Below are 72,089 nucleotides of genomic sequence, written 5' to 3'. Positions count from 1 at the left end.
TAGGGTGTAGTGTAGTGTCTGGGTGTAGTGTCTGGGTGTAGAGACTGGGTGTAGGGTGTAGTGTAGTGTCTGGGTGTAGAGACTGGGTGTAGGGTGTAGTGTAGTGTCTGGGTGTAGTGTCTGGGTGTAATAGAGGAGTGTAGAGGGTGTATTAGAGGAGCCGGGAGGAGTGTAGAGCCTGGGTGTAATGAAGAGTATGTATAGAGGGTGTAAAAGAGAAGCTTGTACTAGAGAGTAAGAGTGACGTTGGTGTTGGAGGCGGGTTAGTGTGTTGGGTGTTGCTGATGGTAAGTCCTGCACGCTATGAACACACGCACATGCACAAACATACACACTCACACACGAACTTACACATGCTCTCTCACATTAGCCATGGGTATTTGAATCCACTCCATCATTATTAAAGAGTAATAAATTAAAGGAAATCACGTTAAAGCAAAACTACTTCTAAAACACTTTACTGATATATGAACCTAAAGCTACATATATATATATATACTTATGTTACTTTATTCTAATTAGTTTCATATATAATTACTATTGAGTTACGACACAAAAACACCTGAGTTACGATTGAAGGCGTAATAGTTACTCAAAAAAATGTACGGACCTCCAGCTGACAAATTTGTATAAGGTGATAAATTCCAGTTTGTATCTATAGCCACATGTACAGGGGAGTGGGAGTGGATCCTGTGTACATATACTCAGACCGTTTTACGCGGACCTGAAGGGGAATTGGATCCTGTACCAATAGACAGTGTTTAGTCCTTATAATACAATGGTGGAGGGGGAGGGGAACTTACATAGGGTGTTTGGTTATCTTGGTTATATTTGTGTACACTAGCTTATGTTTTTGAGTTTATCCTACACACACACACACGACTGTTGATTTTTGTTTAACCTTTTGAGAACGATGGTTTAAATCTCTACCACTGTCCCCCACCCTCCACCACTGTCCCCCACCCTCCACCACTGGCCCCCCCATCTCTACAACCCACTGCCCCCCACCCTCCACCACTCGCCCCCATCTCTACAACCCACTGATTACCACATCACGTTGGCCTACTATCGTGCTCTGTCCATGCCAAGAACCTCCTGCTGTTAGGATCTGATACCTCCTTCTCCTATGCCCCCTCCTTCTCCCCCTCTTCCCCCTTCTCCTCTTCTTATTCTCCTCTTTTTCCTCTTATTTTTCCTGGACTCTTGACTGGTGCATCTGTTTGGTGTCCTTACCTCCGTGCTAGTTTATTGTGCACCCTTTGTTTATCTGTGAATAATGGCCCAAAATAAGCAACCTTGGAAATAGTGGACGTGTGATAAGGGCTGCTACGTATCCTTCTGTTTAGGACATAGTGGACATGTGGTAAGATACATTAGGGTTAGGCAGGTAAGGGTATGGTGTTGGGTCGTGCAGAAGCCCCATATCACCTGACATGTTTATTATACAAGTTTGTAAATGAGTTTATGGCCAGGTAGGAGGATTTTTTTTTTTTTAATCTTGAGACGAATTTTGTTTGTCTTAGGAGCCGTAGGCTAATGAAGATGTGTGTGTGTGTGTGTGTCGGTCGGTCGGTCGGTCGGTCGGTCGGTTGGTTGGTCGGTCGGTAAAAGCGTCGGTCTCCTCTGATGTCCCATAAACTCGTGAAGGACAACAGGCCGCGTCTGTTGGCTGGTCGAAACTTATTGACCACTAAAATTAACCTCCTCCTCCTCCTCCTCCTCCTCCTCCTCCTCCTCCTCCTCCTCCCCTCACGCTCTGTCACGTCTATCTGTCGGGAATTTTTGTTTAATACGTCGCAGGTGTTGTAAGCTTACGACGACACAGTTAAGACCTCAAGCTGTCTTCTGTTCCACGTCAAAGTTATCGGCTGTCTGAGTGAGTGACGTAATATATGGAGTCCAGGCAGTGACGTAATATATGGAGTCCAGGCAGTGACGTAATATATGGAGTCCAGGCAGTGACGTAATATATGGAGTCCGGCAGTGACGAAATATATGGAATCAGGGCAGTGACGTTAATATATGGACAGTGACGGAATATTTGGAGGCCGGGCAGTGACGTAATATATGGAGTCCGGCAGTGACGAAATATATGGAATCAGGGCAGTGACGTTAATATATGGACAGTGACGGAATATTTGGAGGCCGGGCAGTGACGAGTGGGTGAATATTGTGACCTTGGGGTTAATACACTAGTCTAGTTTGGTGTTGTGTTATCAGCTCACAACACGGGGTTTATGATATATTGATGATAACCTAATAGTGATGATGTTAACTTAGTGGTGACCTTAAATAAAACTCTTGATATCGTCGTTTTGACTTAAAATACAACTTGGTATCGTCGTTTTTACCTTAACTTGTGATATCGTCGTTCTTACCTTAAATACAACTTGATATCGTCGTTCTTACCTAAAATATAACTTAATATCGTCGTTCTTACCTTAAATACAACTTGATATCGTCGTTCTTACCTTAAATACAACTTGATATCGTCGTTCTTACCTTAAATACAACTTGATATCGTCGTTCTTACCTTAAATACAACTTGATATCGTCGTTCTTACCTAAAATATAACTTAATATCGTCGTTCTTACCTTAAATACAACTTGATATCGTCGTTCTTACCTTAAATACAACTTGATATCGTCGTTCTTACCTTAAATACAACTTGATATCGTCGTTCTTACCTTAAATACAACTTATGATATCGTATTAACAGGAAGCTTTTAAGTTCCAATAAATATCAACTAACAATCAATTAGAATTTGTATTCCAACCAATTTAATACAAACAAAAAATCTAACTCGTACGTGTCATGTATATCAAAACAATTTCACGCTTTAAATATTCATAAAACTCAACACAATTTGCATACTACAATGTGTGAAATCCTTTTAACATATAAATACACAGGGGGTGGAGTTCCATGCTGGGTTAGTGCTTGTTAGCGTGTGAGGATTCCTGGCCACTTTCCGCCGCCCAATTTTTTCCTCTCTCTCTCCCTCCCTCCAACCCACCCTGCCGCCCAATCTCCCCTTCCCCCCACCCACCCAGCCGCCCAATCTCCCCCCACCTCGCCACCCAATCTCCCCCATTCACCCCGCCGCCCACCAGCTAACTCATGCCGCTGAAATATTACACTTGCCCTCCCCCGGTGATTAGGTAGCTGGTTTTATTGAACGTCAGGTGGTGTTTGTGGTGCGTTTACGTGCGCTGGTGCTGGTTTGGCGACTGATTGTTTTATTATTCTGATGGTGGTAATGACAATAACAATAAAGGATTAATAATAATGATCATGATAATAATATTTTTTTATAAGAACAGATCGTTACCTTATTCTACCTGTTAATTAACTTTGCATTAATTCTTGGGGCAGCTTCCTACGTGAGTTTATTCCCAGATGACAATGTTGTTCGTTGCTGGTGGACCTTGTGGCTGGTCTCTGTAGGGTCCGAGTTTACGGTTTCTTTGGCGAGATGGAGTTTTGCTTTACTGTGTTGTGGTGATCGAAGCATATGAGTCACTAAGCATCCTGTGAGGTGAATCATGAGTGTATCTAGTGATTTGTTTCTCTTTCCATTCATTATCTGTGACTGATTCATCACATCTAACTCGGTTCAAACTTATGAATCACATAGCATGGCATGGCATCACGTATCATTTGTTGTCATAATGAGTTGTGTAGCGCAGCTGTGTCTGGGCTGGGTTACTTACTAACAGGCGGCAGGTGATGGACGAGGCTTGGTGGTCGAGCTGTGTGTGTGTGAAGCAGTCGAGCTTCCAAGAGAGAGTAACCAGGTGGCCAGAATCTGAAATACCTGTCGTAGTGCAAGACTTTCTGAAGCAGTGACGAGTCAAAACATGAAAGGATTTGGAAGGTTTAATTATCTGAAGCATTTGAATCAATTTATCGATGCATCATGACTCAATACCCAATGCAGTCAAGAAATTAAATATCGGAACTGTATGAACCCAACATTGAAACAGTTCCAAGTCGAAATATTAAGACACCCCGAGTCGAACCCCGTCTTAAGTCATCGGAAACAAGAGGAAGGCATCACGGAACACTTGTCTCACCTGGTTTTTTGTTCTCTTGTTTGTGGTGATGGTGATGGTAGCCCAGCAGTGGTGTGTGGTTACGACAGATGACTCCCGTGCTTGAGGCAGAACTGTGAGCTAGTCCTAGGGGGGGCTGGGGAGAGGGGGTGGGGTGATGACTTTACCCAGGACACAGGGGCAGAGGGAGACCACCTGCTGGCCTCCCTGCTGTGATATTGAGACGTGATTCAAGTCCCTCCCCTGTAGTGTGTGTGTGTGTGTGTGTGTGTGTGTGTGTGTGTGTGTGTGTGTGTGTGTGTGTGTGTGTGTGTGTGTGAAAGAGTTACGACAATGCCAAGGAATGTTATTCAAGGCGAGGCAATGTCATGGAATGAAATAAGTTCAGGCTTAAAGACTGACGAGAGACAATGGTTACAGGAACTACCTTAAAGATTGGGGAGTTTTAAAGGCAGCAATGACCTCAGCCAGAGACCTTTCTCTCTCTCTCTCTCTCTCTCTCTCTGTTGTGGTACCCAAAATTACCTTCTTGGAGAGTTGGTCCACAATAACGCCTTAAAAGCAATCACGTGTCTCCTCTCCTACCTCCGCCCCCCCTCCTCAGGTGTTGTGCTCAGTCATCAGGTCCAAACAGAGATGTTAATAGCCTATGTTAATATTTGTTTTAACCGCTCTATGTCGATCAGTGTGTGTATGTTCTTGAAGTGTATACCATGTTGGCTAGGTTAGGTTAGGTTAGGTTAGGTTAGGTTAGGTTCACAGGACGATGACTCGGAAGGATGTCTTTGTGAGATTTATCGGTTTTAATTAAAATGTTAAACCAAGAATATTTTGCGTTTTTGTGTTTGTCAGCGTCTAGGAAAATAAACCAGAGTGTTTTTTGTACTTTTTGGAGTTTGAGTATAAGTAAACCATAATCAATAGTCCCTTTGTGGTTTTAGGGGATTTGAGTACAAGTGAAGGAAAGCCTGAGTCCATTTGTAGTTCTGAGAGTTTGAGTACAAGTAAATCAAACAAACTGAGTACTTTCTTTCTTTGTATTGGTGAAAATAAACCATTCTTTTGTTGGTTTTATCGTTGATACAAAGATAAACCAAATGGTACTTGTTTTAAGTTTACTATATACGGAAAAATAATCAATGCCTTTGTTGGTTTATCATTTGAATGTGATTAAACCAAAAGTTTGGGTTTTTTGACACTAGCCAAAATAAACATTGATTATTTGGTTTATATTTTGACCCAAAAATATAATAAAAAAAATGATCCTCTTGGGTTGTTTTATGTTAGAGAAATTAAACCATGCCCTTGTTAGTTTTATCATTTAAACTAATATAAACCAACCATTAACAACATGATAATAACGAAAATAAACACCGCCTCTGTTGGTTTATCATTTGATCAAAAGAAAACCACACATTAACACTCCTTGGGCTCATAAATCCTAGGAAGAATAACACACACACACACACACACACACACACACACACACACACAAATTATTTATATTCTGAAGGAAACTAAAACAATAATACCACCATTTTGGGTTTATCAAAAGGGAAAATAAAACAAAAATAAACCAGGTGACGTCATGGGTTTTTCAGGTAGTCTAAACTTAAAGAAACAAGTGACAAAATTAAGGTGGTGTTTCCGTCTTGCAGCCACGAGCCCTGGAGGAGGAGGACTTCAGCTGGTCCCAAGTGTTACATAGCTATCGGGCTACCGCTAGGTGGTGGAGGTGTGTGGGTAGAGAGAGAGAGAGAGAGAGAGAGAGAGAGAGAGAGAGAGGAGAGGAGAGAGAGAGAGAGAGGTGTGTCGGTGGAGGTGTGACAGTGCATATTTTACCCTTGCAGTATCAAGACCAGTTTTTTTTTATTATTATTTATTATATATTAATTTTATTCTTTTGACAGTGTCTTGCTTACGTCCACATAGAGCACCAAACAGACATGGCCGAGAATTAAAGTTGTGATCGTAGTTGTACAGAATATCAGTGAGTTCTTGTACAAATTGGCTGGGAGGAAATATTGTATACGTTTCCACCTTCCCATCAGCTTTTCCTCCAACTTTCCTCCAATTTTCCTCCAACTTTCCTCCAATTTTCCTCCAACTTTCCTCCAATTTTCCTCCAACTTTTCTCCAACTTTTCTCTACCATCTACGTCAACTTCTCCATCAAAATTATGTTCATCAGGTCATGGAGGTCCATGATGAAGCACCTGTTAGTAGGGTCATGCCAGGTTCTCATTACAGCTGGCAGTGTCATGTGCGGCTCCATGACAGCCCTGAGTGTTGGGTATCATGCAGCTGACGCCACAACGTCCACATGACCTGTGAGTGAGGAGCTGCTGCCTGTCTCTTATGACCTGTGAGTCAGAGGAGCTTTATGTCTCATGACTTGTGAGCGAGTGAGATGTTGTTGCTTGTCTTGTGAGTTAGTAGGAGTCATCTGTCTCTCATGACGGGTGAGTCCAGGACGTGTTTACCTCCCCGACACGACGTGGAGACCGGGCAAGTGGGTGGGTGGGCAGGTGGGTGGGTGGGCAAGGCGGGGGAGCTGGTGTCATGCCTCCACGGTTCTCATCAACACTTGTCTCCTACACTCTGCCTTGAATCACTCCAGTGTTCACCTTACCTAGACCTGACTGATGATGTTTGTAGCGGGTGAGGGAGTTTTGTATATGCAATGGTTTTAAAGTAATTGAATAAAATCTTTCGTTCAACTTTGATATCTCTCTCTCTCTCTCTCTCTCTTGCTTCTACAGAGTAAATAAATAACCATTAAGATAACAGGATCGATGGTAACTATATACCACCGGCGCCGCAGCAGAAAAGAGAGAGAGAGAGAGAGAGAGAGAGGAGAGAGAGAGAGAGAGAGAGAGAGAGAGAGAGAGAGAGAGAGAGAGACCTACCCTCGTCATGGGACACAGGAAACCTTGTCCTCTCTACCACAATAATAATTCCCACACTGTACACATAATTAACATAATTCTCTGTGTTGTGACTATTGTTTTAACACACCAACATCCACAACTCAGGAAGTGAATATTCGGTTTTATTTTGGGTGGCGAGAATTTGTTAGTGTTTTTTTTATAGATTAGTTAAGATATCAGTGACTAAGGCAAATGTGTTGATTATTTGATTATTAATTGAAACAACTTTGCGTCAGTAAGAAGTGGATTAGTTAAACACAGCAGTTGCTCATTAAATGTATAGATTAGCACATAAAACACAACAATGGATCACGTACATACTGCAACGGACCAATAAAACTTACAAAATAAGTTCTTTTAAACACCTGCAAGCAACGTATCAGGTGAAGGTATATGCAAGGTAATCACGTACCAGGTATATCTACACAGGTGTGGTGGAGGTTAATTAATTACCTGCACTGTCCATCATACACCTGTTAGAGGATGGAGCCAAGCCTTAATTAACCGGTGTGTTGTCTTGTCTCGTGTTTTAATTAGTCTTACCTTAACCTAACCTAACCTAACCTAATCTATCCTATATCCAATTCCATTCTATCCTGAGCTAATTTAACTTAACCTCTTCTCACCTAACCTATTCTAATTTGTCTCCTATCCTAACCTATCCTATCCTATCCTATCCTATCCTTACCCAGATAGACAGGAATAAAAGCTTATGTACTATATTTTACGGAATATCCTGTCTATTATTTGGCCACAATATCCTCTTTTAGATTAGAGCCCCATTTTGTAGAGTAGAGCGCCACTTTATAGAGTTAGAGCATCGTAATTTAAGGTCACATCTCCGTGTAGTTAACATAGAGACCAAGGACTCCAACCGACCTTCACTTTTTGTCTCCATCTCCCTCTTTTTTCCCTCATCCATCTCCTCCCTCCCTCCTTCCTGCCACTCGTCTCCCTCTTATCTCCCTCCATAATCTCCCTATAATCTCCCTCCCCTCTCCATCTCATATCCCTCCCTTCCCTCCCTCTTTTATTCCTCTCTCCCTTCCCTCCCTCTCTCCCTTCCCTCCCTCATCTCCCTTCCCTCCCTCATCTCCCTTCCCTCCCTTGGATAACACAGAGCAAAAACGCAGACAAGGGGGGGAGGTTAAGGGGGGTCAGGATGGTGGGGGAGAAGGGGAGGAGGGATGCGTGGAAGGGGTGACGGGGAGATAAGAGGGATGATATCGGGGAGGAAGGGTAGCTGGAAGGGGAGGAAAAGGTGGAAGGATATTAGGGAGGAAGGGAGGGAGGGTACGTTGGGTTAGGTTAGAATACTTTAGGTTAGGATTAGATTTTTTTTTCTTCATTTATTGGGCACTCCCCTACATCCTTGTGTAAGGTGAAGCGCAGAAGCGTTTACAGCGCCCAACAGGGAAGCATGCTAAGTTCATGCTTGCCTTTATGTCTCATGAGTTAAGGGCGTAGAAGCCTGAAGAGTCAAGGGCGTAGAAGCCTGAAGAGTCAGTGGTTTATGTCATCAAGTTATTGGAAGCTCCAACAACTTGTCCCTGAATACGAATTCGCTACTTTCGACTTACAACAGGTACCTACTTTACTGCTAGGTGAACAGGGACTAATGGGGACTAGGAAGTAAGTCCAAACAACTTCCACCGGCCCGGGAATCGAACCCGTGACATCTTGCTTGCGAGGCAAGAACGGTACCGCTCTACCACCAGCTCCCCTTAGGATTAGATTAAATTAGATTAGGTCAGGTCAGGTCAGGTCAGGTCAGGTTACATACAATCAATTAAGTTAAACGATTGTCACCCTAAATACAAGTGAGGTTTATTAACTTCACTACGTCATCACCAAGAGCATTTGTGTCATGTTAGGAGGAAATAAACTAACAGAGGTAATATTTATAGCGCTTTACGAGACCATTATTTTTGAAGGGTTATAATTATGCTATTATAGAGTGTATATGTTAACGGGAAATTTACGTCGAGGGAAGTTTACGTCGAGGAAAGTTTACGTAGAATGAAAGTTTACGTCGCGGGGAGTTTATGTCGAGGGAAGTTAGCGTCTCTACAAGTTTACGTCAGAGGTCATGAATCAAGCTCCACCCGGCATTAAGTTGACGTTCATCCTTAAGTATGCAGTCGTCTTGTCTTCGCCCGCTCGTGAGGCGTGACTCAGAGGTAACTGGACTCTGCTTCCTCAAGTGGTCTACACATTTCCGCGCATGAGCTGTCGAGTCTCGTTACATTACATAAACACACGGGGTTGCATGGAGGGAATGGGTCTCTCTCTCTCTCTCTCTCCACTTTTTGGTTTTCAAGTTACTTATTCTTTCCTTTTCTCTCTTTATCGGTCTTTCTTTATCAATCTTCTCTCTTTTACTCAACCATCTCCTACTTCCCTTCCCCTGAGAGAGAGAGAGAGAGAGAGAGAGAGAGAGAGACCTGGGGTTTTGTCATGGCTGTATGTAGAGAGTAATTATTACGACCTTGTGTGTGTATATATAGCACGAGTGTGTGTGTGTGTGTGTGTGTGTGTGTGTGTGTGTGTGTGTGTGTGTGTGTGTGTGTGTGTGTGTGTGTGTGTGTGTGTGTGTGTGTGTGTGTGTGTGTGTGTGTGTGTGTGTGTGTGTGTGTGTGTGTGTGTGTGTGTGTGTGTGTGTGTGTGTGTGTGTGTGTGTGTGTGTGTGTGTGTGTGTGTGTGTGTGTGTGTGTGTGTGTGTGTGTGTGTGTGTGTGTGTGTGTGTGTGTGTGTGTGTGTGAGAGAAAGTGAGATATATCAGGTTTTGTCTCGTGTCCTATAAATCTTTAGGGGTATGAAGACGTGTGTGTGTGTGTTTGTGTGTGTGTGTGTCTCTGTGTCCTTGTGTCTGTCTGTGTCCTTGAGTCTGTCCGTGTCTCTGTGTGTCTGCCCCTGGTGAAATAAAGTACAATAATGTGTGTGCAAATATTCCTGGCTCCATTATTCTCATGCTCCTCAGAAAATTGTCTTGACGGGGGGAAGCATATTAATTTGCCCCCTGTCCTTGTGTTTGTTTATACGTCCTTCTCAACCTGGCTGGCACAATATCGTGTAAACAGGTGTCGTAGGCGAGTGAGATTTACATTAGGTTTATAGGTATATAATTTTCAAAACAAGTGACAAGTGAAAATAAAAGGACTTTGACTTTTATTTACTTTTATTATTGGAATATTACTTATACCTTCCATCTCCCTACCTGCCTCCTCTACCTACCTACAACCTATCTCTCCTTCCCTCCTCCCCCTCCCTGCCTTCTTCACTCACTTCACCTACCTAATACTGATTAAGCCACACCACTCGCTGCATCAACCAAGGTGGTGGTTATATATATATTGCCCTCTTACGCCTGGTAGTGCCAAGTGAACCACTGGTAGCGTTCACCAGGCGAGTGTCACTTGACGTATTGACACGACAGATAAGACGAAATTATCTGCCTGGACGAAATTAGCCGAGTAGACATTTAGTCATGTTGTCGCTGGTGGGTGGTGGAAATGGATGGGTGGCGGAAATGAGTGGGTGGCGGAAATGAGTGGGTGGGGATGATTTTCGGGTGGATCGTGGACGGGGGGGGGGAAGGTGGAGGAGGAAGGAACATTGGCTGTTGGTGTTGAAGTGTATCAAGGTGGCGATTTTGTCTTCAGAAGCAAAAATACGTAGGATTCGATTCCACCTTAAGTCATGATGGGTTTAGGGTAAATATAGAAGATTCGATCGCTTGTTTGATTGACGTTTTCGAATCATTGTTTGTTTCAACGTTGTTTAGATGTAACACACAGTAATACGTGAAGGAATGACTATCTAAAACAGCCCCTGACTGTCTTGGCGCGTTGTGTACAGGTGACAGTAAAATAAATGAAAAGTTAAACTAAAATTAGATAATTGTTAAAGAAAGAGATAAATAAAAGATAATAATAAACGATACACGAGAATTTACAAAACAAAATAAGTTACTGTATACTCAAGGGACCAGGTGAGGGAAGAGGTGCACTTTAATACTCGAACTTGACCTTGGCTGACCTTGGCACCTCTCACCGGGATATCTGAACGTAATATATGCCAATTCTAAGTATGCTAACCCTTATGAGTGTTTCTGTAGAGCTGGGGGTGACTTAGAGACAAATAGAAGAACAATTACAAGGATGTTCACTGTACACTGCCCACCCACCCATACTTTGTCACACTGTAATGAAAATATGGGTTAAATTAAGAAGAAAAGGACATTTGGCCACTATGTCCAAATTTCAGCTTCCTAATCAAAATGTACCTGAGATATTACCCAGATAATTACGAAAAATAAACAAAATTGCAATCACTGAGCATCTTACCTTTCCAAGTACGCGCTTCGTGTGGTACCTTGAGACTGAATAAGGGGAGGAGGGGGGAGGGGGGGGGTGTACAGCAGACGGATGTAGTTAACTGCGTTGTTGTTGTTGTTCCCTTGATGACAAAAACAATAAATAAACGGTATGAGGTATAAGACATAGCGGTGTAGGGTGACAAAAACCAGCCACCAGCCAGATTCGTTCCCACAGTTAGTCTCCCTCAAGGTCCCGCTGTGTAGGTAGTTCCTCACACTCCCTAAACTCCCTTAACGTACACCCTTCTCAAGACCTTATGAGACCTTAAGCTAGTATAAAGAGGTTAATATTTTCAACTTTATTCTCGTTGTTGTGAAGTAAGGACACACGACGTTGATGATGGAGGTATATAATATTTTCAATCTCTGTTGGTTGATGTCATGAGGCCTCTGGGGTCATGTACAAGGGACGTGACGCAGATAACCTCACCCTACATGGCTGTGTGGTGATCGTGTTGGTGTTGTGGTGCTTCTCTCTTATGGTGAGGTTGTGTTAACGTTCATGTCGTGTTATGGTGATGTGTTGATATTCACTGTGTGTGTGTCGTTTGGTGAAGTTAATGCAGTAGAATCACTGTTAATCTCACTGACAATAATAATAATAATAATAATAATAATAATAATAATAATAATAATAAAGTAATTAGACAGCGACTTTGTATGGGACTTGTGTGTTTACTTTTTGTTTACATTTAATATCGAAAGACACCAAAGTCTCTGGGTAACAGCTGGGTAAGTGTACACCTGAGCGAATACGCCCACCCCCTCTTACCATCTTTCCTCCCCTCCCTCTCCCTCCATCCTACCTTCCTTCCCACCTTACCCTCCCTCTCCCTCCTTCCTCTCCCTCAAGGCGTGGAGGATGGGGCCAGGGCAGCTGTACTACCCTCCGCTAGACGGCTGTATCCCCCCTGCATTAACTGTCTCCAGGAAGGTCTTATGATTCACGAGTCTTATCTTTAGTGTCAGGAAGTTTGAGTTACTGGGAATAAAAAGATCTCGTATTGAAGGGGTTAAAAAACACCGAACTGAAAAGGAATCAAAATAACGTACGTGATAGGTAGAGTTCTCGTCCTATAGTACATAGAGGTCATAGGGAGGAAGAAGATAATGACAAACAACATAGGGAGGACTTACTCATCGCCTACATACAATAAATAATAGGGATAAAAAGGAGAAATAGGAGAGAAATAGAGGAGGAAAAAAACAGGATGATTTAATAATAAGGGAGGGAGGGATCATGAGACACACACACACACACACACACACACACACACACACACACACACAGGAACTCTATCCTGGTTCTCATGACACCCTCAAACCGGGTTCCAACCCCTCCCCCTCCTCCATGCCCCCTCCCCTCCTCACAACCCTCCTCACAACCCTCACAACCTCTCACAACCTCCTCCTCACAACCTCTTCACACCCCCTCACAACCTCTCCTCAATACTACCTCTCACTACTCTCCTCATAACCCTCAACACAACTTCCCTGACTCTCAACCCCCAAGACGAATGTAAATTAAGAGTGAATGGTTAAAGGAGAGACGAGGGGCGGAAATAAAAATAATTACAATATGATGGAAGTGTTGTGGTGGTGGTGAAGAGTCGGGAGTGTTTGAAGCAGTGTCGGATCTCTCTCTCTCTCTCTCGTGTGTTGGTTCGGAGAGTCGACCTGTCCTCTTGCCGTTTCGAACTTGATTATCAGTGTACTAAAGGGATCTTACTTCATTATAATCGTGGTGTTAGGAGGAGCGTTGCCATAAGGAAGACCTGGACTTTAACGTTGCCATAAAGATGACCTGGGTCTTAACGTTGCCATACCGAAGACCTAGCCTGATTATTTTGAAAAACAATCAGAAATATCCCCCTTAACGATTGAAATCAGTAGTTGCCATATCTACATAATCTCCCTTGCGATTTGAGAGAAGTTAATTGCCATCGCGTATATAATCTTAATGGCAACTTAGGAGAGAGAGAGAGACTCCTTTAATACAACAGGTGTAAGGCACAGTGCCAAGTCCTGGTGTAAGTTATGGTGGCACTCCTCTCTCATTTTTTCTTCTTCCTTATATCGTTTACTTGAGTGAGGCATCGGATGGAATTAGCCGAGGTATATTTGCCATATCGTTGGCTGCTTCCTGACACCAAAAGGTATATGTTGGAGGAGGTAAATTTCTTACCTTTGGAAATAATCTTGGAGGTAAATATTATAGTCTTGGAGATAATAATTATTGTCTTGGAGGTAATAATCAGTCTTGGAGGTAATAATCATTGTCTTGGAGGTAATAATTATTGTCTTGGAGGTGAAAATTATGGTCTTGGAGGTTTTAAAAAAAATTATGGTTTATTTTCGTAAGGGGTTCAAGGGTTCGGGGGTTCGATATTGGTTTCATACTCGATTGAATCTGAATCCCGAAACTTTATTGGTTATACTTAAGAAGTGAAGGTGTTGTCAGGTGTGAGGAAATTTATGGTGTATAATTATTTCAGAAAGGTGATAATTAATGCCGCTGTGAAAGGTATATAACTGAGACTGATAGAAAACATTTAATAAACATAATTCTGGTGTTTACTTATCAAATAATTGAAATTAATTAGAATTTTACTGAAACATATGGGATTGTTGTTTGAAAATAAATACAATACTACCTGTGAATTTTGACTATAGGTTATAGAAGAAAGTATTAAGAATATATACTTTGAATTCAGTTACTAGAAAAAAATACTATTAGATTTGAAAACGAAGTAAAGAAAATTTAATTGGAAAATATTATTATTTTTATCACCACGAGTTTGAAAAAAAAAAGTGAAAATTAGTTGAGAGTTGAAAGTATCGACGATGGTGTGAGGACGGTGGATGTGTTGATGTCATGAGTCGGGGGCACTGAGGCGTGGGGCACCTAGTGTGGAGCCTGTAGGTGTTGGGGGGGTCATCATCGTCTGTGAGCCACGGGGGAAGAGGCTGCAGCATGGACACCCCCATCAGGTTACTCTTCCACACCTCCTGACGGCGACAGTCCTACTACTACTACTACTACTGAACTGTTGGAGGAGTGGGTTGGCGAGGTGGTAGCGGCCATGCGAGGGGACGCTATGTTACGCTACCTCACGCCTACCTCGGTGGTGAGGGAGAATGGTACTTGTGAGACGGTCACCATCGACCTTGAGTTCTGGGTAAGTTGTGGCTCCTGGTTCCTCGTCTTCTCTTCCTCCTCCTCCTACTCTTTTTCCCCCTCCTCCTCCTCTTTTCCCCCTCCTCCTCCTCTTTTTCCCCCTCTTCCTCCTCTTTTTCCCCCTCCTCTTCTCTTTTCTCATTCTTCCTCATTCTCCCCCTGCTATTCCTTCTTCTCCTCCTCCTTTTCTTCCTCCTCTCCCTGCTCATGAGTTCTGAGTAAGTTGTAACTCAAGGCTCCTCCTCCTGCTGTTGGTAGAGACTCATTTATTTGTTGATACTACCTGCTACCTGGAGTTTACTAAGAGGCAATTCCAAGGACTGATGTTGTAACAGATCGGTCGATGGTAAGTACAATTTGTCTGTCTATCTGTCTGTGTCTGTCTGTCTGGTGAGTACAACATGGCAGATCACGAGGTGCTCTGGGATCACAGTCATACAATTCATTGCTCATTACTGTGATTTAACCACTTGTTCTCTGTCACCTTCTACCACACTTCACCACACTTTATTACCTCCTGTACCTCAGCTCCACACATTATGCTCCTTGTCACATTAACATCACATTTTGTCTTACTTACTTCGTCACTTAACCTAACCTAACCTGACCTGACCTTACCTGACCTGACACTTGACGCCACCAAGGAGAGTATAAGAATATTTGAGAGATTCTTACGTTAATTTTTCTCACTGTATCTGATGGTGAGAGAATGTATCTAATTATGTGTGATTGTTGTGTTATTAATACCTCCTTGTTTGTGTTCTAATCCTATCCTAATCCTAACCTAACTACCCTCATGACCTGCCACCCTTTGCCCTGCCACCCTCTCGTCCTGCCACCCTCCCCGCCCTGCCACCCCTCCCACCCTGCCACCCCCCTCCCCCTGCCACCCTCCCGCCCTGCCACCCCTCCCGCCCTGCCACCCCTCTCGTGCCACCCCTCCCGCCCTGCCACCCCTCCCACCCTGCCACACCCTCTCGTCCTGCCACCCCTCCCCGCCCTGCCACCCTCTCGTCCTGCCACCCCGGCCCTACCCCCCGCCTGCCACGCCCTGCCACCTCCTCTCGTCCTGCCACCCCTCCCGCCCTGCCACCCTCCCGCCTGGCCCTGCCACCCCCGACCCTGCCACCCTCCGCCCCCCTCCCGCCCCCCACCCTCTCGTCTGCCCCCCTGCTACCCTCCCGCCCTGCACCCTCCGCCTGCCACCCTCTCGTCCTGCCACCCCCCTGCCACCCCTGCCACCTCCCGCCCTGCCACCCCTCTCGTCCTGCCACCCCCGACCCTGCTACCCTCCGCCCTGCCACCCTCCCGCCCCACCACCCACCCTCCCGCCTGCCCACCCTCCCGCCCTGCCACCCTCTCGTCCTGCCACCCCGACCCTGCTACCCTTCTGTCAGCACCTTCGTCAAACACAACTGAAGGATTTGTTTCTACTTCCCCTCACGTATGTGTGTACACCTTAACCCTGGGTGTAGTTGTGTGACCCATGACCCATTTGTGACCCATGACCCATTAGTGACCCATGACCCATTTGTGACCCATGACCCATTTGTGACCCATGACTCATGTACATCTCATTTAAATTACCATTTTGTGTATTATAAATGTAATTGAGCATTTAAAGCTTGTATTTTTATCTAGTAAATTTAACTGACAGTGGTAATAGACTTGTCAGATGATCGATAGTTGTAAGTATTCCAAGATATTTTACCGTTGCTTCTATAATGTTAAAAGATAAGATGTCAACAGTAAAATATATGGTTAGGACATGTGACGTTCAATTTATTCCCGCTAGAGTCCACTTGTTGTGTCGTAAGCTCAAACGAATAGAAACACCTTTGATATATTAACAACTCTCCTAATATTTGCTCCCAAGAACCTGTCATAGCTGTGTTTTATGTGAAGTTTAAGTCAGTCAAGTCCGATATAAACCACGACCCACATATTACCAAGCCACTGCCCCCGGAACCTATCATTATTGTCGTGGTTAGAGCCGGAACCACGCGAAACCCTCTTACTACACCTGCAGGCTACCGAGTATACCTTCCCCGTTACATCATCTCAAACCAAAGAAATCTGAAATCCCCCAAAAAAAAATATATAATTGCTCTTGCACTATTAAGTCACATAGTAGCCATTAATCCTTGCTGTGTCGTAAGCTCAAACCAATGTATATAGCTCCCCTCCCTCCCCTCAAAAAAAAAGTATAACCTCGCTATAAAATGCTATTAATTCACTTCCACGCAGCCATTAATCCTTGCTGTGTCGTGAACGGTGGAAAAATGTGAAGTGGCAGCCAGTCTGTGCAAGGTGGCTGTGCTGATGGTCATAAATCAGCGTGGTCGTGATGGTACACAAATCGAGTAATTACGAGTGTTGGTCTCTGAGCGAGGGGTAGGGGTGTATGGTGAGGTGCAAGGGTTGGTAGGGGTGTGTGGCGAGGTGCAGGGGTGTCTGGAGAGGTGCAGGGATGTGTGGCAAGGTGCAGGGGTGCTTGGCGAGGAGCAGGGGTGGGCAGGAACTGATTAATCTATTCTGAAAATGCTGAGTTAGCTAGTCTTGCCCTCTTGTTACTACTGTGTGATGGTACCCCTTGCCCTCTGCCGTTCATTATTTCCCCTCTGCAACTGGGGCTATGTTCCTCACTTGCCCCCCCATAGAGATCCTGTGCACATATGAAGAGATAATTAGTGCACGTTCACCATAGGTTTAGTTTACACCTGTGACATAACCATCTGTGCACATAAGTGAACCCGTGTGCACTAGGAGGAACCAACAACCCAATCTTGTGCACTTAAAGCGAACGTTCTGACTCAACTTAAAACACACTTGGGAGGTCCGTCGTATCCTCGGTGAAGACAATTACCACGGTGAACTAACTCGTGAAAATATACCATGGTAACGGGAGACGACGATTGTTTAGAGTAGTGATGTGTTCTCTCGGGTACTTGTGAGGGAGTTAACGGAGTAGGGAGGAGTGTGGCCCGTCAACACTTGTACGAACTGAGAGGAGAGGAGGGGGGGGAGTTCCTGCCTGTGACTAAGACTTGAGACCATGTGTGTGTGTGTGTGTGTGTGTGTGTGTGTGTGTGTGTGTGTGTGAACAGGCAGTATTTAAGTTATGTGATCTCAATCCCTGGCACGTTTCTATTACTTACATCACCATGAACGTACACTTACTTGCATCACCATGAACGTACACATTCTTGCATTACCATGAACGTATTTGCATCACATTCTTAGGTATTTTAAGTTTCACAGTTACTCGTTCTTCCTCAACCTGTTAAGAGGATAATCACTTCACATGTACTAAAGTGAGGATAATCACTTCACATGTACTAAAGTGAGGATAATCACTTCATCACAGACCCTTGAACACCTTGTAGGAGATGGTAATTAGGAAGGTAAGTGAAGCGAGATTAAGACGTCACCTTTATTCTAATAGTGAGGAGGGAGGGGAGGGGCGGGGTGGGGTGGGGTGGGGCGGGGTGAACTAATTTGCTGTAGCGTTTCCCAGGGTGTATTTATGTGCCGTTTGTTGTGGCGCTGGAGATTCATGGACGTCACAATCATCATCGCTTCTATTGCTTTTGTGAAATATCCTATGGCCTTTAAATCCTATGGCCTTTAAAAACTGTCCTGGTAGAATTTTAGTCAGCCAGTCAGTAAGCTTAACAGTTAACCCTGCCAGCCATTTAACCAGCCAGTCAGTAAGTGTACCAGTCTACCGACCAGCCATCGTCCTTGTAATGGCAGTGAGACGACCATTCTGACCAGCCAACTGTTTTAAGCCAGTCAGTTTGTTATTCTATTATCCAACTATCTCAGTCAACCAGTGAGCTTCCTTCCCAATCTGCTTAAAATCCAGTCAGTATCCAGTCATCCACTCAGCACTCCCGACCGTCTATCCAGCCTGTCCCTGTTGTGCTCAGTGGTCAACCTTTTACAAGAAACATAATTTATTGTGGTGTTGGTTGGTTGGTTCTTGCCCCGGAGTCTGTAAGGCTGTGTGTGTTATTTACGGGTGTTTCTGTTTTGGTTGAGGGGGAGCTGTGGGCGGCTGGTGGACAATACTGTGTAAATATTCATGTAACATAGTTTAAAATGTAAATTGAATATTATTTAAATTTATCTGCGTGACGTTGAGTAATTTTATAGTTCAGGGAGAGGAGGCACCGAGTCCTGATTTAGCGAGGTTTTGACTTATGAATAAACTACGATATTTTTTTTTACATTAGTATATATTGTTAGATTTTTTGTATTATAAACTTTGTCAGATGAAGGTTAAATTGACCTCTCGTAGGAACAAAATTAACTAGTACTGGTATTAGGTTTTAGTATTGTTTATTAACATAGAGATAACGAGTCAGCTTTGCAATATTGATTCTATGAGGTTTAATAGTACCGCAGGTGTGTGTTGACCCAGCTGCAGGGTTCAAGAAGACTGACTGGGCCAGGTTTCAGTGTTGTTTATATACTTAAGACGGATGCTGGGGCGAAATGATGTGAAGTGTATGACATTTAATAGCAACGGAGTGTCATAGTGACCCAGGTGGAAGGTTCAAGTGGGTTTAAGGGTAATTTAAGCGTGAGAGAGGCGGGCACGGGGGCGAGGGAGTGAGAGCATCTTGATAAGCACATGGAAGGCGGGGGCTACCTTGGCCGGGCCGCCACACTGACGCCACGGTACCCACCCTGCGCCTCGCCCCGGGTCTGCTGCCTCCTCCCCACCACCTCTCCTCCCCACCACCACCCTTACACCCTCCTCCCCACCCTTACATCCTCATCCCCACCACCCCCTCATCCCCTCGCTGCTTTAAGACACCATTAAACTCTACCGTGCCAGATGGGGAGAGATAAGAGGCGACTGTGTTGATGTACTGTACGTCACTGTGGCCAAGAGTGTTGCTGGAGGGAAAACGTAACCCAAAGGGACATTGGCAGGTTGCCCGGCCTCCCTGACTCAACCTCGTCCCCCTCCCCTTCCTTACCCCTTCCCCTCCTTCAGTTCACCCGTTGTGTCCGGTCCTAACAGGTGGTTCGCCGATTTTACTCTATCTCTACCATTATCTTCAGTCATAATTTCCTTCGTCCTGTTTTACATATTGTACTGTTCGCTTCCTTTGTTCCCACCATGTTGAAATTAGTCAAAAGGTTCGCAAAGTTTTTCTCTCATCTCTCCCCTGTTGCATCTGTTGTCTTAGGAATGATTATCATGATGGGACACAAGTGGTTATGTTAGGTTATGTCAGATTATGTAATAGATATTGTCTGGGAGTCTTGCGCTGACCTGATGGTTACCTGTGGCAGATGGGTCTGTCTCTCTCCTGGAGCTCTGTAGTTCCTGGTACAAAGGGACATTATCTGGTATGTTAACCTCGGCCTGGTACTGCAAGACTGTGCTGATGTCCCCTGCGTTCTCCTGTACCCTACATTCACTTACCCACCAGCACATCCAGACACTCATCACCTCATCCACACACCCAACACCACCTCACAACGTCCCCCTCGCGCCTTCTAACCTTACACGGTGCCAACCCCATGGGGTTCCCACCCTCCCTCTCCTTAAACCCACCGTGGCTGAGATATTTGATGCCCGGCGTTCATATGGAGACGCAGCCAACACCATTAGCCTCCCCTCTGGTGGGCTTCACGTGTTATTTTCTTGTCAGTACAGACGCGAGAATTGCAAAAACCTGAAGTTAGTCGTGCAATCGTGCTGCCCCACATATTGACATAATTAATACCACAGAGACAATGGGCTGCAATTTGGGGATCTTCACCTGCCGAGTCGACCGTATCATGCTTCAAGATCCTTCACGAGTTGTTCTGCTTGTGAGTTGTGGCTCTATTGAACACTGTTTGATCTAGACGTCAGACGGAGGTTAAGAACATAGATGGAAGTGCTTGCTTGTAAACAAACCCCTTCTTAGTTGTCAGACACCACTACCCAATACAGTGTAGGGGTGTTTATATTCAGTTATATCTGGATATATGTAAATCGTCCTCAACTTCCTACGTGTAACGTAAAATATTTCTTTTTTTCTCTTCAGTAACTTGCAAAATATGAATGAGTTTGAGTCACACACCTTGGACTAGCCAGAGGCAAGAGGCCAGCTGATACTGTTAACACTCGCCTGCACACACAAGGCCGACTGGACCCGCGTGTGTCTTGTAGCACTGCACACGACCTCTTAGCTCAGGGTTTCGACACACGCGGCTGTAGTACCAGTGTAAAGTATGGACACAAGGGTGTTAGCACGTGTAAAGGGGTAGATCGGTGGTGAGGGTGTAAGAGGCGATGGATGTAGTGGTGGGTGTCTTCAGGTTGCCAGAAGGTTTGGATGGGTAGTAGTGGGCGTAAAGGGCAGACGGAGGTTGCAGGGGGATTAGAAGGTGGGTGCAGGTGGTGGCTAGTGGTGGTGGGTGTAGTGGGGAGACCATGTGGATTTAAGAACTCGCCCAACCTGCTTCCACTACTGAGTAGGTCCTGACCTCGTATCATGTACCCTAAGCGTTAAACTTTGTCTTTAAAAGTGTCAGGGATCAAATATATGTCTCATAAAAATATATCGGTAAATTAGGCTTAACAAAGTCGCTAACTTTCCTGTGGTTGACGGGTTAAAGACCTGAGACGACCACAACGCTTAATTCTTTGGTCTTTGCCTCTAGAAATCAGTTTCCCTTTGTCACCAAGAGACTCTTTGGCCATACAGTCATAGAATGAATCTCATCTTTCTGAAAACATCTGATATGGAACAAACTTCCTTCCCACCTACCATAACAGGTTATTGGAACTTGAAGAAATTTGAGCTGTTGGCTTATTGTCCGTGCACCTTAGGTTACTATAATTTGCATAACTGTTGGTTCCAGGAACTCTCGAGGGTGGAAACCACAACGTATACCAGTATGGGTTGCTGGAAACAAACCCACTACCCTGCCTGAGGCCAAGGAAGGTGCATGGTCATCACCCCACACTGGTCTCTCCGAGTACCCACACCGCAGGACCCGGATTCTTAAAACTTAATTAAACTTTATCTATCCACCCTCAAGACATCAATAAATCATTAAGCTATGATAAATTGAATATCCTATCGACGCCATTTTCTTTGCCAAATAGGACCGACGATATATATTTAGTTTCGTGCAATATTGATGGTGTTTTGGTCGCCATGTTTATGTTGGGTTACAAATCTATCAATTAAAACTTGTTGTTAAATTTGAATCTACGGAGAAAAATATTACGTCCGGATGATAGAGAAACCGGGTCTTGGTTTCTACGGATTTTCTTTCAATTTTGTTTGTATTTTGTTACAAGTTTAGTAGATAGTGAAGCTGTGTTAGATCGGAATAATACTTGTAATATTTTATTTAATCATCAGTACACTATTACGCGACGCACTAGTAAAAAATAATTAGCACAGTAAGACAAAATAGCCCCCAAAAATAGAGTAAAACAGCTGAGTAGGACAAAAATAGCTTAATAGGAAAGATAATCGACCTAAGACTTACTCGGATGAAATAATAGCTTAGGACAGTGCAAGGAAAAGCTAAATAAGCTCTTCTCTATGATTACTGATAGGAAAGATTATAATTTCTCGGGCATAAGATCTGACAGTACAGTTTACCCGGGGTGGTAGTTAAGCCCCCAGAGCGAGGCAGTGAATGAGGTGGAACGAATTTGAATAAGGTAGAATTCCCTAATTATATTCTCCCTCTTGACCTTGATGTAGTCTTGTTTATATCACAGGATGAACTAAGGTGTGTTAATGTATAGATCTTTTAGTATATTAGGAAAAAAAAACTAACAACATTTGACCTTTCGTATGGTGGTTAGCATAACTTCAATAAGCGAGTAAATTGGTCAGAAAATTTGAGGTTTTTGAGTGTTAGATTATCACATAGAATTATAAATTGTCTCTTTTTTTATCGCATTTTAACTTTCACTATATAAAAAACTAACTTAATTATCAAACAATTATTAAGGGACGTCTTCACCAGCTTACTTCCACCTATAGATTCAAGTTGTTTATAAAGTTTACGATTTACAACCCCAAGATATCGTATTTTGTTAATGGCGGTGCGACACAAAACAAGGAAAAGGGCTTTTGAATATTTTTTTTACTTTTTTTTTTTTTACAAGTTGTTGAGGTTTGGTTCACAAGTATAGGGGACGAATGGAGAGGAGTGGGCCAGAGAGTTTTATAATGTAGTGATAACAGTGTAGAATGTATAGAGTCCCCTAGAGGCTACTTGATATTTACCAGAGGGACGAGTTGAGCGATCTCTGGGGACGATGTGTTGGTGGGACTCTAAAAAAAAAAAAATTGAATCAGTTGGTTAGAAAGAACTATTGCGTGTGGAAATGGGGAGTTATGGTGTAAATTGGTGTTTAAAATGATTAGAAAGGTTGTAATTGGTTGTGAAAAAGGGATTGAAATAGGAGGTGGAGGTATAGGGTGTATTTTATTGACATTTTGTTGGTGTTGTATGTAGAGATTAATAGCTATGGCACTCGGCTAGACGGACCTCTGGCTGTACCACTGTGGCATCTCGACGTAACATCACCCGCCACCCGGATGATATAACCGTGTGTGTTACCTCTAGTCACGTCTCACACCAGGACACACACACACACACACACACACACACACCCACACACCCACGTACGTTTACCACTCAAGAAGTTCCCCATAATTACCTCTTCTAGTTTACTTCCTAATATAAAATAAAACTTTTTTCGGGAGTTTATTTAACAAGGAACAAATTTAACCATGTACTGAGACCCGACCCGACCCGACCCGACCCGACATACCAGAATCCCAATAGGTTATTTCTCAGGATGGCGCAACCAACAGCTTCATTAAATCAGAACGTGTCTCAGGGTTTGTTATTTGTTTACACTGAGAACTCCTGTTGGGTCGTAATATCACATAGTCTTGGTGGTGAGGAATGTTTGCTGGATGTGTTCAGTGGTCGTGGAACTGTATTGATGAGAGGTGTGGTTTGGTTAGGTTAAGTGAGAATTTTTTTTAAGGGGGGTACGAGATGGGGATGATTGATTTGTTGTTGTTCATCCTGTTTATAAAATTGTGTCTAGTGTTGAATCATGTTAATAAATTCCAACCACTGACCCTCGTCACACCTCTTAATTATTGTTAACGTTCATCCTGGGAAGGGAAATTCTCACGTCTCTGTGGCCTCCACTGTTGCCAATACCCTGATAACCACTACCACTGTTGCCAATAGTCTGCCCACCACTAACATTATTGCCAACACCACCATCAGCCACTGTTACCACCACCAGTCACTACTGCCACCACCACCAATTACTGTTACCACCACCAGGTATCATTATAACCCGGCTTTTATTTACGACAGTCTTATAACAGGTGTTGGCTACAGGTGCAGGTTCGGGTCAATTGGGGTGTGTATTTTACGACCTCTACTACCACACCTGTAATTACCTTCTCCGTGTTGTTAAGAGGAGGAGTGACGTTCGATAGTAAGGTGCCGGGGAATTTGGTGGTTAATGATAGGTGCTGCGGGTTTTATATGAGCGTTATGATTGGTTAATAATTTGATGATGTAATTGTTATTTGTATTGTGATTGGGTCGATTTTTTTTATTCTTCCTTGTATAAAGTTGTAGTTTTATTCGTTCAACCATGTGTCTCTCTGTCTGTCTGTCTGTCTGTCTGTCTATACAAAAATCAATCCTGCAATGAATTTCAGTGAAACATGACACAAATATGATACATAATAAGATATTACGTTATATTTTAAACCCAGGACGATATATTTTGAACGTAATCAATATTTTAATTTGTTTCCCAGGAGTATATACCAGATTGTTTCGTTCGTCTCTTGTTTATGAATGATCCTGAGTTACCGAGTAATTTACTTGTCATTAATAGTTCTCCCGAGTTACGTTGTAATTAGAGTCAATGAATGATTGCCTGATTTACATTATTAGTATTTATGAATTGAGCTGAGTTATATAGTTCTTCGTCGATTATTAACTAATCTGTGAGTTATATAATAATTTGTTCTTCTTTATGAATGGGTGTTTTGAGTTAAGCAGTGTTTGTAAATGGAGATATGTCTGGGTGTTGTAGTCATAATAATCTCATGAATGTTACCCTGAGGTCAGAAATAACTCACAGCAACAATTGAGTGCTTGATTTTTTTTATTGACATTGAGTGAAGTTGTGGTATTAACAGGATCGTGTGTAGGAGGAGGGAGATGGTGGCTGGGAGAGAGAGAGAGAATGGCTGGGAGGGAGGGAGAATGGCTGGGAGGGAGGGAGAATGACGGGAAGACAAAACCAGTTCAACGTGTACGAGTATTGACGAACGAGTTGGACGAGTAGTGGCAGGCTGACGTCCTCTTACTTTTTCCTGAGCAACAGCTGGAGTGGCAAGACCTCTTCTGTGCTGATCTCAAGACGTGTAGTGTGGATGTTCGGTGTGATTTGTTATTTTTACTACTACTGCGATTATTATTGTTGTTATTATTATTATTATTATTATTATTATTATTATTATTATTATTATTGTTATTATTATTATTATTATTATTATTATTATTATTATTTTATTATTATTATTATTATTATTAGTAGTAGTAGTAGTAGTAGTTGTTGTTGTTTTCCTCCTTCTCTTCCTACTTTTCCTCTTCTTTCTCCTCCTCCTCTTCCTCCTTCTCTTCTCCCCCCTCTTCTCCCCACTCCTCTTTTTCCTCCTCCCCCTCCTCCTCTCTCCTCAACCTCATCAGGAGTTAGTGTGTGTCACCGTTTTCCTCATCACTCCTGGCTACTTTTTTCTACTCCTTAATCTTCTTCTTTTTTTCCTCCTCCTTGTCCTCAAATTGACACCGACAGTTTCTCCCCTTTTCACCCCTTTTTTTCACCTGATTCTTGTAAATTACTTAGTAGAAAAGTTCTGTTGAGGTGTTGTGTTATTGTGGGTTTGTTTTTTGTTGTAGAGAAATTTTGTGTTGTTGTAGGGAAGTTTTATGTTGTTGTAGGGAAGTTTTGTGTCGTAGGGAAATTTTTTGTTGCTGTAGAGAACTTTTATTGTTGTCGGGAAGTCCAGTTGTAGAATTCTGTTATTGTTATTGAGAAGAACATAACGAGTTCTATTATGTACTTGGTTCTTGGCGTATAGGAAAGAACTAAATAAGAACTTTACTACTACCTCCCCGAAGTTCCGTATTGATCTTGAAGAAATAGAACTTATTGTAGAATTGTTTATCTTGTAGGAAAGAACTTAATGGGATTGTTGTTTCGTGTTTTGTGTTTGTTTACCATCTGTTACAAGTTGCGACGCTCCTAATTACTTTCGTCACCTGATTAATCTACCTGTTTTCTTCTTCGTCTTTTTTCTTTGTTCTTTCTTTTTTTTCTTCTTTTTCTTCTTTCTTCTTCTTTCTTTTTCTTCTTTTCTTTTGCTTCTTCTTCCTTCTTCTTTCTTCTTCCTTTCTTCTTCTTTATCCACCTCTAACACAGTTATTCTTGTCGTCTTATCCACTCAGTTTACCTTCTCTCCTTCTTCTTCAACCTTACATGTTTATTTTAACTTTCTATTCTCTTCCTCTTTACTCTAATTTGAGTAAGAAAGTGGGATTTATTATTTTTTTCTGGTCTTTTTTTACAATAGATTTTTATTTTTTATTTTATTTTTACATTACTTGATATTTTGGGCCACAGATGTAAAGAAAAACCCTCAATGTGGTCTCTAAAGTTGGGGGTTTTTATTTTACGATCCGCGAGACTTTGGTAGTGGATACTCTAAGACTCTCTGGTGTATCGTATCTCTCGGAAGCAATAAAATAACCCTTAGAATATATACGATACTACGACACAGCTACAGTGGTCTTAATGTATTTGTGATGTTATTTTGTCTTACAGGGATAATTGGTGTGAGTTTGTAGAATTTAGCCATAGTGTATTTGTTGGTGGGGGGGGGTCTGTGTTCTTGTGTCTAAGGCCCAATAGATTATCTCAATTAAGGGGGGGGGGCGGCGAAGGGGGTGGGGAGAGGGGGGATATACCACACGGAGGGAGCTTTTAGGAGACTGTGAACCCCGAGTCAGTTGGTGTCTCAGTAAGCCGACGAAATCCTATGATCTTCACTATTTTTTTCTTGGTCTACGGGAGACTTTCTGTTAGGCTGAGGTGTTGAATGTCTCCACGGCTGTGTTTTGGGATGATGCTTCTGTTGTGTGACGTAACCCTTGTTTTTTTTTCTAATGTCAACTATTTTTTTTATTAATTAACTTACCTTTTTATTTCAAAATCATCGTATTAGGCATTTGACCAGGTATATTTACTTGACTTGGCATCGATACCTAGGTTGAGCTGTTCCTCTGCCAGCTTGGGGTATCTCAGGCACTAGCTAGATTTATGTCCAGCTTAAGATCTAGTCTTATACCTCACCTGTACCTGACCATCTCCTCGACTCTTAGCAGCTCCTTCTCTCTTAACTCTTACACCTGAGCTTCTTCTACCTGTCTCCCAGTCCCTTTGGTAGAGACTTGAGGTACAGTTCAGGTGTATCTCATCCACCTTGACAGATTTACACTCAATAGGTATCTTAGTCTTGGGGATGGGGAGAGAGAGGGGTGGTATTACTAGGTGTGTGATACTGTCATTTAGCCCAGGTGAACAAGGTCCCCGTGTGTCTGGTGAGTCTCTCCTTCCTTCCTTCCTTCTCCTCTTTCACTCCTTCTTCCTTCGTCTTGCATTATCCAATCTTCCTCCTCCTCCCTCCCCCTCATTAACACTCTAGTCGCCTTCCTTTTCTCATTTATTAACTACTTTTAACCTCTGCCATATCGTTTACACGCCACACCTCTCACATGCCACACCTCTCACACGCCACATGTCTCACACGTCACATGTCTCACACGCCACATGTCTCACACGCCACACCTCTCACAAACCACTCTGACAATCTTCACTGCCCCCACTCTTCCAAAACCGTACAACACTACATACACACGTTCCCCACCCTACCATATCCCCTGCCACACCTCCCTGCCACCCCTCAACCCTGCCACACCCTATGTATATGATGATGGTGGTGACTGGTTATCTCCTTGAGTACGATAACATTGTACTCAAAGGTTTAAGTCATCTTACTCAACCCTCCCCCTCTCCATCTCGTCCCCCCCCCCCCCCCCCCCCCCCCCCCCCCCCCGCCCCCCTTCTCCACTACACGACCTAATTTTTGTTGACACAGGCCGGGCTGAACTAGTAATAATAAGCCGTGAATCTTTCTATAACTCTCAAGCTGTTGACAGATTTAACTTCCATAATGAAAGACTAAAGCTTAAAGTGTGTTGTGTCATTATAGGACGGAGCCTTCAGTACTCCTGTTTGTTTTGTACGTAAGAAAATATCCCTCGCTTAATACTGCTGGAACTGTACTTAATTTTTTCTCCCCTTCATCCTATCTCGAATAGTGAGGAGTGAGATGTAACAATTGCGTGTGTGTGTGTGTGTGTCTGTGTGTGTGTGTGTGTGTGTGTGTGCGCGCGTTGGTGGATGTGTGCGTGCGTCTCCTTGCGTTGAAATTATGTTAGTGTGGATCTTTATAAGTAATTACTAAACATAGAAGCAGTGTTGAAGTAGAGGCACTGAGACATTATTTTGAGTTGGCTGTAGGAGGGAGGTGCTTATTTTGTTAAGTGAAATACACCAAATAAATGTGTTTAATATATGTGACGTTATATCGAAGCCATGTATTCCCTCCACAACCTAACCAAACCAAACCTAACCAAGCCGCCCCAGGTCCCGCGGTCCCATACATTCTTGGAAGGGCTCCTTGCGCCTGACTTCTTAATTGAGTAATATTCAATTTCCTGTCGTAGCTCCGCCTCTTCCCTTCTATGACCGCCCTCATCCCTGTGGTGGTGGTGGCAGTAGGGGACTCACTAGAAGCTCCTGGACGACGGTGCCAGTGCCAGGGGGGAGTGCCAAGGGAGGAGAATTAACTTAGGGAGTGTCAACCATCCGGATGGCATTCCTTACTCTCCTTACCTGCCTCCTTCCATCAGCTTAGTCTGTCATCTATAAGTTGAAGAAACGAGGCTCGACCTATTGTGGTGGTTCAGTGAGAGTGTGTGGCTGGTGGTCAATTCATTCTACTTAGGGAAGGCATTGGTTCAGTGGGACTTAGTGGTGATCTACTCCTTCGAATCCTGAGCTGGTGGTTCATGTTGCGGGTCTGAACAGTGTCAATGAGCCCGTCTATGTGTTAAAGTTGAAGGTCATATGTCAGTAGTGCTTACAGTGAATTGTTAAATAATCGGTGTGGTGTGGTGTGGTGTGGTGTGGTGGATCTCCCAAAGACGGAACATGAGAAGCGATCTGTTTTTGTCAAGTGTTTTGTATCAAAGAAGAGCAATACTGCTTTACAGGGCGCGGATCCACACACTCAGGTTATGTGGTGGTATCATCAGGCTCTTAGTTTGGGTCATTAATGGTTTAGTTGTGGATCGCCTTCTGCTGGGGGTGGATATCATGACCCTAGTATGGATTATTAAGACCTTAGTGTGGATTATTATCATCTGCTAGTAGCGGGTTAGTCACTCATGTTGAAACCTCATTATGCGTTGAGAAAATACTCTTATAATCACTGAGGAATCTTAAGCTATTTTTTGTGTGTTCCTTTTTTCACACTTTTACAAACACAGGAAATTTTTTTATGATTCTTTGAGTGGAAAACAGATGTGTTGAGTATCCCGTTACCGAGAATGTTTATATTAGAAGAACATTGTGAAAAAGAATATGTAAATGACCAAGAAAATGTCGAAAGAAAATTTTTAAAAAGAACTTAGTGATTATTGACTGACGAAAAAACACCAATATTTATTTTATTATTGGAATCAGATACAGGAAGTAATTGATCTTTAAATCGGGCTAACACGATTAAATACACATAAGAAAATAATATTAAATGACTAGAAACATTAAACCGAAAGGGGAGTGTTAAATAAATAATCCTGAATGTTAATAATTGATAACCAAGATAAGGGAGAAGATGTTTGTGAAGAAAATAACAATTAATTGGTTTATTATCACGTGTTGCTCTTGGATTGGACAACAGTATGTTTTTATTTACCGGTGTTTGAAAATAGACGATAATGACAGAGTGAGATGGTAGAGGGTGTGGTCGTGGTGTACAGTAGTGTGGTCACAGTGGTCGTCTTGTACAGTGGTGTGGTAGTGATGGTCGTGTATAGAGGTGGTTTAGTGGTGTATAGAGGTGGTGTAGTAGTGGTGGTCGTGATGTACAGAGGTGGTGTAGTAGTGGTGGTCGTCGTGATGTACAGAGGTGGTGTAGTTGTGATGGTGGTCGTGGCGTACATTGGTTATGTGACAGTGGTTCGTGCGTACAATCAATATGAAGACGACCTCGACGACCACCACGACCATGCTATACTCCAGTGGTGTTACGTTAATTGTGCAAAGGTTGACTTAAGTCCATGAGAGAACAGACTATAAATGCTCAATGGAAGACAGCTCAGTGATATTTTTTATTATTGATTTATCGTTAAGAAAAACCCTTAAGTAATCAACCACAGTCGTGAAGGAAGAAGGTCGTGTTATTCTCGGTTTGTGTTGTGTTGTGTTGCTGTTGTGCTGTTGTGTTGTGTTGTTCTGTGCTGCTTTGTGTTGTGTTGTGAATAGAAAATCACCTTTTTACAATTTCTGAATAGACCAGTGTAAAAATATCTCGTAAATATAATAAACCAGTGTAAAAAACAACAACCCGTAGATACATTAAACCAGTGTAAAAATATCTCGTAAATATAATAAACCAGTGTAAAAAACAACAACCCGTAGATATAAACAATAAACAAGTGTAAAAGAAAGAAAAAAACTACCACTTGATAATCAGTTCATAATTTACAGTTCAATAACCTGTAAACAAAGACAGCTATCCAATTGTGTTTTTACAGCTAACAGGAAGAAGACTAGAGTTCTAGTTACGTGTGGAGCAGCAGGAGGAGGAGGAGGAGGCGTAGTAATAGTAGTGAATGGAATAGTATCAAGTGTCGATGCGTAGTGAATGATGTATTGTTGTTCTGTTATCATTAAAATCGGGTAAATAACATGATGAATGATTGGGTGGGTGGGTGGGAGGGTGGGTGGGAGAGTGGGTGGGTGAATGGGTACGTGGTTGAAGAGCGGCCTTACTGTACTATATAATATTCCCTCTCTATATAGCGTTGTTTAAGAGACCACCACTTTTGACTTGCGTCAGTGTATTTCGGTAACCTAACTAACCTAATCTAACCTAATCTAATCTAACCTAACCTAATCCCTTGAGTACAGTGAGTTACCCCATTGAGTAAAGATATTTCAACCCCTCGAGTACAATTACTTAACCCTTTGAGTACAATGCTTTAACTCTTTTTAATAACGATGAATACTTCCTTTTGAGTACGATATTGTAGTCAAGATGTTAAATGCCATTGACTATGAGCAGAATTATCAACCTATCAATACAATATGTTCATACCTGACAACATGTGTATAAGACTAATGTTAAGAAACGGCTAAATGGACCACCAGCTCATGTGTAGTGATCGTGGTGGGTGTGTGACGGGCTGGCGTAGAGTAAAGGTCATATATACAGTACACTTCTCTGGGAAATCTGGTCCATGTAGCGAACTTACAAGTGCGGTGTGAGTAGAGGGTCGTGTCGAAGAGGGTGGCCCATTGTAGCGCTAGGGCAGTACAGCAGCATCTTGTGGCAGCGACAGGAGGTGGTTCAAGGAGCTCTTGTGGGTCATGCTAATACCCTCGGCGCCTCACTCCTCCTTAAGATGCGCCATTGTTGCTATATTTACATGGATTAGGTCACAAGGTCGGGCCCCCGTAATTACAAGGTTCTTGGTCCTGATGTTTCACCCACCACCACCGTGCTACTTTTTTTTGCTCCGACGTTACTTACTGCCCTCACTGGTCCTCACGGCTGCTGTCTCCTTAGTGTGTTTCTTAAAGTTATCTGAAATGTACTTTAGTCGGGAGAGAGAGAGATACTGTTCCTTACGTCAAGTTACTGTATATTCAACATTCATTAGAAAAGTTAACAATTCTTACCCTCCACCACCACACTCACCTACCACCACACTCACCTACCACCACCCACCACCACCACTACCTCCACCCACCACCACCACTACCTCCACCCACCACCACTACCTTCACCCACCACCACTACCTTCACCCACCACCACTACCTTGCTTCGTGGAGTACCGCTAAAATCGTCACCAGTTTAGTCTCACGGACACTATACCCTAAACACACACCCTCCCGCCGCCAACCACGTAGCCTCTATCATCCTAGTTAGTGATTCATCCTCACATCCTGATACTATACTTAGTGTACCCCAATTACTGCCGGTAACGTTAGAAAGTAGAGTAAGAGGATTTTTCCCAAGTGGCTTCGTAGGTTGTGGTGTGGTGTGGTGTGTGTGGTGGTGCGTGTGGTGTGGTGTGGTGTGGTGTGGTGCGTGTGGTGTGGTGCGTGTGGTGTGGTGTGGTGCGTGTGGTATGGTGTTTGTGGTGTGGTCGAGAATAATTGGGCTATGTTTAGTGAGGGGATTTGAATTGGTCTCTCTATTCATTAAACATTGTGTGTGTGTGTGTGTGTGAATAGACAAAATTATAAACCAGCCAAAAATTACAACTTAGGTTTACGATATGATTACAATATTAAAACAAAAATAAAACAAAATATAAACCAAAACATCGATAAAATAAACATATCACTTAATGTTCCAATATGCTCCAACAACTTCCGGAATGTTTACTTAACGACCACCGCAAAATTTTAAGTGCTTGTCCCTGAGAGCACTTTAGCCTGGGTGCTGATAGATAGTGGTGATATATATATAGTGGTGTTAAAGTTAGCACCAACACATACAAGACACGGGAATGTGGTGTTATATTTCACCAAGACCATTAAAGCCACCATGATCACTTACACCACTTTATAAGGAACTGGTGAGCTATTAAATAAACAGTGGAGCTATCTTAGTGCTTTTACTACTTAAGTGTAAATGTATAATGGTGGCCATACTATAGGTAGATTACAAGTAGACAATGAATATTAATCCCCTACATTTCACCTGAAGATTAACCACTCTAACGCCTAAATTAACATCACAACCTAATCTACTTTTAACTTTATCTCCCCCCCTCCTCTCCTACCTAGATGTTGTTAGGGGTGTTAAATCATAATGTGAAATAAGCTGTGAGTAGGAGATAGGAGATTTGCTATAGTCCTTATGTGGCTCAGTCATTATATTCATTTTTTACATCAAGTATATCTAATGTGAAGTGGGGATACCTTGAAGTGCCGTTAACAAGCCTGCAGTGTTCAGTAGTCGGGAAATACACTCCTCCACGACCAAGTTCTTTGAGGTGCAGTGTGTTGGGTATGACTGATGTGTTTATGTGAGTTGCGGCCACCCAAAGCGATCACACACACACACTCGTGGATGACAAGCTGGATTACACAAGGGTTCGTCCAGGTAGGGGAGTCTTGAGTATAAACAATAAAGTGAGTTTATGAGAAGCTGATTTGATTCCCCGAAAGACGACGAAATCTTGAGTTTGTTAAAATATACCAAAATCCCACTGAAAGGCTCCTAAGATGTAAAAAAAAATAAACCAAAATAAACCGGAATTGCGACTTATTGGTGTGGGTTTATAGTTGTTTTATTTTTGAGGGGAATTAATCATCATTCGTGGAGGTTAAATGATTAATTTGTCTTTAGTGCTGTGGTGGGAGGTAACTGGCTGAAGGGATTTAGATGTAATACTTATCAATTATAACATTTATTAATGATTTTAAATGTAATACAAATAGACTTTTAACTGTAATAGATTGGTTAGCCGTATATTGTTTAGTTTAGGTTAGGATAGGTCTTCGTAACAAGGCAGAGCACTAAGAGCTAAGGTCGAGTGCTTGAAAGAAATTGTTTTGCTTAAGTTCACGAATCATTTAAAGTTTTGAAAATCTGTCATATACACTGAAAAGCAAGAGTGAACGAATTATATTAAATTATTCTATTATGTTTCAGTATTATGATTTTGATATCAATAATAGTGGAATTATATGATGAATTTCCTTACCCCAAGCACTACGGTATGGAAGAGGAAACATCACGGAAAAAATATCACCAATGAATAATATTTTAATTGATAGTTATTGCGGCAGGATATTTCAGAGAAGCCATGATATTGTTTATAATATATGGTGTCGTGTCGGCGAGTTTTGCTTTTGGAATTGCTGTGTTCGTTGTGTACATACGATTCAAAGAGAAGCCATGGGTAAGTTATGTAGTATTTAGTTTAGTTTGCCCTCTAAGATGGTGGCTGGCGGCAGTTTTCTCTGAGTGGATCTTGCTTACCCGTTTTCTCTGGTAGACGATCATTCTCCTCCTCCTCCTCCGCCTTCTCCTCCGCCTCCTCTCCCTTCTCATCCTCTCCCCTTTTCTTCCCTTCCTCTCTTCCTTCTCTATTCATCCATTTCTCCTCTTCCTCCCCATCCTCTTACCTCTCACCCTCCCTTCCTCCTTCCTATCCCGCCTCCTCCCCATCCCCCTCTTCCCCCTTCTCCTCCCGTCTATATCAAGAAAGGGACATATAGCGTTAATGAGGAAGAGAATATATGAGAATAAAACATAAGTACCATTGAGGGGACATTAATTTTTGAAGACTGTATGAAGAACTGGCCCTGGGAGTTCTTCTTACCTGACTAGAACATTATTTACAGGACCTTCGTAAATGTGTTTAATTTATTTGTTTGGAAAATATGAGTTTTGAATGATGTCCTCAATTTACGTGTCTTGATTTTGTTTTTGTATTCATATATTTTTGTCTTTGCTGCGTGGGATCTTGCAGTAGCCATTCCATTTATTTTAGTCCTTTTGTTTTCTCTGCTACATTTATTTATATATGCAATTTTGGGGTAATTTATTGCATGTTCTTTGCTAGCATTAAAATAAGATTGATAAAATATGTTAACTTTATATATCATTTTAATAAGCATATATTTAAAATGTTTATTCACTAATTATATACAATAGTGAGTGAGTGAGTCATTTCATATTAGAAGAAACTACTATTAATCTTATTACTAGTAAGAGTGTCCAATATTGACAAGCCAACAACTAACATCATTTTCTCTCGTTGTTGCAGGACTTGCAGAGCGAGATCGAGTCACACAAGGATGTGTTGGCGAGCCTCAACGCAACGGGGCAGAAGCTCCTGGGCACACTGGAGAACCAAGACGAGGCGGTTATGCTGCAGCGCCGCCTGGAGGAGATGAACCAGAGATGGAACACTCTCAAACATAAGAGCATCGCTATCCGGTGAGTATGAACTGCTGTGTGAACTGTACAGAGCATAGCAGGCGAAGCTTTGTACCAGAAGACATCGCTATTAGGTGAGGTGTCGAGTATGGCTGTGAGGGGAGCCCGCAAGTGTAGGCGAAAACGTCGAACTTGTCGTGAATACAAATTAAAAGTCATCTTGGTGAAACAGACTTCTGCTTTCAACTTAGGTTATTAGAATTTATTTAGCGCTAAATAGAAGCCGAAACATAAAATGTGGTAGTGTTGTATTACTACTTTCAATAGTTTATATTAGTAAGAGGTATAAAATAGTGGAGGAATGTTTACAATGGTGTTCTAGGCCTCCCCGTGTAGGTGTGTGCTGTTACGTGGTGATTGAGATTTACTGACCAGTCGCTTCATCAGTTTATGTTTATCCTCAGGTAGTTTAAGGAGTAATAAGTGGTGAATACATACATACATACATGCATACATACATACATACATACATACATACATACATACATACATACGTACATAGCAGGTTATATATTTTTCAATTTAAATATAACATTGTATACACCAAGAAAGATGGTTTACTTCTACATTACGAGAAACTTAATCACTTCTGTTGACAAGAATTTACTCAGCAAACATGACAGTAGGGTAAGGCAAAGCCGAATTGGTGTCAGGGAAGGCGCACGATATATTAATCACTGGCTGCCACTTCCTCATGACGTGGCCGCGACGTGATATGCCCAGAGATGATTTTAATGATGTCTTTCCCTCCTGCCAGTATCTTAGGAACAAAGATTGTGTTCTTTACAGTTTTTTCCTCAATCGGTGTTTTTGAGTGTCCCCCGAGACTATTCACAATACTCGTGTTATATGTTCCATTATTTGTGGTACACAGGAGATCATTAGAGACGGTTATTCATATCCATTGTATAGATTTTGTTGTACAGTGTTCATATTGTTACTGCCAGCTTGTTAGTGTGTTTAAATTATCCTTTTTGTGATATTTTCCCGGGTATAATATTTTGATGATTCGGCAGTGTCTTTTACGTATTGGTTTTTTTTATTATCTACTTTATTCTTTTCCAGAAATCGCCTTGAGGGCAACAGTGAAAACTGGAACTCTCTCCTCCTGTCCCTTCGTGAGCTTATTGAATGGGTGATCAGGAAAGACACGGAGCTGACTGCTCTGGGCCCTCTTGTGGGCGACCTCAACTCTCTCTCCAAGTTTGCGGAGGATTTGTCTTCCTTTAGGAGAGTCATCGACGAAAAACAACCAGTAATCGAATCTAATTTAAAGAGCGGCCGGCAGCTGATCGCGTCTGAGCCACCACTGAGTGACACCAGCGATAGTGAAGGTGAGCATAGAAAACCTGGGTCTTGTGGTGTGAGAGAAAACGGTTTAGTCCTGAGTATGTTGATGGGATACTGAGGGAGTTACGTCGTCACCATTTTGAGGAAATCTTTTATAGTTGAAATTAATCTACGCTTTCAAAGTACGCGAACTTTCCTTATGTAAATTATGCCAGTTTTTACATTTCCTTGTGGTTGCTGATTAGTCTCCCCAACCCCACAGTGAAAATAAACTTATAATAACTTCCTTGGTCTGTCTTGGTCACATCAACATGCTGTGTACCATTGTATGTATATCTGACCTGTTGGTGTGCATGCTGATCCAATGTAGAATTGAATGAGAATTTTGCAGAGTAAATATCTATCCTTTTACAGCTGGTCGTGAGTTGGACGGCGATGCTCGTTACCGAGGGGACGAGAGCGCGCGGGACCTGACACGTGCTGTAAGACGGGAGGTGGCCAAGCTGTCGGAGAAATGGGCCGCGCTCAGGGAGAGGGCCGCCGCTGCCGCCGCCCAAACCGACCTCGCTCATAAGGTAGGTACTCAGTAACATGTGTCGTTCAACACCTGTATTATGCATTAATGCTCAGGCGAGTTACTGAGCAGTTGTGTTGAACTGTTTATTTCATTTACTTAACTCAGACTAATTTACGTCAAAAGTTAGGTGTTCATTATGTGTCCCAGCAGAGGTGTACCTTATGGGATGAGTGCTCAGTCACGTTACCTGCTAGTTCAGTTATGTCGCTTAGTTCATTCTGTCACATTGCGGGTGCTCAGTACAGTTCTGTTGAATGGTTGCAATAACTTATAGTGAAGTTTATTGTGTTTCTAACAGTTAGGTTGTTAGTCATGTAACTTCGCTCCTCGGTTGAAACTCAGGGCAGGTCATTGAGCAGTTGTGTTATGCCAGCTACTTTGTTGACACCTTGTTCATATAGCACAGATGATGATGAGTGCCTGAGATACTCCTCCTCCCGCTGGTTAATTTAGTTGTCCTACAATATAACAAGACCAACAACACACCTTGTAGATATTTATTATAGGCTCGTAGGTTTAGGTAGGCTCGTGGTTTTAGGTTATAGTAACTTAAAGTCTTTAGGTTTAGACATTTTATAGTATTCTCGACTAGTAATTGTATTGTTTGTGTAGCTCAGGGAACACAGCCAGATGAACATACATTCTGGTATTGTTCTCTCTGTTGTCCTCCGCCGCCCCGGGAGAGCACACAGGCATGCTTGTTGTCCATCAGTACGTCAATGCGTCCAACCTTTCATAGTAGTGTTAACGATAACTGGAAAAACTTGGTGTGTCAGGTCAGGTCAGGTCAGGTCACATCACAGAAGAGTTCATTAGCAATATTTTCAGTCTGCCGTCTTGAGGTGTGGATTGTGGACCTTTGTTGTGGCAAGACAGGGAGGAGGATTTCACCACCTTTAATTACATCTTTCTCTTCTGCTACCCGTAAAGGAAGGTACACTAGACATGTGTTGGTAATAGCGTCATCAGATAAGCTAGTCTGTGTTATATTTGGTACATAAACTCAATTAGTAGTTTTCATAAATGGTGGAAGTCCTCATACTGTGTTCTTAAGAGTGATGAAAGTAGGAGAAGGGAAAGAAATTAGGAAAGAAAGAGACTAAATTTTTGAGAGATAAAGGAAATATTTTAATATTTACATTAGTAATATATAAACGGGAAGTTAATATTAATATAAAGTTAAAATGTTCTTTGATATAAACCTTCACTGTTATTTTCGTTACTTTATTTTGTTTTCACTCGGTCGTACTTTCATGTTACTTAATGGTCTGTTAATGGAACGTGTGTCAATAGTACACTTGATACCTCACCTTGAGTCGTAGTCAAGTATTCACCTCACTACCACAAGTATCTCAGGCCACCCAAAGATGGATCCACCCTGGTCCTTAAATACATGTTCGAATATTGACTACATGCAATATTCATTTACCAACAAGAGTCTCGGGTGGCCGCTGATATACGATGCAGTGATACGGAGGTTGGAGGAGGAGGGAGGGGGGGATGTGTTATGGTCAGATCTGCTGCTGGTGGCGTGACTAATCTGACGAAGGTGTAGGCTTGGTGATGGAGTTCTTGGCTTTGTTGCGCTGTATAGGGTCTAGGGACTCCCTCCACCCTCATTACATCCTTTGGTGAACGGGTATCCTATTGGCTTGACGTACAGGATGGCGTAGGACGTATAGGATTTGCGTTGATGAACTTTAAAGAGGGGTTAAAAAGTCCTTCGTATTGGTTGAGAATATGGCCATGGGAGATACAGAGGTTTATGAAGGTTTAGTTTTAGATCCTTGGGGAGTAAACAAAACAAGGCAAAGACTACATTGTGTTGGTTTATGGAGCAGTGCTGAGTGAGTGTAAAAACTAGGTTGACCTGGTAGTGTGGGGGGTTCTCTCGCTATGGTTCAGTCATTACATATGCAAAGTTGTAACATGAGTAAATATGATGTGTATATATAGCAGTTACACACCACCGCAGATACTGTACTTCTTGATGTAGTACAGTTTATGCATTACTGTAATATAGGTCATCTGTTGCTGTAGTATTTTTGGCTGGTGGAGTTTATCTATTCGGTTTAGAACTTGTTTGATACAGGTTATTATTTGCTGGTGTTTCATTATAGTTGTGTTTCTGTTGAATTCATCACATGCAGATTGTGACTTGAGAGTTGGATGACGCACCGTAGTTTACTCTCAAAACACCACAGAGCTCATTACCCCCACAGAGTCCCCCCCCCGACACATACAAAATCTCGTCCCCACTACACCATCCCCCCACCCCACACACACACACACACCCTGACACATACAAAAGTCCCCACTACCCCCCCACCATCACTCCCACCTCCCCACCCCCACACACAACACATACAAAAGCTCGTCCCCACTACCCCCCACCATCACCCCCACCATCACCCCCACATGAAAGTTCAGGCTTAAATCGTCACAAGAAGGTTACATAATTGGGTGTTTGTGAGAGTTTGAGGATGACAAGTGCCGCTGCTACTACCTTATAGGACTGATCCCTTACACGTAGTCATGGTCGCATAATCGTAGTCAGTACATGAGGATAGGTAAGCTGTCCCCTAGGTCCCCTCGTTACCCCTATACTAAAGACACGTAAGTTACAGCCAGCACAAAATTATCCTGAGGGCTCCTTCATGGTAATACCTTGGGTGTGTGCTTCGGTCAGCTACCATAAATAGTCCTTGGAGACGCTGTTACTTATCTCCGGAAATAATCGCTAGCGATAACCAGTTAACAAATGGAGTTGAAGGGAGAGATATAATGCACTAAATGGCCTCGATATTTCTCGTTCTGGTCAGTGCATGAAAGCGCCAGAGAAGACAGATGGTGAAGATCCTAAACGAGATATTCTGAGATTCTTAAGTTAGATGTTATTGTTAGTTTACATCTGAAGGAGGCTTAGGACACCATCTAGGAAGGAGGGGGGGGGGGTGGTCGAGTCTCGGCATAAACTCGACGCCATTTTTTAGTGTTTGTTTTCCTCCTTGATGCGTAAGGTGGGGAGGAGTAGTTACCTTACACCCCCCTCCTTCCCCCTTGATAATGCGGACCCTGAGATGATGGCCTTCGGTGTCAAGCGTATAATATATGTAAATGGATTTGATTGTAACGACGTGTGTGTGGTTTTTTGTTTTTGTTTTTAAGGAACGAGCTCGTAAATTTGTTCTCTCTATCACCCAGATGCTCTTTAACGTGCAAAGATAATCGTGACAAGTTGGTATAGTAGTAACGTGGCAGCTACGTAGGGGTTAATTTAACACATTATACCCCACTTATTATCCAGCATGGTGACTGTTTTAACACCCTGCACTCGAGGACACTTGTGACTTAAGTTATGTGTTGAGGGGAGAGCCAGATTTAACTCAAAGGCTCCCGCAAGGGGGGTTTATTTTAGCGTGTGTTTTAAAGGTAGGAGATTTAACTTCACTGGTATAAGTATGGTTCATTATTCCCATTGTTCTTGAAGTGTAGGTATTTACTCTGCCATACTGAGGAGAGGAGGAAGGTAGGGGTAGGGAGGGGGGGGTTGTAGACAGTTACCTACTCGTACAAAAATTATATAGATAAATTAGAGAAAGTTTGATCCTTGTGTTATGTTCACCGCTAGATGTCTCACCTGTAGACACTAAGCTGGGGGACATGAGCCTTGTTTATAGTTGTTTGTGAGGATTTGTACCGCTAGATGGGGCCACCTCCCTACAAGTCACTCATTTGTTTGCTGCTCTAAGACACTGGGGTGGAGAGAGGACGAGCAACTGAGCCTTGGAGTTGAAGTGGAGACAGGACGAGCAACTGGGCCTTGGAGTTTAGTATTCTTTAATAATATAGTAAAGTTGGGTTGGGTTGGGTTAGGTTGGGCTGGGTTGGTTAGGTTAGGTTGGGGAAGTCTAGGTTAGGGTTCACCAAAGTATATACTGTAAATATATCTAGTTTAAAACCATCTTGAAATAGATTCATATAAATAGCATTGAGAGTTAATGACCATAATTACCATTTCCTTAGTGTATAATGATAACTCCAACGAGGGTTAATTAATGAGGTGGATTAAAGGTAAGATTAATTTATACAGAGATTAAAATTAAACTTACTTAAAATGATCATGAGGTAGAAATTCAAGTTTGTATTTAAAGAAGTTCAACCAAGTACTAATTTTATCACTTAAGAAATATTTAAGTTGCGTAAAAAAACAAAACCAAAGGAATTATTATTTAGTTAACCTGTTATAAAATGTCAAGTTCAAGACCGATTAATCTCGCTGTCAGCTCAGTCGCTCACTATCAGCTCAGTCGTTCAGTATCTGCTTGAAGACACCGGCAGCCACACGAGCCAGACGGATAAGCTACATTAATATATAGTATATTTTTTTTATTACTTGTTTATCCGGTAATCGGGATTTTATTTGACAAACACACGTCTCAGTATTACCAGATTAGCGAATGTGAATGTTAAGGCAATGTTAAGTTGGTGTGAATGTTAAGTTGATGTGAATATTTAGTTTATGTGAATGTTAAGTTTATGTGAATGTTAAGTTGATGTGAACGTTAAGTTGATGTGAATGTTAATATGACGAGGCGCGTGGGCAACAGTTTAACGCCTTGGTAACTACGACCCATCATCATTAACTGTGTCTATTGTCGGCTGTGGTGGTCCTGCCTTGTCTCCCCCCCTGTTGTCAGCTGTCTACGATAAGCAAACAACCTCAAGGGGCCTACTTTTTAACACCCCACCCCTGTCAGTGTACTATAACAGACCTCAAACACAACTAACATCTGCCTCACCACACATTGTTTTAACATAGAAAATCTCGTCTTTTATCATTGGCTTTTGAGCTCTATGATCCTAGATTCCTAAGGTCCTTTTTTTTATAATGTGATGACGGGGGGATGATTATGCTAAGCCTCATCGCATATTAAAATCGAAAATCGTATGAATAATGATTGAATTTTGAGCACTAGGGAGTTTAGTCTTTTCCTGACGTTCACCACATCAGGAGTTGGTGGGCCATGATGAATTAGTGGGTGGTAGAGGAGCCGCCCCTTTTTAAAGTCTTATCTGGTGTCGTAAGATGGCGCCGCCCTGCCCTACCTCCTTGCGTCAGCTGGCCACCCTAAGTCCCTCCTGGCATTTATTTTAAAAAACACATATTGGGAAGGTTAGGTTAGGTTAGGTTCCCAGTACCACAAGAGGGCTAGGTGGTGGTCCCTCTCCCTACGGCCCCATCAGTCGACGGCACGATAACTGGCGGGTGTTCGTCAGACGCCGCCAGCCTGCCATCGTTAATAAGGACGACTGGGCTAATTGGTGGTGGTGTGGAGGAGAGTTGTGGGGGAGAGGATAGTGGTAGAAGCGGGAGGGATAGTGAAGAGGGGGTGAATAGTGAAGGAGAAATGAGGAATAGTAGGGGGAAGGGGAGGATAGTAGTGTGTGTGAGAGAGAGAGAGAGAGAGAGAGAGAGAGAGAGAGAGAGAGAGAGAGAGAGAGAGAGAGAGAGAGAGAGAGTGAGTTCTTCCCTATCTTCTCACTGCCACTGCAATTAATTAAACAGGGGGTCCTCGGCTCCGTCTATTTCAAGAACTCGTGAGAAAAATGCAAGACTTCTCCAAGAGGTGTCAAGTTGAACCTCTCATTAATCAGTCATTTTAACTTTTACAGTCTTTGATATAGTTTTTTTCAGTGTTTTTGGTAGTGTGGTGTGGTGTGGTAACGTGGTGTAAGAGTGGTGTGTGGTGTATTGGTGAGCGTGGTGTAGTGTGAGGGTGTGGTGGATGTATTTTATTGTAGTTTTCTTCCGCTTGATAGGTTAGAGTGTGTGGTGGAGCTGTAGTGTGTTGTGGTGAAGTATGAGTGTGTTGTGGTGAAGTATGAGTGTGTTGTGGTGAAGTATGAGTGTATTGTGGTTGATTGCGAGTGTATTGTGGTTGAATTAATGTGTGTTGTTGTAAGTTGATTTTCGTAGACAGGTAAACACGTGGAGGTAGTAATTCACGATACCTGAAGACTGTGATATACAAGTTAACCCACTTTAGATGTTTATCGCCAACAACCCGTCTGGGCTTTACCAGTTTATATAACAAGTTGTCGTGTTTGTCGTGGATAGAAGTAGAGTTTGTTAAGTTGGAACTCGTCGGGGTATATATTTATTTATTTTCTTAAGAACTAGACGCGACGCAGAAGCCCCGCCAAGACAGAACAAAGAGATGTCGTCGTTTATCAAGTTTCGTCGTGTATATATTTAATAAAAGAGGAATCACGTGTATAATCTGTGTGTTAGTGAAGGCTTAAAAGATCTTATCTCCTGTAGTATGAGTTAATATGAGATGCAGTTAATGGTCGTTCATCATTCGTGTCGCTTGTTACAGAAGAGTGAATGATGTAGCGGTGTGGCGTTGTGTGACCATGTGAGGGTCAGACACTACTCGGGGTTTATTGTGCCTTGAAGGAGATAAATAAAGGATAAAGTCACTTGAGCTTTGAGGCGTCTCTGTCGTGATCAATTTGTTTATTTTGACTGTTTTTTTTTTGTTATATGAGACTTTGAGTGTCTGAGTCCGTCTGTGTGTTGTAAGGCAAATTTAGATAAATACTTAGATATTTATTCAGTATAATCGTCTTACAAGTTTACATTGAGTCAGCCTATGTATATATACAGTGGAGGTATACTCGGGCAATGTAAATACAGTATACACTACAGGTATACAATATACTGTACACATACACAGTAGAATAATTTGACAATTCTTAAAAGTATGTTTGGGAAAGTTGATATATCTTTTAACACTTAATTCCTACATTTTGACGTTAGAAGATTAATGAACAAATATAAATAGGTTTAGGTTAGGATAAGCTTGAAGCACGTTATCTTCCCTGAAATTAAGATAAAAATTTTCACCATCTCTGGAACAAGTTTAGCTCTACAGTATATTCTTGAAGTCGTGGCCACTGCATGTATATGTTTCACTGGAGGGTCGTTGTTGTTGTTGTATTTTTTTTTAGCAAGCTTAAGAATTGTATACAGGTTACGGTTGTCTTGTGCTCCCTGACCATTGAGTTTTATGCTTATTGGTTGACTCGAGGTGTGTTGACGTAAGCCAGTCCTGAGCCACCTCTAACCTTGGAGATACTCTTATGATTACGTCTGTTTTTCTTTTGTTTGTTATTATATTTTTTTGGAGGGGGTAGGGATAGGGAGGTACAAACGTGCTTACAGGAGTATATAACCAGTACCCCCACCCCTCAAAAAAAAAAATTTATATCCCCCCTCGGAGATTCAAACCAATGATCCCAGGGTTGGCAAGTGAGTGTTTAACCACCACACCACATTATTTGAATACCTATATCTTTAGTTTTGAAAGATAACTCACTGATAAATACACAAACAACCTCACAGGATTATTATTAAAGACACGTATACTTAAACAATAACAACAACAAAACTGGTATTAACCCCCCTCCCCACATTTCCCCATGAGATTCGAACCAGTGACTCCAGGGTTGGCAAGTAAGTGTTAAACCCACTACACCACCCAATCGGAATAGCTAGTTTGTAAAGATATCTCTCCTGATTATCCAAAATTTACATATAGTGCACAGGGAGAGTTATGGTCTTGGGTTACGCCCCATTAGCACGGTCTTCAAGAGTATAAATACCCAACTTGTTTTTGGTTTTTTTGTTTTTCTCTCGGTGTGATGTTAAGATTCTTATCGTGTTATCTGACCAGTAACCCTTGAACAGTACTTAATGTCTCCAGTAAACATTTGTAAGTTGTGTTGGATTGTGGGTGTGTGTGTTTGGTAGAGGTGTGGTGGGTGTGGTGTGGTGGGTGTGTTGGTGTGGTGTGGGTGGTGTGAATGGATGGTGGGTGTGTGGGTATTTTAGGTTAGTTAAAACTTGGTATTTAAGGTTAGATTTGAGTGGTGTTTTAGGGGAGAACAATTAGGTATTTCTGTTCAGATTAACTTAAGATATTTTAACATTAGGTTTTGGTATTTTAGGTTAAATTATGTGAGGTAAGTTAGGGATTAAACGCCATATTTTTTTAATTAGATGTCAGATTAGATTGGGTTAGGTCAAGAATGAAAACTAATTTGTTAACTCAGATTAAATTAAATTAAGAACGAAACACCAATTTGTTAACACAGATTAGATTAATAAAGAACGAAACACCAATCTGTTAACCCAGATTAGATTAGTTAAGAACTAAACACCAATTTGTTAACTCAGATTAGATTAGTTAAGAACGAAACACCAATTTGTTAACTCAAGATTAGATTAGATTAGGTTAGGTTAGGTCAGGTCAGGTAAGTAATGTTGGCGTCGTGGGAGAAACTTATCAGAAGATCTACGGTACAAGACGTTTACTGCCGCATCTCCACCCTCTTGCCAGACACCCCTAGATTACCTCCTCGTTGGGGGGGGGGGGGGGGGGAGGAAGGAAGGGGGAGAGGGATGGAGGAAGGGGGGAAGAGGTGAGAGAAGGTCTGTCACTGTTACTCAGGTAGGCTTAGGCATGTTTACTTACACAGGATGTTTATAAACCATGTAATTGGTTTAGAATCTTGTGTGTGTGAGATTAGTCTCACCTGTACACCTAGCGCCCCTCACGCCCCTCACCTGTACACTTAGCGCCATCCCACTCAGAAGTAACACTATGGAATAACCTTTTGGTATAAATGGCCACTAAACGAACACACACACACACACTAAAACGGACACAAATACCCACGGACAGATTGAGGCCGCAGACCTGTCACATGAGGTTACTGATACCCTGCAATTAACCTACACGGTGATGCACAGGTTACCACGGATGTCTCTGGCCACATACAGCCATGACTGATGTGTGCCAGGAGTACTGTGTGTGTGTGTGTGTGTGTGTGTGTGTGTGTGTGTGTGTGTGTGTGTGTGTGTGTGTGTGTGTGTGTGTGTGTGTGTGTGTGTGTGTGTGTGTGTGTGAAATTACCCAAATCAGAAGTAATCTCTCTCTCTCTCTCTAGCGTCTCACCTGCTGGACACAGGTGTGCAGTTATACATGCCCTCCCTGTTGCACAATGTTACGCTGCTGGTCCTTGTATTTATATAGTGAGATGGTGAGGGGTAGAGCGGAACGGAGGGGAAAGGAAGGAAGGAGGGAGGGGGGGAGGGAGGGAGGGAGGGAGGCGGCGGCAAGGCCCTTAGATGAAAGGCTCGAGATATAGTTTTTAGGACTTACAACTTAAAACAAGTAACGACCCTTTAGAGATGGCCCTTGAACATCGGCCCTTAGACATGTCCCTTGAACATCGGCCCTTAGACATGTCCCTTGAACATCGGCCCTTAGACATGTCCCTTGAACATCGGCCCTTAGAGACCGCCCTTGAATTCTGGCCCTTAGCTACTGAGGGGTACTTAACAATGTAATAATGGGCAGGTCGCTGGTGTTGGTCGAACCCATTACAACTGGCTCATATTCTTAATGCCTCTTTTTAATGTGCTTTTAATTGCCTCGTTCTGAATTCTTCCGCGCCATAATGGACCTTTTTTGTGGTGTATTGACTCATGGTGGTGGTGGTAAAAATGGCAAGAGGAGAAAGGAAATCATTGTTCTGGGTGAAGTATTATTGTGTTTTAGTAATAGGGATTTATTATACTTTGAGTTTTGTAAAGTATTATTGTATTTTGTTGATGAAAAATATTTTACTGGTGTATTTAGGAAGTAGAAAATTATTTATGGTGAAGTTTTATTGTAGTTTTTATTATTTGAAGAAGAAAATGTTTTATTTTGGTGTATTTATTGTGTATAGAACTTACTTTTGGGGGAAATATTTTATAGGAAGAAACTATTATATACTTTATTCACCCGGGGCTCATATAACGCCACGCCCGCACCGTCACCCAAGGCCGGCGGTTTTGGGTGTGAAATGGGCGTGTAGACTCGTAATATTATTTTGATGAGAAAACCATCAGGAACCGTCACCTGTTACTGGGGAGAGTAGGGAAGAGGAAGAGAAAAGGAGAGAGGGGGAGGAGGGAGAAGGGAAGAGAAGGATTGGATGAAGAGGAGGGACGGGGAGGAGGAAAGAGGGATAAGATGGTATGGTCAAAAGAGGAAATGGAATGGAAGGGGAAGGAAGAAGAGGATGCAAGAGAAAGGGAGGGGGAGTAGTAGGGAAAAGAAATAAGAGGAAGAGGGAGGGGGAGGAATAGGGAAGAGAGAGAGAGAGGAAGAAATTTGAGGGGGTCAGTTTACTCAACGAGGACGGGAGGGAGAGGGAACAGCGGGAGGGAGGGAACAGCGGGAGGGAGAGGGAACAGCGGGAGGGAGGGAACAGCGGGAGGGAGAGGGAACAGTGGGAGGGAGGGAACAGCGGGAGGGAGGGTAGACAGCACCACCAACACAACCTAACATAACAGCACAGCACATCACATTATTGCGGCAGGATACATACTTCCTGGCGTGGAGAGTTATCTTGGCCTGGCGTTGGTGGCGTGGAGAGTTATCTTGGCCTGGCGTTGGTGGCGTGGAGAGTTATCTTGGCCTGGCAGGGAGTTAAGCTGGGTTTCACTGACGTCGAAAGTTATCCTCGTGTCGCAATTTCACCGCCGCTGGTCACCGTGTTTGTCACCGCCTGTACTCGTAAACGCCCCCCGATACACGGTCGCCTGGTGTTGGGTATTATTGCTCCTCACATACTCTACAAGAACGCCTCACACCAGCCTCCGGATTCCTACGTAACTGGTGATGTAAAAACGCATATTATAACTTTTCCAATGATACATTATTAAAAACAAGTGCAGTGATTCCCTTTATACACGATAAACAAATAATTCCTTTGTGTTTGAAATGTAATGAAAAACAAACTCTTACAAGATCTTGGAAACCGATTACTTTGTAGTGAATTTAGTTAAAATTAGATTATATGTGTTTAAAAGAACTTGCATAAACAAGGAACTTACACGGGCGGTTGGACAAACAGAGTCTTCCATTATACCACCACTCTTTATGCCTGTGGCGAGGGATAATAATCTATATAACGCCTTGGTGATGAATTTAAGGCAGTAGTGTACCGCTTAGGGCCAGAAAAACTTAATTTAGGAGTCGTGCTGACAAATAGAGAACAGGGGAGGGGGGGGGGGACAGCGAACCTCGGGATTTTAAAACGCGCCTGAAATTGGATACAGTGACAGAGTTATTGTAATTTAGAACCATACTCTAGTGACGCAGTTGACATGTTTATTACTGCGGGTGTTTCTATGGTAAGAGTTATCGTGAGGTTTAGAACAACACCCTATTATAGCCGGGTATTCAAGTGTACCTTAGAGATTAACAAAGATATATTTATACGTCTGGCAGGCAGGGAGGTGGTGCTGGGCGATATGTTTGTCATATTATTAACGCCTTTACCACAACAATGAAGTACTCTGTATATTTACCAATTAAAAGTATATTTCTCTTGTTTGACTAATAATACAGATACCTGATAGTGAGTATATGATTACCTGTATAAAATAACACCTGATATTACGTTTTTAATTAGTATACAGTACAAGCTTAATTTTTTTTTTTTTAGAATTTGCGTATGACAGACTGAATATCTGTTTACACACACACACACACACACACACCTAGTCTCATACTTAAGGACGATGTGTTACCTAGATCATCTAACTACCTACACTTATCGTTACAATGGTTCAAGCACCTTAGTTGTGTCTCGCTGCAGTGGGATTTCCTTACCACTGTGACTGTCTGGGACGAGTCCATATATAGCCTCGGTAGCTGCGGGCCTTCCCAACGTACACTTGGGTTGGTTAAATACTAATTGTAATGTCTGGTCAGTTGATGTAGAGTAACGAGGTTGTTTTATCAGTAGGCGTTGGAGAAGTAAATGAATGGGTGTTGTTTTTTCCATAGTAAGTGAATGGCTAAGTGAATGGCTAAGTGAATAAGAGGTTTTTCGATAGATGTTGAATGTACAGGTGACTGGATGTTTTTTCTTTATCAATATACGTTAATGAATAAGTGTATAAAATCTGTTTCGTGTATAATATGCAAATGAGTGAACTAATATTAAAAGACTGAGCTTCGAATCGGTCAAATTTTTATCCGTGTAATTGTCGGTCCTTCTCAGTCTGTTTTGTTTATTGTTAAGAGTACGCCCCCGTGACTAAAGGTAATCTCATCTCACTCGAAAACTTCTGATCTTGACCCACGATTATGAGATTTTTCCCAATATGATGTTCCTTCCTTAAAGTTTCGTTCTTACCACAACATCAGCATCAAGAAACGACACAGGACTTTGGTCACTTTTAGGTTGAGACTAAAGCCGTTCACTCCAGAGGTTTAGTTCACAGGTGGTGTCGTGTGATCAGTTTCCTCGTATGTGAAAAGATAGAATGCACCTCCAGGTAAAATACATATAGAAATAATATATAAATTACCTTAAAATTCTCCCTTAATTAGATATATTCAGTTATCATTACACTATATAAATGAAAGAGTTATATTTTCCCCCCAAAGATTTCCAACCTTAATTTTTTACTTCCTTTTGATGCTAAGTGAACGTAGATAGTTAAAGTAATTTCAGTTTTATTTTAATACCATTTTAGGTGTGAGTTTTGTAGTTTAGCTCAAGTCAATTAGTTTTTGTAGTTATTTTTTTTTACGAGGAATATTTGTCATACGAACCTTTTGGAGTCAGCACACCCGGCGGCCATTCTCACTGGTGGTGGCCGTCTCGCTGGAGTTCTCAAGGCCAGTCACAACTTTTAAACGTCATCTCGTGTTTTTCTGTGAGAGAGAGAGAGAGAGAGAGAGAGAGAGAGAGAGAGAGAGTATTTTCTCCTTCAGGTAAAAAGTCCCATGACTCCACTTAACCCAGGGAAACTTTTTATACGAGGTGAGATTCTTAAGCGTGTTGAGAGAGAGAGAGAGAGAGAGAGAGAGAGAGAGAGAGAGAGAGAGAGAGGTCGTCTCCTGGGCCCCTCCATCACCTACAGATGAGGGCGGTGATAGGACCAGACTTTTCCTGATAACGTCCATCTTAGGATCAGCAACCACTCAGCCAGGTCTCCTTCAGTATGTGTGCCTGTAGCATTTATGGGTGGGTGGAGGGTGTTATGGGGTGGTGGTGTGGTGGGTGGAAGGTGTTATGGGGTGGTGGTGTGGTGGGTGGAAGGTGTTATGGGGTGGTGGTGTGGTGGGTGGAGGGTGTTATGGGGTGGTGGTGTGGTGGGTGGAAGGTGTTATGGGGTGGTGGTGTGGTAGGGAAGGTGTTATGGGGTGGGAACGGCTTTGACTCCCAGTAGGTCCCAGTTCTAATGGACCCCAGTTCTCATAGACCATAATCCTACGAGCTCCATCAGGTTAGGGGCGGGTCGTACTACATAGGGCGGGAGAGCGGGTCGTATTTCCTTTGAGCGGCGAGTCGTGACCCAAATTTCTTGTCTGGTCAGGAAAAAACTGCTTGTGTTTCTCGTCAACTTTTCTTGTTGACCTTTTTTTGTGTTTTTGTTGCTGAGTGCCAGATAGTGTTAATTGTCTGAAAGTGCCACGTACCAGATAGTAGCAGTTGCCAGGTAGTACCAGGTGCCAGGTAGTACCAGGTGCCAATCAGTACCAGGTGCCAGATAGTACCAGGTGCCAGATAGTACCGAGTGCCAGATAGTGTCAAGTTCTCTTTATTTTTTCTTAACCTGTAATGCAAAGTTTTCCTGTATTATTCTTTTCCTTATTGTTTCAGGTATTTTATTCTTAACTAATTGGAATATTGTTTTTATTATTTTACCTATAATGTATAATTGACTTTCTTACCTGTAATATTAATTGGCTCATATTTTATTTACCTGTATTTTTTTCATTTATACCTGAATTTGTTTATCGATTTACATTTTTGCGTTTCTTGTCAATTTGTTTTATTATTTATTAATTTTTGGGTTTGAATGTAGTCAAAATAATATCCCTAACTCCCGTGAACCATCATATCAGTCAGGTCAGTGAAGGCAGGTGGTACATTTAGGTGATGAGGTCCACAGGATGGTAGATTATGACCGACAATCACTCATTACTCAGTCCCCGTTGAGTGATTGATCCACGCCCACCCCACCCTTAATGGTGTGTGTGTGTGTGTGTGTGTGTATGTGTAAAGGGTGAAGGCCGCGAGGAACGTGAGATGTGGTTGCGGGTTTTAGTGGCAATCAGTGGCGCTAATTGATGGTAAATATTAGTTTTTACGGCGTGTGCTCCACCGCCTAGTTGACCACAACACGCGCGTGTGTGTGTGTGTAGGAGGGGGATAAGATTATGTGTGTGAGGGAGTTGAGAGAAGGGTGTGTCTGGGGAGGGAAATTGCGAGAAGAATGTGTGTGTGTGTGTGTGTGTGTGTGTGTGAGCGTGCGTGTGAGGGAGTTGGGAGGAGTGGTTGTCTGAGTGTTTACATTTACGGTTGTCTGCCCACCTGCTCGCATGACTACCATCTGGAATCCGGCAGGTGGTCACGCGGTCTTTGTGTTGCCGCCACCTGTCTTGTGTTGCCACCTGCCTTGTGTTACCACCTGCCTTGTGTTACCACCTGCCTTGTGTTGCCACCTGCCTTGTGTTGCCACCTGCCTGTGTCTGTATACATCGTGAAATCATTCCTCTCGTCTCTCATGTTCCTGAAGATTTTGTACACCGTCTCCCGTGTCCGTCTGTTCTGTTCCTGACATTTATACACAATGGAACAAAGTATATGACTTACTATTATCCATCATTAAAAAATTCCACACCTCAAGTTATAATCTCTTGTATTCTCGTTGGAAAAAAAAATCCCTACACCGTATCATGTGTTGGTCAGTGATCATTAGAACCTCACCGCCTGATAAGTGATGTTGTATGAACCACATGATCCGTAACTATCACGTCAACACCTTTAATTAAAACGAGTATAGGTATGGTCATTTAACCATCTCATAATCCTCACCAGAAACAATGCTATTGGTCTGTATGTGTTTGTGGTGAGTGGGTCTTGTATCACGGACCCTAGCTTGAGATAAGGCGATGTTTACGAGGTGAATTAGTTCTAACATCAGATGGATTCAACATTTGCATGACCCTTTAAGGTAGTAGTAATATGAGGGAGGCTGTGGTGCGCCTGCCCGTGCTGGTGGTGTTGGCTGTGATAACCATCTGGACTGGTCCTGGTAGGTATGTAATCTTGAATTAGTCCTGGTGAGGTTGAGGTGAGTGGTTGGGTGGGTGGGTGGGTGTGGATGGAAGGAAAGCTTGTGGATTGGTAGGTGGGTGGAAGGAAGGATGTGGATGGACGAGAGGAAAAGGTGCTTCATTTATGTTGATGGGTCGGCGGTTGAATGAGAGGGAGAGAGTACGGATGGTTCGCTGAGGGCTTAGAGAATTGATGGTCGTAGGTGTATGTCGAGGTATGGTGGGTGTAGGTAGAGGTATGGTGGGTGTAGGTAGAGGTATGGTGGGTGTAGGTAGAGGTATGGTGGTATGTTGTAGAATGTAGAGGAAACACGAAACACAACATAGCCAGGTCAACCTTCCTTACCTGAGATTCAGATTTGGTTAGTTAAGATTACTGAATCAGATTTCGTCGTGTCGGAACGTTAATCGGATTGTCGTCTTGGGAGGAGGAGTCAAGTCATGTAGCCTCGTCAGATGGTGAGAGCAGAACGAGGTTAGGTTCAGGTATTATCAAAGGTTCATAAATTATTTTTTTTTTTTACCCCCAATTACGACACAAAGATGGCGACGAAATTACACCGAGACTATAACTACATTTACTGATATGGAATTACGTAAGGGGAGGGGGATGGGGGGGTTAACGTACGATCCTTTGAGATTCGATTCCTTTTTAGCTCAGATTCGAGAAAAAACATTGATAAACGTCTTCTATGGAATCAGCAACGGAGAAAATGAAATAGTTTATTGTACCAATCATTGAGAATTCGAACCCATGGACTCGTAAACGCTGTGGGCGACTTTTTCCATCAAGGCCACCGTCCACAACCACAGCAGGTAACGTATCACCACACGTCTTCAAGTCGATTGGTCACGGCTTTTACCTGACACGTGTTCCTGTCATCCATCCTCATTTTCTCAAGTGCCTGTTTTTGTTTCGTTCCGGCCCGATACGCCTCTGGCTCCTGGACTCTTGGGTGATAAATTCTTTCAAAACAATTTATGCCTCGAGTCTAAGGCCACAAATACCTTTCATTTTTTAGGTCACCGTTTTCTAGATTCTTAGGCCACAAATGTCTTGGGCAGGAAAAAAATGCCTACAAATCTATGGTTCCAATTGCTTTCAGTGTTTAACCATTATTGACTTTCTGCTTGTTGTACTGCCTAGCTTATGACGACACCCGATTGGACAGGCCGTGTATTCCCACTAAGCGGTTATCATAATTCATTGTCTTATCTGCTCATCTTCTCAACGTCATTCCTGTATGTTCCTGCTTTCCCTATCGTCTAGTTTATCTTGGCTTTCGCCCTTTACTTTCCTCTCTCTCTCCACCCTCTTACTCCTCACCGTGTGTGTGTGTGTGTGTGTGTGTGTGTGTGTGTGTGTGTGTGTGTGTGTCATGGTTATACGTTCCTGGGCGCGTCAGTGTGGTTGGCTGTTACATACGCAAGACATTATGTGACCTTAAAACGACTCGTATGATAAGGCACAGACTGCTTATGGCCGGTATCGTAAAAAACTGTATCAGAAATGCTGGCGGAGCTGCGTTTGGCGTTTATCTGTGTAGCATTACTGCGATAAAGCGGCTGGGAACTCCCGGTCCAGAAGATTCCCGTCTTGGCTTTGTTGTGTTGACAGTGTGAGAGTTATTATCAGCGTGGTGGTGGACACTTAAGACCTCAGCTCCTGGACCCTCGCCTACACACACTGATGCCTCTCGATAGTCACCAAGATTATATTCCCAAAGATTTGTATTGGTTCATTTGACTGGAGGTGAGAGGTTGCATCTTATTACGGTAGAATTTTATTGTAATTTACGTATTTTGGGTCTTCATAATTGTGGCGTAGCTTAACTGAGGTATTCACTCTGCTCTCACGTCTCCAGTTAACGAGTAAATTTGTACTTGGACACCTTTGAGAATCAGAGTTAAGATAACCAGTATCATGTGCCTTGTGGGAAGCTCACAGTGGATGAGTCCGTTGAAGAAATTATCTTAATCTGACGGTGCGGGAGATTAACAATCCGTGTTTTTGCAAATTGGTCGTGCATATCAGCAACGCGAGAGGGTGACCTAAAATGCCTTTATCGTGTAGATGTTGCAGTGGGCGGCCAGCAGTAACACGCCACCCACGCTGCTTTAAGTGAGTAGTGTGTGTGTGTGTGTGTCACTTTTCCGACAAAGTCTTTGGTTTTTGCGTCGTCGAAGTCAGGAGCGTCACCACCTTTCTTTCCACTGGTGTAATTGTTCGGTGTTTGGCGCCGTTATCACGAACTGACTCTTGTGGTTTAAGTGGAGGGAAGTTTTTACGAGGGCTGTTAAATTTTCTGGTAGTTCACTGTATCATGGAGTGTGTAGTGGCGCCCGGGCCAATTTGTTTCAACCAATGTTGGTGACTTTATCGTATCAAGGTTTTCCAGCGGTCAGAACAACACTAGGAAAGGAACATTATAGTGATAGTTTAGTTACAGTGTATATAGTGATCGGTCAGACTTCTGTAGTTTAGTTGCACGTAGTTGTTTTTGCAGTGGGCGGTCATGCCTATCAAGGGCCAGATATTAGCTATCACGAAGTAGATGTTTTTGCGGCAGCCGTAACGCGGTGTTGGTAACCTTGAGGGCGGCACTTTCTCCCTCATCCCCAGAAGCCTCGGACCCCCGGGCGGGCGGTCTTCATGCCCCACTACGCTGGCTAGGTCGTGGGCGCGGGACCGTGGCCTGGGTCACCCTCACTACCTTCCTCTACCTTGACTGATATGATCACGTTATTGTATGTCTGGTGGCGAGAGCAATACTTTATTATATTTACACTGCTATAAAAATATCATACCCAGAAGATGACTATACGTGTAATATACTCCAGAGTGAATAGTTATTACGGCTTTAACGCGCACCACTAATTCACACTCGACACCAAATATTTCTGAAACAGTTGTTGGGCAGTTTCATTAATTCCAGGTTATGGGGGAAAGTTTGAAATGTGCTTCCTCGGTATAAAATGCTACAGACGTTGGTATTTTGCCGTTGTATTGAATTATGGTGAACAGAGCAAACAGAGTTGACAGCAGTAAAGTACTTCACTTGCACTTGTTCCAGTTATTTAGCGTCACGCCTCCCTTGCTGGTTGTTGTCAGTGGTACCTGGTGATAAAATAACATGATGGGGATGTTAGATTAATTTACTACAGCAGCTAGGTAGTCATTAGTGTTCCTCATTAAAGGTTACCTAAAGCTACACCACCACAGCACAGAACCACACACTTCACCTGCCATTACTACCCTCCGTAGAGTAAAAAAATGAACATGAATTGCAAGAGAGCATCATAACTCAGTTCAGGAGACAATGGTTCGATCTCCCTCACCAGGCAGGATTGATAGCCACTCTTACGGGGTCAAGGCTTGGGACTAATGCTGGATATAATGTACAAGGTATTACATTCATCAACAACTGAGGTGTTTAAACGCGCAGATCACACACCAAACATCATCTATCGAAACTAAAGATAGATCGATCACCTCCTAATGGATTATGCCGAGTCGTGTGGCCTGGGAGTCGCCGACATACCAGACTTCAGGAGGTGATGTAGAAGACCTTATCTGTAGTTCACCTGTTTAAACACCATTATACCACAACCTATCTGCTGGAGACGGTGTAAATATAGGATGTCAACGATAGATCAGGAGGTTTAAACACCGCATCATCACAACACGACGGCGACGACTTGTTCACCCCGTCGATATTGATCACCCGAGCGTCTCTGGTGTAGTTGATGTGGGCCATGCGAGGGCGGCGGGAGGTTGAGGCCGACACCGCGTCAAGACGGTATAATCGTGCACGTTACATACTAATTTATTATTGATACTATCGCTTACTGACAGGTACACGAAACTTGTCCGACGATAAGTAATATTTGAAGGTACGAGACATGTTAACTTAATGCTGACCACGAAGTGTTGGCTATGTCGGGGCACAGTTAAAATCGATTTCGAACTGAACTTGTGACTCGTGTGGTTGAGTTTATTTAGGGAGTGGAAGGGGGTCACTGGCGAAGGTAACTGAGGAATGTTCGTAGTTGTATTTACAAACTGAATTGAAAGTACCAGTAAGATGATGATAGGTTATACAAAGGCTTAGGGTTAGGTTAGGTTAGGTGATCAGGTAAGGGAACATAACTTGATCATATGGTGATTTTAATGCCGGCCAAATAGTTATCCTGTTGTGTTTTGTGTGTTTGTGTATAGTACTGTATTTATAACCAGTAGGCTGAGGACTTAACACCATTGTCTTTGTTTTTTCTTCAACACAATAAACACCAGAGTGATGTTAATGTTGTTAGTGTCTTTGTTAAAGTTATATACTAAGACGTCCACTTGACAAATACTGAAACATGTTGAGTAGGATGATGTGAACTGGTGGAGGTTGGGGTATTCTTTCCTCACCTTCCCTCACCTTCCCTCTTGCTCCCCCTCATATCCTTCACCCCACCTACTTCCCTCACCCCACCTACTTCCTTCACCCCGCCTACTTCCTTCACCCCACCTACTTCCCTCACCCCACCTACTTCCCTCACCCCACCTACTTCCCTCACCCCACCTACTTCCTTCACCCCACCTACTTCCTTCACCCCACCTACTTCCTTCACCCCACCTACTTCCTTCACCCCACCTACTTCCCTCACCCTCCTATCTCCTTCACCCTCCCACCTCCATCACCCTCCCTCATTCCCCCCTCCCTCTTTCACCCTTCTTCACCTTTCCTTCTCCCTCAGCCCCTCACCTCCCTTACCTACTCACATTCAGGTAGCAACTTGGGAAACCTTTTTTTTCCTGTAAATTAATCGATATTAGTATTTTTATCACCTTATCTCACCTTGATCTACACCCCCCTCGTCCATCACCTGTACAGGGGGCGTGTACTCCCTAAACTCACCTGCTCGCTCTTCAATTATGAACTGCGTCAGTGAGCTCTATGAGTACCATTCCTGATTGTCTGATTGAATAGCTGGTTGGCTCACTGGCTGGCTGACAATGGTTGGATGGCTGATAATTATGACTAGCTGACTTGCTGACTATGGCTGACTGATTGAGATATCTTTCTGACCATCACACACGGACGCAGCTAAAAGTTTGGTTAGGTTAGGTTAACATTATTATAAAGGTATACATTATCTCCTGCAACATTTCCTTGCAACATATCAAAATACTATTAACTAAATACTATGTTGCAGGCGGAGGTTATCATGCACTTGACATTCGTGTGTGTGTGTGTGTGCGTTTGCGTGTGTATGTGTGTACCTGTGTCTGTATATGTGTCTCTGTGTGTGTGTAGTGCTGTGAGGACACGACAAACTAAATTAAATTCTTACTACCACAACCACTTCGATGACATTTATTAATGGACCTTCAGAGGTGTTAACTCTTTCAATATAAATCACCCCACAATGGACACAATTATATGCATTGTTGTCCGTAGTTGTCCGTTGTTGTCCGTGTACTTGTTAGGGCGTTGTTGCCAGTGGTCACCTCGTTAAGGATAATCAGCTGTTAGTTGAGTAAATATATCGTCACTCGAGTATAACTAGGTAGTGATAAGCTAGTCATTTAACTTAACAATAGAGCAAATTATTTTTTTTCTCCGCTTGTTTATTTCGTTTGGTTTTGTTTGTTGTTTTTATTGTTGACTTGTGAATTTATTTAACCTCGTTAGGTTTTATTTTTGTTGGGATTCTTTTTGTATGTTGCTTACGGTTGGTTTTATTAACTTCTATTATTTGGTTTTTATTTATATATGTTTTTTTAGATATTTAAATTTATTATGTTGTCTTTTATTGCTTATGTTTATTCGGGTTATATTGTTGTTTAAATCTTACGTGATTATAGTCTATTGTTCATTTATTTATGATATTTTGACATTGACTTAAATATCCCAAGAAAATAATGACAATATATATATATATTATTTTCTTGGGATATTTTACTTTTATTTCGTTCTTTTGGTTTCTTAAGTTTGGATTTTGTTTATTTTGTTTTTATCTATTTTTTCTTTATTATCCTTCCAAACTTTTTTTTTATCTGATAACTTACCAGCCATTGAGGTGGACCATATTATTCTCACAATGGTCTAAGTCTCCTGTAATAGATTAGGTTAGGTTGGGTTAGGTTAGGGTTGATTAGGTTAGGTTAGGTTTCTATTTACTATTGTCGTTATACACTTAATGTTTACAAATGGGTTAAAGGTTCATTTTATTGAGGTTCAGAGTTGATATGATACTGTTTAAGGGGGTTCTTAGACAGACTATAAACATGTTCTTCACCTGTATGTTCTTAAGCTTCATGAAAAATATCGTGTCACCTTTTGAACCCCTGAAGTGAAGCCTCGGGACTGTGGTGGTGTTACTACGGGTCAGCATCACAGTCGATCCATCACATTTCATCTTCTTACTTACCTGTGTTTTTCTCCCCGACAGGTAAGGGCGTGTGTTGCTCTCACCTGATGGTATCTCTCCGGTAGGTACTCATTTGAGGCTGTTTGTTTTTCGTGTAGGGACGATCCGAGGGGTTGATTATATCGGGGTTATCTCTTGTCTTCGTCAGGTTGGTTATTCGCGTGTTGACGACCACATCAAAACCCACCCCCCCCCTACCCCTCCCCCTCCCCCTTCCCTTCCTTCCTTCCTTCCCCACACCCTTCGTCAGGTAGTGTTGTTGGTAAGCCATTCTTGTTGTTTGAGGTCACGATGCATTACTGAAATTGTGTTATGTCTTTTGAGTATTAGTTTTGAGGGTAATTTTTTTTTTAATTTAGGAGTCATAGATTTGGGTATTTCTTTGGATGGTAACAAGATACTAATGTATATACTAAACAGTGTCGTGGTTTGGGCTCTCCTACACCTTGAACTATAACGGCAAAGAAAAAAAAAATACCTATCATTCCCCCATACCATTTATGAACCTGTGAATCCGAGACATCACACAGTTATACACCACCTATGAACCCAACACTGTATAATGTTTCGGATTCAGAGGTTCACGAGTCTCAGGGTTCATAGATGGGACGAAATACTGACAGAACTTATTTACCCTGTCTATCTAAAAGCTGATGGCGTCCCTCTGGCGGTGTAACTGTTATGTCATCATCATCATCATCATCATCATCATCATCATCATCATCATCATCATCATTTTCACCGTTACCGTAAATAATGTTATAGTTTTATGTGGCAGTTTGGGGCCGGCATGTCGGGTTCGCTGTCTCCTGCCTACCTCCTTGTTATATATACTTGGCCTCTGTCGTAAACTCAATCCTTCCTGTACTTCGTCGTGTCGTGAGCTCATACTATTTTTATATACCGGTAAAGTTCTCTGTGGTCGTAAAGCATTGTCGTAGTGTTTGTGTGGTGTGTTACGGTGTACTTATATCGAGGGAAGGCGTTCGTTTTACCTCTCAAGCCACAAATGGTTCTGTTGAGGAGATTCATCGGTGGAACGTGTGTGTGTGTGTGTGTGTGTGTGTGTGTGTGTGTGTGTGTGTGTGTGTGTGTGTGTGTGTGTGTGTGTGTGTGTGTGTGTGTGTGTGTGTGTGTGTGTGTGTGTGTGTGTGTGTGTGTGTGTGTATTGTAAGCCCCAGATAAGTTATATTCTTACACTTCCATTACAGTCTAGTTCAACTCTGCGTCCATTTTGTTCGCTAATTATGTGCCGTAACTTTAATACGTTTCTCTTATCTTTACGATCTCGCATATCAACATAACGAGAGCATACGACTTACGAGCTTCTGAGTCTCGGGGTCCAGTAGGGATGCCATTAACTCGTATCTCCATTCCATCTCGTTGTTACCTTCATGTCCATTTCAACCTCTGAAGTGAACGAGTCATTAGTTAATTAGAATTTCTCGTATCGTAAGATAAAGTGAAAGATTTATCGTAAGTCTTTTTTTATCTCAATATAACATATCTATTCTTATCTCAAGTCTCTGTCTGATTTTAACTCCATCTTGCCCTCTGTCTCTTAACCTGAACGAGTCAAGTCATATACACCACTACGTCTAAACTTAAGGGTAAATTTTAACTTAAGAGCGTTAGAGAATCCCAAGTGTCATATCTTTATTCTAGTGAGGTGGTTGGTGGTGGTGCCCCGAGAGGCTGCCCTGCACGACATTAAATCTGAGTTACAAGGACAGGTTTTTTTCTCTTCTTCAGCCTCTACAGGTTTTAATGGTCACCTGGGTCTTGTAGAGTTGAATGAAGAGAGTTTGTGGGGGGGGGGGGTGTCGTCAGTAGAGTGTAGAATGATGGAGACGATTGCTAAAACATATCCTATTGAAAAAATACCTTGGGATCTTTTTCTACAGTAACTTAAACCCTCACGTACGATAACTTGAATCAAACTCTAAACCGGATACATCCCGTACACAAGAGGGAATTAAATACCAACTAGAATACACCACGTTTGAGCTGTACAATTAATGACAAGCATTTTTTTCCCAGTAGTGACAGAGTCCATTGTCCCACATAGCTAGTAATCTTTTTCTCCCCAGGAAGTTCTAGAGTCCGCTGTCCCACGAAGCTATGGTTATCTGAAGAGAACTATTGGAGTCTTAATTAGGTGGTCATTTAGCCAAGGGAGGAGTCCACCCTGGCCATAGGTAGAGTCATTAATGTGATTAGTCTGTTAAACGAGGGAGTGTCGGATAACAGGGCCGAGGTATTAGGCTCCAGGGATCGTTTGGTAGATTAGTGTTTATCGGTGTGGTGTTCTCAATTGCTTCCTCCAGACTGATGGGATCTTAGATGGTGTTTTGTAGGGGGTCTTGGGAGATGGTGTGGGGGTCTTGGGAGGTGGTGTGGGGTCTTAGAGATGGTGTAGAGGTCTTGGGAGATGGTGTGGGGTCTTGGGAGATGGTGTGGGGGTCTTAGGAGATGGTGTGGGGTCTTGGGAGATGGTGTGGGGGTGTGGGAGATGGTGTGGGGGATGGGGGAGGTGGTGTGGGGGGGTCTTCAGGAGGTGGTGTGTGGGTGGTATGGTGCCAGAGTCAGTAGTGTGATGGTGATGAGTGAGTGGTAAGTTTTAACACAGTGTGGTGTTAGTTTGTGGTGAAAGGCAGGACCCACCCTCAGCAGTGGTAACTTTATAGCCTGTGTGATAACCGGGGAGTGTACCAGTATGGCCGCCTCTCCTCACACCCAGCCACCCCCCCTGCCCCTCCTCCCCTTGCCCCATGCCCTCCCCCTGCCCCATGCCCCCCACCATGCCCCCACTCCCTCCACCTTAGTAAAACCTTAGATAATACTCGTACGTGGTTCCTGTTACCTCATACTAAAACCCACATACATTACAATGTCGTTATGCTGTCATATACGTGATTTATACTGTGACCACGTACAGCACAAAGGTAAGGCAACACTGCTCACATACGTTGGTTGCTCTTAGGTTCCTGTACGTGGGAGATGTTACCCACGTATATGATTGTCCACACCAACACTGTAAATTTGATTGCTTCTCATTTACTGTACAGGTGTTAATGTCCACTGCCCCCCTGCACTACACTCTACGACACACGTATGCTGTAACTCACCACCACTACCCACACATCTATACACCACCACTCAAAGGATATCATCATCTCCCTACCTACGCTACTTCCTCCTCGGTACTACCTAGGAACACCGTCGTTGTCGTTATCTACCCACGCACAGGGTTTACAATTCTCCGCCACATCGCTGCCCACATAGAGTCGGCTGTCCACATAAAATGATGCCCACGTATATTATTGTCGAGTTTCTACCCCACGTCTCCTTGCTTGTCCACCCACACCTCTCCTGCCCACACTCTCGCCGCCACAGTTCAATAACCCTCAGTTTTTTTAATATTGTTTTGCATGGTCGAGAGGAGTTAGTTAGGGGTATATCAGCTTATGTTCCTAAATGGTAGTGATTTTGGTGTTATTGAGATTGTGTTGGTTGTCTAGTTCCCTCTTGTCCCCACCGATCCTCCTTCTGCTCCCCCTAGTCATTCCCTTCGTCAGCCTTGTATACCTGAACCTGTATCTGTATCCCAGGTCCTCCTCCTCCTCCTCGTCACTAGAGAGATACACTGATTATGGAACTTTACTACACTGTAACCTGTTAACGAGGTGGGCTAAATCTTCATAGAGAACGAATAAACTAGTTACAGTAATTATAGAGCCTCGAGGTGGTTTTGTTAACTTGTTTTTTCAGTTATGTTTCGGTAGCCAGAGTAAATGACGTAGTAATTTTCACTAGACGATGCAATTAGCAATAAATAAAGCACAGTTAACGCACCCCCTGCCCCCCACCCCCCAGAGATTAACTTGACACACACACACACACACACACACACACACACACGTATAGAAAGCTCGTGTTTGCGTGTTTCCAATCTCCTTCCTTAAAAATACTATACATCTGTTTTGAACCTATCGAGTTAAATTACCCAGATATTTATATGCAGTAATTTGAGACCAGCTGACCCTATCATTGCCATCACGCCGCCCTTCACGCCACGAACGATTCAAGAGACTGTACAACTACCTGGCGACTGTAACGAGATGCTGTTAAATGAGGCAGGTAGTGAGGAATAATGCTGTTGTGTATTTGAGTGGGATTATCCGGTCGATTTATCAGCCTTTCAACAGCTCCTGAATGAACAGATGTTGAGGTGTGTGTGTGTGTGTGTGTGTGTGTGTGTGTGTGTGTGTGTGTGTGTGTGTGTGTGTGTGTAATAATAATAATAATAATAATAATTAACGGTTTATTGAAAGAGCTTGGCAGCCAGAAGGCTGAAAATATACAGTTACATATTTGGGGAATGGGTTACGAATTACAAATAATATACAAGTGACATAAGTGACACAAATAAGACATATAGTAACTTAGATGGGGATCAGCTCAAAATACAGTTCATTTCAACATAGTGACAGTGTAGGGAGCAGTGTTTACTGGGAGTGAATACACTGATTTATTACATGTTATTGATAATTTTTACAATGGTTGGGACTGGGCTGTTCTTATAGCGATCAGTTCGTGCACGTATGGGCTGGATGCGGTTGTGGTGTCGAACAGCAATTCTCGGACAGGGGATCTCAGGTGGTAGTAGGGGCCGGTGTCGGGGATGGTGTAGAAGCTTCTTACCAAATTTGCAGATGAGGCCGTGGTGATGGTCAGTGAGAGTCGAAAGGGTCAGTGTGTTGAGCGCTTCTTGATATGTGGAGTAGGAAGGGGAGAGAATAATCTTGCATGCCCTCTTTTGCACTTTTTCTAGGTGTTTACGTTGTGTGGCATTTAGGGAGGAAGACCAGGTGGGGAGGCATAGGTGAGCTTGGGAAGTATGAATGTTGTGTATACACTGAGGAGCTCGGGTGCAGGAACTCCGAGGGACTTGAGTCGGCGGAGGAGGTGGAGACGGAAACTGGAGGATTTGACAACTTCACTGACGTGTGGTTTCCAATTTAGTTTGTTGTCTATGGTGACGCCGAGGAGCTTCGTGGAATCTACAACCTGGAGTGTGTTCGGACCTAGGGTAATGGAAGGAGGTGGGACAATGTCGGAGGAGAGGTTGATGTGCATAACCATTGTCTTGGTATGGTTGATGGTGACATGGTTGTTGGTGGCCCAGTTTTGGAGACTGTTCAATAAATCCTGAAGGGCGGTATAGTTGGGAGCGGAATTGTTGACGCTGATCCCAATGGTGGAGTCGTCGACATATTTCCAGCGAGCAGGGGCTTCTCTTAGGGCATCATTGATGAGCATAAGGAAGCAGAGTGGTCCCATCTTGGTGCCTTGGGGGACGCCACAGGTGAGTGACTGAAAGGTGGAGACAGCCCCTCGGAAGCGTACAGCTTGGCGTCGGTCACTGAGGAAGTCTGTAAGCCATGGTATGAGACTTCTCCGAAGCCCGAGGTCAATAGCTTTGTTTATGATTATATTGTGGTCGACTAGGTCGAACGCTTTAGTGAAATCAATGAAGGCGACAGCTACAGACGTTTTTCGTTTCTCGAGATGGCGGTATATGTAATCGAGAAAGCTGACAAGACAGTGAGTGGTGGAGGAAGTTTTCATGTTGCCAAATTGCTGAGGGTCTACGACTCCTGCAATATCAGCATAAGCCCAGTCAAACACAAAACTTTCACAGATTAGGCTGGGTATTGGGGTGATTGCAATAGGTCGTAGCTGATTTAAGGATTGTGGGCTGGTTGACTTGGGCACTGGTGATACATAAGAGGTCTTCCAGTCAGCTGGGCATCTGGCTTGACTGAGAGAAGCATTGATGATGGAGCAGAGGGGTTTAGCAAGCTCCGGGGAGAACTCCTTGAACAGTTTCATTGGTAAGTAAATGGGGGTGGTAGAGCGTTTTAATTTTAGTTTGTCCAGGCGTTTTGCTACGTCAAATTCCTCTACTAAGTCAGTGGGAAGGGGGGCTGGTAGGTAAGCAGGGAGAGTGGTTGTGTCAAGCCGTGGGAGCGTCTGGCATATAGTAGTGTATGTGTGTGTGTGTGTGTGTGTGTGTGTGTGTGTGTGTGTGTGTGTGTGTGTGTGTGTGTGTGTGTGTGTGTGTGTGTGTGTGTGTGTGTGTGTGTGTGTGTGTGTGTGTGTGTGTGTGTGTGTGTGTGTGTGTGTGTGTGTGTGTGTGTGTGTGTGTGTGTGTGTGTGTGTGTGTGTGTGTGTGTGTGTGTGTGTGTGTGTGTGTGTGTGTGTGTGTGTGTGTGTGTGTGTGTGTGTGTGTGTGTGTGTGTGTGTGTGTGTGTGTGTGTGTGTGTGTGTGTGTGTGTGTGTGTGTGTGTGTGTGTGTGTGTGTGTGTGTGTGTGTGTGTGTGTGTGTGTGTGTGTGTGTGTGTGTGTGTGTGTGTGTGTGTGTGTGTGTGTGTGTGTGTGTGTGTGTGTGTGTGTGTGTGTGTGTGTGTGTGTGTGTGTGTGTGTGTGTGTGTGTGTGTGTGTGTGTGTGTGTGTGTGTGTGTGTGTGTGTGTGTGTGTGTGTGTGTGTGTGTGTGTGTGTGTGTGTGTGTGTGTGTGTGTGTGTGTGTGTGTGTGTGTGTGTGTGTGTGTGTGTGTGTGTGTGTGTGTGTGTGTGTGTGTGTGTGTGTGTGTGTGTGTGTGTGTGTGTGTGTGTGTGTGTGTGTGTGTGTGTGTGTGTGTGTGTGTGTGTGTGTGTGTGTGTGTGTGTGTGTGTGTGTGTGTGTGTGTGTGTGTGTGTGTGTGTGTGTGTGTGTGTGTGTGTGTGTGTGTGTGTGTGTGTGTGTGTGTGTGTGTGTGTGTGTGTGTGTGTGTGTGTGTGTCCAGTTAAGGACCTCAACACACCATATTCGTACACGTGTATTTATTTCCATCATGCGCTGTGTGTGTCTCTAGTGTATGTGTGTGTGTCTGTCTCTGTGTACATCCATTGCCAATGTTGGTGTTGGCGTGTGTACCGAACCATGTACGTATGTGATTGTTTATTCTTCCCCTCCTTTCCCCCATCCCCTCCTTCCCCCACCCTCCCTCCCCCATCCCCTTCCCACCTTCCCCATGTAGGAGTGTGTGGCCTAGCAACAAGAGGGATCCCACTCATCTTTGAAATGGTCCCCCGTCACAGGCCGCTACGTAGCCCCCCACTTGTATGACCTCCCTTCCCCTTTCACCACGTCCCCTTCCTCCTCTCCCTTTTCATCAGGTCTTCTTCCTTCCATTTCTCCACCACCTACCCTTTTTCTTTCTTTTACCTCTGCGTAACAATACTCTCTCTCTCCCCCCTCCCCTCTCTCTCAGCTGTTTAAACTAGCTTTCCTGAACCACTTGTCCCCCCCCTCCTTCCTTCCCTCATTTGCTTTCCACATCGTTCACCGTCTGTCTCTTTGTAGTCCTCTTCCATCATTCGTCCATCAACATCTACCTCAACCCCTTCCACCCTTTCCTCCTCCTTTTCCCCCTTCCCCTTCTTCCCTCCCTCTTGAGACTGCGTTCATTAATCAATGGGAAAGGTGAACACTACAGGCAACCCCCTCTCTCTCTCTCTCTCTCTCACTCACAGGAAAGAGAAAGAGAGAGGGCGCACCAATTCACCCTTGATAAACTCGTTTCAGAGGAAGCCAGGCACCAGCCAATTTAATCTTGATGCATCGTTGAGTTATAGATGACACACCCAACCCTTACGCCCACCCCTTACACCCAGCCCTTACACCCAGCCCTTACACCCAGCCCTTGCACCCAGCCCTTAAACCCAGCCCTTACACCCAGCCCTTACACTCAAGCCCTTACACTCAGCCCTTAATCCACATGTAAGATAATCAAGAATAAAAAAAAAAATCTGTAAAAATATACGAGTTAGAATATATATATTATTTATGAACTCTGCATAGTAGTTATTACCGGGCGGTGCTTGGGGGGCGGGGGGTGGGGGGTGGTTAGTTCATTATTCCACTAATATATTTATAGGTTAAGTTTTTCATTGTCTGGGTTATATTGTGGTATGGGTTGACCGTCTGTCTTCGTCCGTTGTTCATTCGTCATCCATTCGTCAGGTTATTTTTTTTCGTTTGTTATCTTTTCGTCCAGTGTTCGTCCGTTATCCTTTCATCCGGTATTCGTTTGTTATCTTTTCGTCCGTTATCCTTTCGTCCGGTATTCGTCACTTATTCTTTCGTCCGTTATCTTGTTGAGCATATTGAGTGTGTTTATGTATAGGTAATATATCGTATTTTCTATATTAGTTAAATCTGGTGTGGTGCAGGTAAGTAGGTTTCTATAGTCAAGTGAAGATTATAATATATACCTGCTGTGTCTCTTGTATCAGGAGTTTTAGTACAATAATTAGGAAGGTTATTACTTTTTTTAGAAATTGAGGTGTGGAAATTCTATCGGGTTGAAATTGATTAAAATGTAAAATATGAAGTAGGTTGTAAATGTGTAAATAATGGTAAATATGTGAATTGATTGATTGAGAAACTGTAATATAAAAGGTACTGTCTGTATGTGGTTCCTTCCCCGTTCGTGGTTTTGTCAATCAAGGTGTCTCTAGTTCTCTCTCGCGGTTCCAATACTCACTGTACTATTGCCACGCCGAGGTGTATGGCTTAACAGTACCAAAATAAGGTGGGTTTTTATTTTTTTTTCAACATTAACTTTTCTTTATCACCTGTAGTTACTTTATTTACCTGTGTAATAATTTCAAAGCATAAAATTCTATAAAATTCAATGATAAAATTATTCTGTGGTAGATATAAATAATAAAGAAATTTAGTAGTTGTTTATTTTATTATATATACTAAGACTACCTCGTTACTAAGAACTAATGACTAAGACACCATAAAGCGGATTATAGATAAAGTTTATGACACTATAAAATAAAACCCATTAATTATTATCTCTCGTGTGATCATAAGCCATAAGAACCCTGAATACGTTTATATAATTAATAAGACTGTGGTCAGGTTACCCCTAGATGACAGCCGATGTTTGGTCCCCCACACCTTAGAGTCGGTCCTCTTGTGGTTGAGTTACACAGCCGATTTTTTTTTTCTCGGCTGCCTTCATCATTCGTGGTGGTGGGCTCACTGAACAAGTACACCCAGAGTAGGAAGTACTGTACTCTTATGAATAATGGGTCCGCCAGTTCTTGCTGTATACTCTTGAGTAGTCCAAGGCCATTTACTCTTAAGGACAGCCACTGGTGCCCTAAGGAGGAGAGTGTGTGATATTTTGGGGTTTGTTATTGTCGTGTGTGTGTGTGTGTGTGTGTGTGTGTGTGTAGGACCATCTGGCGGGTGAAGGGAGTCGCTAGGTTACTTGTATCTACATATTAGTACTTGGTTGGCGGGTGGTTGGCCTGAATGAAGGTAGGTAGGTCACTTAATCCACGTTGGGTGGGATTGAAAAGGTGGTGAGATGGCAGACCCAGGCGTCAAAAGAAGCATTATCAACAGCTCAGACGGCCTGACTGTGTTGCCCGAGCCTCTTTGACCTGTAGGTAACGTGGTCTACTGTAGGCTTCTGACTGAGGGTCCCTTAAGGTGGCTGTATAAACCAGCACTACGAGTCCCCACCTGAAGAGACCTGGAGTTGTTTGACTTCTTCAGGTACCGTAAGGACTGAAGTGGGCGTCGTCCTCCACCAGGGTAGAGTACTATTAATACTGACATGTGATTACCGAGTACTACTTCTTGGGCGAGGCGGGGAGAAACTTGTAGCTCCTGTGTACGAACAGTCTGGTTTACATATCCACACGGGGGCGGCGGGGGAGGAGGGTGCGCCTGGAGGGAGGGAGGACCAGTGCAAAGAGTGCGTCTCCACCCTGGCCGGGCGCCACTCTGGCTCGCCACGCCCCCACCTGACGTTCCAGCCTAGTCTAACTGCGGCTACTTGAGGCTCTCACCTCTCACAACCCACCAACGCCCTCAACGTCATCCTGTCTACCACCCAACTCCGTCTTTTCCTCACCACCCACCAAGCTTCACCTGGCCCGGTAATCCCCCACACACCTCTATTACATAAACGCTGCATATATGGTCCTCCCAAGTGTGAGACTGTCATACTTATAAGGCTTAATGTGGCCCTGATAAAAACTGGAGAAGATGCTACGTACTCTGCAACACAGGATTGGCCAAAACAACACTTTAATACTTCCACCGGTCTATAAATAACAACAATTGTATATATATATAAATTACCCTGCGTGAGACTGGCTGTAAATTCTGTTCTGCTTGGCGCTTTTATTCTCGCCTGCACAAGCCTCCATCACCTCGGCTCCTGTTATGTTCCCTTAATTAAACCATTTACTTATATGGATAATGGAGTGGGCTTGTCCCGCTGTAAATCTTGAGAATTTACTGTTGTCGGGAAATAATCAGCGGTGTGTTAATATAACAAATGTACCTCGTCTGCATCTCTACCATCTTCTCTACACGTTTGGTATAATTACAGTCGGTTAAAAACTTATAGTACGTATTGATCTGTTGGGCAATAAATTTCAATAACCAAAATCTTCTCGTAAAACAATAGTTAATACTGAAACGTTGATCTCGGCATAAATCATTAAATTTCTCAAATCTCGAGTCAGGTTGTGAATGATAATGTTGGTTAATAAATACATACAGCTAGCAACCCTCCGCTCACACCTAGCCTCACCTAGCCACTCCCATAACCGTTCAAAAACTCACCCGTCCACTTGTGCACGAGTTGTGTGACCCCGACACCAACCGTGGGTGTTGACTGGGGAAGGTCACGAGGCTGCACGCTTACTGGGGTGGGGGGGGGGGGGGGTGTGTGTGTCTTGGTGATGTTTTTAATTAGGATTCATGAGATGTCAGACCATGTTAGTAGTTAATCACCCTGGCTGGACTAAAGAAAACCTCGGTAAAGAACTATAGGAAGGTGTGGTCTAGGACGTGAGGGGAACCACCTTTAAGAGACAAGTAATGACCATAGATACGCGACGTCAAGTAAATTAATTAAAGAGATATGGTGATGAAGTATTACCTGCCGACCTGGGATTACCGCCACACACACAGTCTCTCTCTCTCTCTCTCTCTCTCTCTCTCTCTCTCTCTCTCTCTCTCAAATAGTGTATTGCTGCCACTAGGGAGAAATTGCAAGTCAGTCAATCTTTCAAGAAATAAACAAAATTCCTGATTCTTATCGCTGTCTCCCCTGTAGAAAACGGAATGACAAGAACGACGGGAAACTCTCATAAAACAAAATACAATTATTGTATATAATATCAAACAACTCGCTCTTGACCTTTAACAATGGAGGTCAACCAAATATATCCTTGCCCTGGATATTTGCGTATTAAACATGTCATTGACAATCATCAGCCATTGGTTCTTGATATTTATCATTTGGCTGTTTCAGAACGGTTTTAAAAGAGTTGAAAGAAAAAAATCCAGCTATCATGTACAAGCTGTTAGAATTAATAAAAAAAACTAACCTCTTGCTTTAACAAACATCAAAATATCTCTTGAACTGATTAGAATAATTGACGCCCCTTTTAAAAACCTGTTCCAATATAACTTGCTTGATATTGATGCCAGTTTTTACTTACACGTGTTAATCTGATCACAACTTCCGGCCGTCCGTGTTTACTGAGACTCGTAGTGAATGTCTTAACTCTTATCGTAAGTCGTTAACGTATCGTCATATTGTCGGCACTTCAGTCGCAGAACATAATCGTAATATTTTTTTTTCGATAAATCTTGTCGTAAAGTTTTTGTATCGTTCAAGGTAATGTTGGCATAAATCGTATATCGGGTCGCAGATTATTATGCGTATTGTGTTTACGATTTATGAATATTTTGTGGGTGAGGGAGTGGGTGGGTGTGGGTGTGGATGTGGGTGGGCGGGAGGGAGAGAGGATGAGGAGGAGGTTTATTTTATTGATCACAAGTCGTTTAAAGTAAGAGACGTTAAATATGTTACAATGCTAACCCTCGGCCTCTTGCCCTTGACAACACGGGTCATGTTTATACACTTCCTGCACCAATTATTGTAGACTCTCTCTCTCTCTCTCTCTCTCTCTCTCTCTCTCTCTCTCTCTCTCTCTCTCTCTCACAGTCCCCGTCGTGATATCAATAAAACATGAGCGAAGGTAATTAGCCAAGGTATGATGCGACAGGTGTGTGTGTGTACGTGCGCGCCCAGGAGGAGGAACCGACCCCGTGCCTCACCTGAGGGGCCGGAAACCTACCTGCCGGAGGGGTACCTCAAGTTATCTTCTCCTGCCGCTGCTGACATACACAAAGGCGTCTGGAGGAGGCGTAGCCAGGATGTTGTAGTCGCCCCCTTCTGTTGTCGTATGCTGGAGGGGTGGTGATAATGACGGTCTGCTCCCGGGCTGGTCTTAGGGCGGCCCCACGAGTTTAGGGGTGATGGTTAGATGGGGTTACCGCTGGCACATGGGGGGTACCACATAGTTGTTCGTGATGGGATTTGGAAATACCTCAAGTCAGGGTTCCCTGGATGGGGCACCGTAAATGAGACGATGGTATTTCAAGGAGGTAACACAGTTGGAGGTCTTGGAGGTACCACTCATGACTGGTTGCTATTCTTAGGGGCTCCAGGAAATACTGTTTGTAGTTATGGAAGGTAACTCAAGTGAAGAGGCCAATCTAAGGACGTATTGAGGGGCAGAGAGCAGGATGGGGAGGGAGGTGGTGGCGCGTTATATATCAGATTAGGGAAAGACGGAGGAGGAACCACGTGGAACAGATTGCTGAGGAAGGGTGAACAGGGTGCGGGAAGCAGACTCGGGTGGAGGGAGAAGGCGCGGAGAGCAGGTGGAGGAAAGAGGCGTAGAGAGCAGGTGGAGGGAAGAGCAGCAGGTGAAGGAAAGGGCAGGGAGTTGCTTAAGGAGAGAGAAAGAGAGAGGGGCGAGGTGAAGGTTTGAGGGAGAGAGGGGGGTGACCCAGGGAACAGATTGAGTTGGTAGGGGGCGGGGAGGCAGCAGGTGGGTGGGTGTCCCTGTAAGAGGTCGGTTAGTAGACCCATCCGCTGATCACCGCCAGTTATTACCTCAGGACTACAACTGCTGGTCCAAGAGTTAGTAATGGGTCGCCCCGTCGTGCTCTGCGTCCCCTTCCTTGTCGGGGGAATAACGAGGTGCTGCTGCTTCCTGGGTGTCCTTTTTGGGGTGTCCTTTCTTAGGTGTCCGTATCTAGGTGCCCTTTCCTGGGTGTCCTTTTCTGGTGGCTGCGTCCTTAGTCTACCCAAACAATTTCGTCGCCAGTATCGAGATTTAAAGATGTTTTCGGCCACTGTCCAAACTGGAGTTTTTGGACGAACCAGAAAATGTTATGGGTCACTACTGGGATTTTAACAAGGACGAGGGTCAACGCTCTGAGTCCAACAATACCCATGTCATTATGGAGACATGAGATAAGCACAGGGGAATCACTGTGTAAACAAACCAGACAATAATGCCATCAGTTCGCAAGACTTTGATGAAGACAAGGAATCATTCTTGAGACAAAGCAAACAGTGTCAGCGTCACTTGGTGGTACCTCGATAAGGATATATTTCTCACTAACAATGGTTAACTCTCAGACAGACCAAACAAGACGTTGTAGCTGGGGTAGAGAGAGAGAGAGAGAGAGAGAGAGAGAGAGAGGCCAGACCC

The 72,089-nt window shown here is 43.2% G+C and overlaps 1 protein-coding gene across 1 annotated transcript; it reads left to right on the top strand.

Moving 5' to 3' along the window:
* The first annotated feature begins 13,869 nt into the window (after positions 1-13,869).
* On the top strand, positions 13,870-36,819 carry LOC121857275 (dystrophin-like). The gene is made up of 4 exons (XM_042353267.1): positions 13,870-14,543; positions 34,767-34,939; positions 36,005-36,273; positions 36,644-36,819. The coding sequence occupies exons 1-4, from the start codon at positions 14,448-14,450 to the stop codon at positions 36,817-36,819; spliced, it is 714 nt and encodes a 237-aa protein (XP_042209201.1). The 5' UTR covers positions 13,870-14,447.
* The last annotated feature ends 35,270 nt before the right edge of the window (positions 36,820-72,089 follow it).

This window comes from Homarus americanus, unplaced genomic scaffold (genome assembly GCF_018991925.1).
Source record: "Homarus americanus isolate GMGI-L3 unplaced genomic scaffold, GMGI_Hamer_2.0 scaffold20465, whole genome shotgun sequence".
NCBI classification, from domain to species: domain Eukaryota; kingdom Metazoa; phylum Arthropoda; class Malacostraca; order Decapoda; family Nephropidae; genus Homarus; species Homarus americanus.
This window is presented reverse-complemented; position numbering and strand designations above follow the sequence as displayed.

Coding starts and splice junctions, on each gene's coding strand:
- LOC121857275 (XM_042353267.1), top strand. CDS start 14,448: ATGCGAGGGGACGCTATGTTACGCTACCTCACGCCTACCTCGGTGGTG. Junction 14,544..34,766: donor CCATCGACCTTGAGTTCTGG/GTAAGTTGTGGC, acceptor TCGTTGTTGCAG/GACTTGCAGAGCGAGATCGA. Junction 36,274..36,643: donor TGACACCAGCGATAGTGAAG/GTGAGCATAGAA, acceptor ATCCTTTTACAG/CTGGTCGTGAGTTGGACGGC.